Source organism: Dromiciops gliroides, chromosome 3 (assembly GCF_019393635.1).
Source record: "Dromiciops gliroides isolate mDroGli1 chromosome 3, mDroGli1.pri, whole genome shotgun sequence".
Lineage (NCBI taxonomy): Eukaryota > Metazoa > Chordata > Mammalia > Microbiotheria > Microbiotheriidae > Dromiciops > Dromiciops gliroides.
Window position 1 is genome coordinate 208,442,460 of NC_057863.1, and position 72,089 is coordinate 208,514,548.

Genomic DNA, 72,089 nt, shown 5'->3' on the forward strand with positions numbered 1-72,089 from the left:
CCTACATCATAATGACTTAACTTTTTTTAAATAAATAAAAACAATTTTGAGATATTTCTCCACTTAATCCCCTGCCCAATAAGAGAAGATAAGTTTCTCTAGCCTATATTAAGTACAGAATCATGAAAATTTAATAGGCATTAAGTTCAAAATTTACATTTTATTGTTCCTTCCAAGTAATAATCTTTTTTTTCCCAAGTAATAATCTTTTTACTACTGGACTTTTATAATCAGTGAGATGTACCAATTTCTAAATGTCATATTTTTCTATATCGTAAAATAAAGCAATTTGACAACTTTCAAAATGCCACATTTCTGTAGCGAGAACAGGAAGGTATCAGTAACATAATTTTTCAGAAATATACAATTTCTTTTCCATTCCAGTAGCATCTTTTGAAATTCAAAGAGTTTTTGTGTCCTGCTTCTGGAATGGGCTGATGTCCAGGAGGCGTCAGGTTCCTTAAAGGTGGGGGCTGTGTCTTCTCATACTTAGGTACACAACCACAATCGCCACCCCCAGCACGAATACTCATAAATGTTCGTTCTAAGTCAGCGCAATGATCTTTTGAGTCCATTTCGCCCTCATGAGGGAGATATTTGGAGGAAAGGTAAGGGAGGGAGTTCAATCGAACCACACTTGGTCTCGCCTGGCCCTTCTTCAGAAGCAGCGTCTTTTCTCAAGGTCCGCCATCGGCTCCACCAGACCCATATCCAAGAGTGCACGGAATAACATTTATTATCTTTCCTTAACAACTAGTGCCTCATTTTTTTTCAATAACATTTATTATCAAGGAGAGGCCTACTGAACGGGAAAATACTAAGGGAACCCAGCAGTAGCAAGAAATAGCCCTCGATTTAACCACACATAGAATGAAGCGCTGTCTCGCCTCCTTTCTCTGTCATTCTGTCATATCACGCTTTCTAGTCGAAAACTCCGAATCGGCTTTTACCAACGCTATAATAACTTTTCAACCCGCGACGCTGGATGATGACGTCACGCATGTTCACCGACGGTTCTGAGAATATCGCGGGACCTGGAGGGTACTACGCAATGTTTGATTTCAGAGGAAGCACGGCTTTGCTTGGAAACCGGCGGGGCGAAGAGCGCGAGAGTTGGACAGAGGGCGGGGCGAGGCGTGGTCTGGGCGGAAGGGATCGGGCCGGCTAAATCATGACTAGCCGTAGCTCCCTTTTCATCTCGAGATTGGGAACAGGCATGCGCATTCAGTGAGAGTCTTTGGAATTGTGCGGTGTATCAACAGCAGAGTCTGCAGCTTCTGGACAGCATGGTGTTTACCCGGGTGAGGGGCTGTTGAGCTTGTGTGGTCGGTTTGGGATTCCGGCTGGAAAAGCGTCTTTTCCTTGTCTCGGTTTGCGACTGCGATTCCCACATTGACCCCGTTCCTATTGCTAACTCCTCCTTTGCTGGACAGAGACCAGCCACTAAGCTGCTGGCTAGTTTAGTGCAGAGAGCACGGGCTTTGGAGTTCGGAAGATTCTGCCTGTGTCACTGAGCAAACAAACCCTCTTAACCCCTCATTGCCTCCGGGTTTTTTTGTTTTTTTTCATTTTAAAAATTGGAATGATAGTATAATCTATCTCACAGGGTTATCAAATAACAATATGTGAAAACGCTTCGTTAACTATAATTCCCTATGTGAATGCTCGTCATTGATCATTTTTATCCCCAATATCCCGTTAGAGGCTGGCATGTGGTTAAATGGTAATAGCTGACACATAGTGTTTTAAGGATAACCATATTATTTCATCAGTCACAACAGCTTCCCATTGGATTGTACCTTTGTTTCTAGAAGAACTTTAATGAGGGTTTTCCTTAGTTTAGTCAATTTTCCTTTGCTTTCTATTAGCTTCTCTGGAGGATTGTATTTCAGTGTTAGATAAGTGCCTCTCAGAACTACTATTAACCTGTGTGGTCTTGGGTAAGTCACTTCTGTGGGCTTCGGTTTCTTCTTCTACAAAAATGACGTGGGGTTGGCCAAGTGATCTCAAAGGACCTTTCTAGTTTTAACTCTTATTATAAGTCGCTTATTATCCCTTAGCCCTGTGAGGTGGGCAGGGCAGATATTAGACTCCCTATGTTACAGATGAAACAGTCAGAGATTAGGTTGTATGTTCATAGTCTTACAGCAATGTCAAAGACCAATTAATGGAACCCAAATTTGATTTTTAAATCAGTGCCCCTGCTACTACAAAAGATTATTTCAATTTTTTTAACCTTGGTACTAAAGAATATATTAATCCTGTGCTTTTGAAACTTAATGTTGCTCCTGTATTTACAAAAATTGGTAGCAAGCAATTTATAATATTTTATTATTAGTTGGAAAAATTCCACAGTGTTTTGTTTGGTCTTGCCTTAATAAATATGAAATAATGCCAGTATATCTCAGTAATTTTTTCGTGTTTCACCGTCATAGCTGAAAACACAGTCTGAAAGGAAGCTCACAAAACAGATTTGCAAAGTTGTGTTGGATCATTTTGACAAGCAGTATATCAAAGAACTTGGAGATTCATGGATTACAGTAAGGTTAGTATAAACATTTTATTAATATTCCATGAAGTAGCTTTGGAGAATGTGCCAAAGAATTATAATTTGGAATTGTAGGTACTTTGCAGATTGTATTAATATGATTATATGGGGAGAGGAATGGAGGTATTCTACTTTGTCTTAAATGGGAGTGAGAAGGAGGAGCTAAGTCAATTTTAGGGAGATCTTATTAAGTAATTGAGAGTTTTCTACTGTGAAGTGAGTTTTGAGTCATAGATTTCTTTTTGTTTTTGTGGGGCAGTTGGGGTTAAGTGACTTGCCCAGGGTCATACAGCTAGTAAGTGTCAAGTGCCTGAGGCTGGATTTGAACTCAGGTCCTCCTGAATCCAGGGCTGGTGCTCTATCCACTGTGCCACCTAGCTGCCCCAAGAAAGAATCTTTTAATACATAAGTGATGAGCAAGATGAGGGAGTACTTTTTTTTTTTAAAGTGAGGCAGTTGGGGTTAAGTGACTTGCCCAGGGTCACACAGCTAGTAAGTGTTAAGTGCCTGAGGCCAGACTTGAACTCAGGTACTCCCGACTTCAGGGCCGGTGCTCTATCCACTGCGCCACCTAGCTGCCCCAAGGGAGTACTTTTTCAGGAAATCCATTTTGAGATATAGGGAAGTAACTGATCGACTCAAATTTCAAAGAAAATATTCAGAAGGTAGAAGTACAGTTATGTGATTGAGGACGAATACAAAAAGTATTGAGGTCCCTATTAGAATATTGGGAACATTGAGGTCCAGAATAAACAGAGCTTGCAATGAGTGTTGAAGACAACAGAAAGGGCTTTTTTATGTTTGTGGCAAGAGAAATATCCAAAGGGAAAGATTGGCCAATGATATCACATAAAGGAAAAGAAACAGGACTTTGCATGTCCTGTTTTGTTTCTGTTGTCTCAACCCAGAGGAATGAACTTTAGATAAGGAAAAGGAAGAGAAAAATGGTTAAAAGGGAAATAGAACCCAAGATAAGTGAGGAGATAGCAAGCACATATGCTACCCTAAATAATATTTGAAACTGATTGACTTTCCTATGCCCAAAGAGGAACGATGAATGGATTATTGCTAACATGAAAGGATGTTTATAGTAGAGTGGTCTAGGGCTCTGTATTTGATCTTATTCTGATCAATATTTTTATAAATGATTTGGATAAAGGCATAGATGATATCCTTATCAAAATTATGGATGCCAGGTACTAGAAGCAATAGTTACTATGGTGATTGTTAGAACTTTATGTCCAAAAGATTCTCAGAGACAAGACTAGTGATGTCAAACTCCAATAGGAATGGGGGCCACTAAATCTACTTTAGGGAATCACTGTGGATGCCATATTGACTTAAAAAACTACACATGAACATTATCTATGTTCTGTTTTTTAGATGCATTTTGTTAAATATTACGTTATAATCTGGTTCAGCGGGCTTCAGGGAGGGCTGCTTGTTTGAAACCTTTCGACTAGATCCAAAGGCTAAAGCCTGGTAAGGATAAGTTGGAAGTCCTGTGGAAGAGGTAACTTGTAGCAGTCAATGTCTTGGAGGTTTTAGTGAACTACAAGTTCAATAGAAAGCAGCAGCTTGACATGAAAACCAAAAACCAAAGCAAACCTAAACTGATAAAAATTTGGTATTCATGAATAGAAGCATAGAGAAGCAATGTGATACTGTTGATGAAGAACTGGCTTCCAAATCAGAAAGACTTGACTTCAAGTTCAGTATCTGATGCATATTGGCTCTGTGATTCTGGGCAAGGCACTTAACCCCTAATTTCCCAGACAGCTATCAAAGACTGTAAGTTATAGGATAGTTACTGATGTATGTTGATAGAAGTTTCCTCATTAGGACTTCCTTGTGCCAATGAAATAACAGGTCTAAGAAAAAAAAATCGAAGCAGCAATGTCCAGAATGATCAATCAAACATTTACTAAGTGCTTAATTAGAGGCTTGACAGTGAGTGCTGAGTAGATAAATAAAAAGCAAAACCAGCCCCTTCTCTCAAGGAACTTACATTCAGATAGAGGTGGTCAATGGTTATAAATCAGAACTAAGGAGTTACATGCAAAGTAGATGAAAGTTAACTTTACATGGGATGGCACTCCCTGGTTTGAGGATATCCTAGAGGTGATGGTACTTGAACTGCGTCTTGTTTTTTGTTTGTTTGTTTGTTTGTTTTTGGGTGGGCAATGAGGGTTAAGTGACTTGCCCAGGGTCACACGGCTAGTAAGTGTCAAGTTTCTGAGGCTGGATTTGAACTCAGGTCCTCCTGAATCCAAGGCCAGTGCTCTATCCACTGTGCAACCTAGCTGCCCCCTACTTGAACTGAGTCTTAAAGGAAGCCAAGGATCCTAAGAATCTGAGATTGGCAAAGAGAACATAAGTATAGGTATAGGGAACAGCCAGTGTAAAGCCCAGAAATAGGAGATAGAGTGTCATGTATGAAGGACAAGTAGATCAGTATGGATGGATAGTAGAGTATAAAAAGATCAGAAAGGTAGGAAAGGGTCAGATTGTAAAGAGCTTTAAATGGCAAAGGATTTTTATGTTTGATGATGAAGGAATTAGGTAGACCTTGGAATTATTTGAGCAGATCTATACTGTAGGGAGTCATAGTCAGCTGAATGGGGGATGGATTGGAGTATGGAGAAATTTTAAGTAGGGAGACAGATTAGAAGGCTATTGCAAGAGTCCAAGCAAGATATAATGAGGCCCTGAACCAGGGTGGTAGCTGTGTGAGTGGAGAGAAAAAGTCATATTTGAGAGATGTGGTAAGGAAAGAAATGACAGGATGTGGCAACTAATTACATGGGAAGGTAAGTGAGAAAGGAGTCATGGAGGACAGCAAGGGGACAAACATGGGTGACTGAAAGAGTGGTGGTCCTCTCAACAGTAGTATGGAAATGAGGACAAGAAGGTTACATTTTGGGGAAAGAAACAGTTTTATTCTGGACAAGTTTGAGATGCCGTTATCTGCCTAAGGTAGCTAAGTGGTGAAGTGGATAGAGTGCTAGGCCTGGTTTCAGAAGACCCAAATTCAAATTTGGCCTGAAACACAAGATCACTATGTGATCTTGGCCCAATCATTTAATCTTTGTTGCTTCGGTTTCCTCATCTGTAAAATGGGAATATTAGGATAATGATAACTGGAGTTGTTCTGAGGATGAAATGAGGTAATATTTCTAAAGCCCAAAGCATGGTACCTGGAACATAGTAGGTCATCATCCTCTTCCTCAATATTATTATTATTTTATTATTATAGACATCCAGTTCTAAATGTCTAACAAGTGGTTGTTGATGTTCGACTAAGACTAGGAAATAGATTTGGGAATCATCTTCATGGAAAGGACCATTGAGCCCCTCGAAGCTAATGACATTACCAAATGAGTGAATATATATAGGGAAAAAAAGGAATTCTAGGATAAAACCTTAGGGAGTACCCATTAGTGGATATAACATAAATGGAAATACCCCAAAGTACTTGAGAAGGAGTGATGAGATAGGTAGGTGAAAAAACCAAGAGAGCAGATTCATGAAAACCTAAAGAGAGAGTATCCAGGTAGTCAGCAGTGTGAGGTGCTGTAGAAAGGTCAAGAAGGATGAAGATAGAAAAGAAGCCATAATATTTGTCACTTAAGACATAATTGGTAACTTAGTGAAAAGAAGTTTCACTGAAATGAAGTCCAAAGTCAGATTACAGAGGATTTAGAACGAGAATACCTTTACTTCCTGTTCTTTTGGGTGATCAGGAATAAAGGTATAACCATCCTTTTATGTAGTTGAGGTGAAGTGGAATAGTTGACAGAGGTTATATAATTACTTATCAGAGATATTAGAGAGGGGATTCCCATGTACCTTTTGTCTTGATTAAATAACCTCTCAGGGGCAGCTAGGTGGTGCAGTGGATAAAGCACCAGCCCTGGATTCGGGAGGACCTGAATTAAAATTTGGTCACAGACAGTTGACACTAGTTGTGTGACCATGGGCAAGTCACTTAACCCTCATTGCCTCCCCCCTAAAAAAAAATTTAAAAAGATTAAATAATTTCTAAGGTCCCTTCCAATCTTCCAATTCTGATATGCCATGATTCTAATCTTAGTCATTATTTTTACAAATTAATTTTAAAGATGTATTGTTCCATTGCTATTTTTATAACAATTCAGTAGGAGTATGTTTTGTTTTTACAAATTATGCCATTTATAGAATATATTTCAGGGCATTTCTTAGGACTTTTTCCATTTTAATTTTAATATACATGCAAGAGCATGAATTATAAATTTTAGAGCCAAGAAGAAATGGCCTTCTAAAATTATCTGCCAATTTATAATCAAGACTTAATCCTCATTTGCCATCTGCTTTGTTTCTCCTTCTGTCAGTTAGAGTAAGCTGAGGGAATGCAACTTTAACTTAATACCAGATAAAGCAGCACAAAATTAAGAAAATAAATTTATCCTCACAAAAAAAAAAATCATAAAATTTATCCCTGTATCAACTATAACTTATTTTTGGATCATCCTTTATATTATCTGAGCCACTGTTTCCCTTTATTGATGTTGATAATTGTTAACATTAACATTCCTCTACCATTTAATAACCCTTTTAAGAAAGCATTTAGTTTAGGTATGCTCAGATACTAATAATAATTTCCTTTACAGCATTTGTAGCAATCTTTTGCACTGTCTTATTACTTATATAACACACTCTTGTGTGAGTTAGACCTATATTATTCCTATTTAATAGATAGAAAGTAGTATAAAGACAAGTCACTTTGTTACCTAGTTACTCAGAGAGCAACTAGCTAGAGATTAAACTTGGATTTTGCCTTTGTAATTAATAATGATTTTAAAAATCGAAGTCTGTAATGTTAATCTTTTTCCTATTTTTTTTTTTTTTTGGTTTCTTTCTAGGGATATCTTAACATCTCCAGCATGCTGGCAACATGCAGTCCTTTTTAATAGATTCAACTATCCTTTTGAACTAGAGAAGGATTTACACCTGAAGAGATATCACACCCTTCTTCAAGGATATTTTCCCTACTATCCTAAATCACTGATATGCTACGTTAGTAGAACTCCTGGACGAATACCTTCAGAGAGACATCAGTTTGGTAAACTTAAAGGATATTATCTCTTAAATGCCGCCTCACTTCTCCCAGTGCTGGCTCTGGAATTACAAAATGGGGAAAGAATTTTGGATATGTGTGCTGCTCCTGGGGGTAAATCAATAGCTCTTCTACAGTGTGCCTATCCAGGTAAACTGTTTTCTTTTTAGTATGTATTAAGGTAGTATGCCACAAACAAAGGATTTGCAGTGTCTCAAAGATAGATTAAGTAAAAATGTGAAAGTAAATTTGAATTGTGGAAAGCCTAGTACATTATGTAACAGAGTGACTTGAAATCCTTCAACCCAAGGAGAACAAGGTGAATCCCTTGTTTTTTCCATTCATGGAAACCAAAACTAGTAAGGAGGGTGTGTGTTTGTGTGTAATATATACTTAAATAATTTGCATAATATCTTAAAACCTTGGTGCACATTAGTTAACTGTGAATTTTAGAATTTTTATTTAAAAAAATGTTCAGTTAGCCTCTCATAAAAACCTTAGTATGATTGGCTTTCTGTGCAATGAGAGAAATTACCCATGTCAAAAGTGGACAATTGTACGACAAGCATAGTTGGAGACGAAGTAATAGTACTTTATAAAAGGTATTTATTCTATTGTGTATTCATCATTAGCTGCCCCCTTTAGTATTTTTGATACTATACTAACCTTTTCATATGTTATAGACCCTATATTACTTTTTAATATTGAAAGGAAGTTTTAATGTCAAAAAGCAATTAGAGGGGGTGCCTAGGTGGCACAGTGGATAAAGCACCGGCCCTGGATTCAGGAGGACCTGAGTTCAAATGCGGCCTCAGACACTTGACACTTACTAGCTGTGTGACCCTGGGCAAGTCACTTAACCCCCATTGCCCTGCGCAAAAAAAAAAAAAGGCAATTAGAGATGGAAGAGACAAATTCTTTCATAATCAGTAGTCATTTCACTGCTATTTTATTTTTTAAAATACAGTTTTTTGATATCTTTTGTTTTTACATTGCCTAAATTTTCCCTCTATTTTTTCTTCTTCCAACCCTTTTACCCATTCCCAGAAAATAAAGAATGTTTTTTAAAGAAAAAAATGAACATGAAGAGAAATAAATTGGCAAAAAACCAATCAATACTTGGGAAAAAATCCGATGTATATGTTAAACATTGCACCCTCAACTTCTGCAAACAAGTGGGAGGGAGATATCTTTTTATCTCTTTTGTGGGGCCAACCCTATAGCTTGTAATATTTCTTGTGGTTATTGTTATCTCCATTTATATTGTAGTCATGCACATTGTTTTTAAGACTGCTGGCTTTGCACTGCATCTGTTTTATGTAAACAGAATTTTTTTCATATCATTTTCCATACCTCTCATTTTTAGAATATTTGTCAGCTTACAACACAGTAATATTCTGTTACATTCATGAACCACAATTTATGTAACCAATCTCCAATTGATGAGCATCTATTTCTAGTTCTTTCCTTCCACAAAAAATGCACTTTAAATATTTTTATCTATATGATGCCTTTTTTAAAAAAAATCAGCAGTCTGCTTGGGGTCTGGCAGTGGGATCTCTGGCCAAGACATTTTACTCATTTTATTTTCATAATTCCAAATAGCTTTCCAGAATGTGTGTATTAATTCACAGTTCCATCAACAATGTAATGGTGTGCCTATTTTTCCATGACTTCAGCATTGACTATACCTATCTTTTGTCATCTTTGGCAGTTTGTAGGGTGTGAGGTGAAACATCAGGGTTTTGTTTTGTATCACTTGGAGCATTCTTCATATCATTGTTAATAGTTAACAGTTCTTTTGAGAATTGTTTATTAATATCCTTTGACCACTTATCTGGTGTTCATGACTTTGGGTCTTACATATTTCTGTTGTCTATATAACTTGAATACTAAATCCTCATCCATGAAATTTGACGCAAAGATTCCCCCCCCCAATATTTATCTGTTTCCCCTCTTATTTATGCTAGGCATATTCATTATATTTGCAAAAGCCTTCTAATATCATGTAATCAAATTTTTTCCTTGCAGTTGTCTTTATCCTTTGTTTGGTTAAGACATTTCCTATTTATAACTGTGAGAGGTATATGACTTCCTTCTCTTCTAATTTTTAATAGCATTAAAATTTTAATGTATTTTTAATATCCAGGCTACATATCTACTACCATTTTAAGAGAAATGCTGTCCAAATTCATGTGGCTAGATCTCTAGAATATTGTTAGGTGCCTTTTGTAAGTAGAATTTTTGTTATTGTTGTTGGCTATAGATACTTTAAGGTTTAAGTAGAGAAGACTGTTAGCTTTTTTTTTTATATGGTAAGAGGAATAAACTATGTGTAGACACTGGTCCAAGTAAAGTAACTTTTTCCCAAATGATAGACATAGAAATATAAGTCAATGCATGCTTAATTAATAGGTATTCATTTTGTTCCCATTTTTTCTATCACAAAGGGCTGCTATCACTATTTTCTTTTTACATATAAGACCTTTTTTCCCCTCTATCATTCATCTCCTTGCTGTATATGCTTAGAGGGTATGAACTTTTCTTAAATAATTCCATTATTTTCTGAAATTATTGCACCAGTTCATAGTTTCACTAGCTATGCCTTTCTTTCCACAGCCATCCTAAATTAAATATATCCATTTCTGCATGTGTTTTTGATGTGTTAGAGGCTAAACCTCAGAGTTATTTTATTTTTTTATTATAGTTCAGTTTATAATTACTAATTTACATTTCTTACAGTGTGGTAGCATTATATTCACATATCCAATTAACAGGTATCCACTTTGCTTCCATTTCTTTGCTAGAACAAAAATTGTTCCTGTGAATATATGGGTATGTGTATATCTAGCTATTTATAGTATTTCTGTTTTTTACTTTCTTGGTCTATATACCTGACAGTGGGACTATTGGGGTCAAAGAGTATTAACAGTTTAGTCACTTTCCCCTCCACATGATTCCACATTATTTTCAGAATAGTAACATCAATTCACAGCTCCTCCAATAATGTAATCAGTTTGTGACTTATACATAAAAATGTCACAGATGTTGACAACAAAAGCTTTTAGTATATTAAACAGTATAATTATAATGTTTTATATAAAACCTGTATATCAAAGTTAAAAGTTTGAACAATTATGTTATAATGGTTTAAAAGCTTTAAGTCTTAAATTTTTTTAGGTTATTTTCACTGCAATGAGTATGATAGTCTAAGATCAAGGTGGTTGAAGCAGACACTAGAATCCTTCATCCCACAACCCATGACAAATATAATAAAAGTGTCTGAATTGGATGGCAGAGAGATAGGAGACATTCAACCTGAAATATTTGATAAGGTAATAGTATTGGGCAAACTGATTCCAAATATCACTACTTTTCCCCTCCTATTTAAACTCACTGCGTTTACATGTATGCACATACACATGCGTGCCCACACACACACACACACACACACACACACACCATACACGTGGTCTTTTGTCTTTTTTTAGTGCCTTGAGAAATTTTAATAAAATGAAGATAGAAGTATCTTCATTTGAAATATTTTCATTTTGATAGTCGTCTTTATTTAATGGTCTGTTTGGCTCAAGTACTTGATAGCATTGGGGTTAGAAGATTAAAGGGCCTTTTTATGTTTTCCACGTACTTAGAGGATACTTTAAAAGACCAGATTTAAATATACTACACATACATACACACCCACACACCCACACACAACCATTAGCTCCAGGCATAGTGGTGCACACCTGTAATCCTAGCCATAGGGAGGCTGAGGGAGGTGGATCTCTTGAGCTTGGGAGTGATGAGCTTCAGTAGTCAGTGGCAGTTAGGCGTCTTTGCTCCCCTGGGAGCAACTGGCCACCAGGTTGCCCAAAGGGCAGATTGACTCAGGTCAGAAAGGATATGGCAAATCTCCCCTGCCAATAAATAATGGATTGGGCTCATGAGCAGCCCCAGTAATTCCAACCTGGCCAGGAGGGGGGACCTAGTCTTTAAAAAAGAAAAAAATACAATATTCAGTGATAGTTTAAAATAATAGATAATGATAATTGAAGATTAAAAGGACTTCAAGAGACTGAAATAGAAACACATTCAGCAAATTAATGCTTAAAAACAAAAATAAAGTAGCAATATTAAAAATTTTTAGCGATATTTTTAAAATAAATGACTTATGCATTGTTTTACTCTAGGAAAAGGAAAATTGCAAATCTTATTAGTAATTTTTTCAAGAATCTCCAAATCTTTATTGTATATGGAAAATGATTCAAAAAATGGATACTATAATAATAATCGCTTACATTTACATAGCACTTTAAAGTTTATAAACTTCCTCTCATATATAATTTAAGTTTTTCTGTCATATATTTTTCATATAATTTTGTGTTGTCTTTTGTATTTTTTCTGTAGGTGTTAGTTGATGCCCCATGTTCAAATGATCGAAGTTGGCTATTCTCTTCTGATACACAGAAGGCATCCTATAGGTTAAGCCGAAGGAAGGAATTGCCTATTATTCAAGTAGAACTGCTAAGGTGAGGAATTGGAAGACAGATTTGAATATGTGCCTGTTAATCAATGTGTGCAAAAGTAGCACTGGGCAGCCTCTAGACCAGATGTGTCAAACATACCATCCACACTTCTGAGTGTGGCCTAAGCCATACTAAAATGTAATAGGAAAATATTTAACAAAATACACTAGAACATAAATAGTGTTAATATGTGGTAGACTCGGAGATCTTTAAGTACAGTTTAATGGTCAAATTTCTCTTTGAATTTGACACCATTGCTCCTGACACACTTTGGGAACTGTTTTTGTTTACCACTTCTATATGTTTCAGCTGATACCATTTTTGGGTATCATGAAGATTTATCTTTTGCATAGCACATACCTAGGATTCAGGGACTTTTCTTTTGCTATGATACTCCTTCCCTGCCATGTCTGAGTATAGCAAAAGTAAAGTGGTTATTTAGCACCTGCTTTTGTGTTAGGTATTGTGCTAGTTGCTTCATGTACAAATACCAAGAATGAAACAATCTCCATTTTGAGGGAGTTTATATTCAAATGAAAGAGACACAAGTGTGTCTACACACACATACATTATAAATCTAAAGAGAACAGATAGAGTTAAATACAAGTTATTTTGAGAGGGAGTACATACTAGCATTTGGGGGACCATGCTGGGGAGGGGGTTCAGAAAAGCAGTTACTGATAGGGAAATTATCTTATTGTGTTAGCTAATTTTGGGATATCAGTCATTAAAAAGTAGGTAGGTTAGTTTCATTGTCTCATATAACTCTGTTTAGATTACCTAAGTTTGAGTTATTTGCTTAGTTTCTTCTAAGTTCTATTTGTTTCATTCCCATTTGATCTCCCTCCTCTCAAGGGCTTAGTCCTTTGGGTTTTTACCTTTGTTGCTGGTTTCCTCTTATTTTCATCTAAGGCCTGAGGTATTCATCTCAGCTCTCTTTGTCAATAGGAAATTATTATCCTAAACCCTGGATACCCCGTAAGTTTTGGATGGAGCTGTCTTTCTTCTCCACCAAACTCTACCTTGGTCATATCCCTGTAGCTTGTCTACAGAATTTCCCTGAACTGGCTTCTCTTTCTCTTGGCACACAGCACCCTAATCATTTTGCCCCTAATTTTTTCATCTCAGTCTCCTGCAGTTTCTCTTTAACCCTCCATGTTCTTTAAAAAAAACCACATATATATATGTATATATATGTATTATGTACTTTAAAAAAATAGAAATTACTTATTTTAATGAAAGCTCCATTTATTCCTGTGCTCTCTAGTGTTTTTAATAGGAATGAGTGTTATATTTGTCAAAAGCTTTTTCTGCGTCTATTTAGATAAGCATATGATTTCTGTTGTTTTTGGTATTGATATGGTAAATTATGCTAATATTTTTCCTAAAATTGAACCAGCCCTACATTCCTGGTATAAATCCTACCTGGTCATAGTACATGATCCTGGTGATATATTGCTAGTATTTCATTAAAATTTTTGCATCAATATTCATTAGGGAAATTGGCCTATAGTTTTTTTTCTTTGTTTAAGTTCTTCCTGATTTAGCTATTAGCACCATATTTGTTTCATTAAAGGAATTTAATAGGACTCCTTTTTATCCTATTTTTCTAAATAATTTATATATTATTGGAATTAATTGTTCTTTAAATGTTTGGTAAGAATTCACTTGTAATCCATCTGGCCCTGGGGATTTTTTGATCAGGTCAGTACTATTACATCATTAGGGCTCCATTACTCTATAGAAAGGAATCCACTTCTACCCATTCAATAAACAATGATGGGGTAGGAATTCTACCTAGATAAGATGATCTGTGTGGGGCGAATTCTTTGGGCAAGGTCAGAATATCCTTGAGAGGCTGGGCTTTGAATGAGAAATTGGTAAAAAAAAAATCCTTGCATCTGTATAAACAAATTGTTCACTTATATGATAAAACAGAGGTTTTTATGCTCTAATATGTGATCAATTTTTGTGTATGTGCCATTTACCACTGAATCTCCATTCAGTGTTCTTCAGAGATTTATCATATCTAACTTTTCTAAAATTTTAATCACCTCCTTAACTTCTTTCTTATTTATTTTGTGATTAGATTTATCTAATTTCGAGAGGGGAAAGTTGAAGTCCCCACATTGGTATAGTTTTACTATTTATTTCTTTCTATAATTCACTTAACTTCTCCTTTAGAAATATAGCTGCATTTGGTGCATATATGTTTATTACTTGATTGTCTATGGTAACATTTAGTAGTTTCCTTTGTAAGGGCCAAATTTAATATGGCGGAATTAATTGGGCAGCTCACTGTAATATTGGGGTAAGGAAAGAGATTACCAGCCTCTTTCAGAAAAAACAAAATAGGGTTTATTGTTGGGAACAAATTTAAAACACAAGTAAGGTTAATAAAAATAGGGACGGGGCAGCTGGTTGGCGCAGTGGATAGAGCAACGGCCCTGGAGTCAGGAGTACCTGAGTTCAAATCTGGCCTCAGACACTTAACACTTACTAGCTGTGTGACCCTGGGCAAGTAACTTAAGCCCAATTGCCTCATTAAAAAAAAAAAAAGGGATAAAGACAAAAAAGGAACAGGAGAAGGAAAATTATATGACCTGCAGTCACACCACTGCCCGGACTCAGAGCAAACAGCTGCATCCCATCTCTCTCCCTCTCTCATGCCAGAATGACTCTCTCTTCCCTACTCCTTCCCAGAAAACCCCACTCCCAATAAGAAAAACCGGGCCGTCCGCACTCAGCCTCAAGCTAATTGGCTGGCAGCCCTGATTGACAGCCTTCCCAGCTTCCGGATGCTAAAGGTCACGCGACTTCTAGTCATGTTTATTTGGCCAGGCCCATGTAGGCTTCAGCAAGTGGTGAGGACATGAGCTGTAGCACCATGGCAATGGCCACGGGTGGGGTGGGGGGGGCCGGGCAGCACTTGAGACCAGTTGGGGCGTGTGCCGGGGCTTCTAATTTTAGCCAAAGATGGGGTCATAGAAACCTCAAATCACAATTAATTTTTTACACCTTCCATATCTCTTTTTATTAGATCTATTTTTGCTTTTGCTTTGTCTGAGATCATGATTGCTATACCTGCTTTTTAATTTTTTTGCTTCAGCTGAAATATAATGGATTCTGCTCTAGCCCATTATTTTCACTTTCATGTTGTAGGATTCTAGTTTTTAATTCATTCTGTAATCAGCTACTGTTTTATGAGCAACTTCATCCCATTCATTTTCACAGTCATGATTACTGTATATTTCCCTCCATCCTGTTTTTCCCCTGTTTATACTTCTCTCTCCTTTCACCCTGTCCCTCTCCACCGGTGTTTTGCTTCTGACCTCTACCTCCCTCAATCTGCCCTACCTTCTATCACCTCCTTTCCCTTTTCTTGTCCCCCTCCCCTCCTAATTCCCTATAGGGTAAAATAGAATTCTGTGTATGTTATTCTCTCTGAGCCAAATCTTATGAGAGTAAGGTTTAAGTGATGGTCACCCCTTCCCTTCTTTCCCTCCACAGTAATGTTTTTCATGCCTCTTTATATAAGATAATTTACTCCATTCTACCTCTCCCTTCCTTCTCCCAGTGCAATCCTTTTTCTCACCCCTTAATTTTTTTTTTATATCATCCCATCAAGTCAATTTATATGCATACTCTCTGTCTATGTATACTCCCTCTAACTGCCCTAATGATACTTCTCAAGAGTTAGAAGTATCATCTTGCTGTGTAGGAAGTTCACCTTTCTTGAATCCCTTATATTTTTCTTTTGCAGTTTACCTTTTTATGCTTCTCTTGAGTCTATTATTTGAAAATTGAATTTTCTGTTTAGCTGTGGGCTTTTCAACAGGAATGCTTGAAAGTCCTCTATTTCATTGAATAACCAATTTTTCCCCTGAAGGATTATAATCATTTTTGCTAGGTAGATAATTCTTGGTTTTACCCAAGCTCCTGTGCCTTCTGGAATATCATATTTGTCCTTTAATGGAGAAGCTGACAAATCCTGTGTAATAATGATTGTGACTTCTTAGTTATTTGAATTGTTTCTTTCTGGCTCCTTAAAGTATTTTCTCCTTGACATGATAGTTCTGAAATTTGATTATAATATTCCTGAGAGTTTTTGTTTTGGAATATCTTTCAGGAGATGATTGATGGATTCTTTCAATTACTATTTCATCAGCTGGTTCCTGGATATCAGGGCATTTTTCCTTGATAATTTCTTGAAAGATGATGTCCAGGTTCTTTTTTTCTTTCAGGTGGTCCAGTAATTCTTAAATTATCTCTCCTGGATCTGTTTTCCAGGTCAGTTGTTTTGTCAGTGAAGTATTTTACATTTTCTTCTATTTTTTCATTCCTTTGATTTTGTTTGATGATTCTTGATGTCTTAAAGAGTCGTTAGATTCCACTTGGCCAATTTTTGATTTTTAAGAAATTATTTTCTTCAATTAGCTTTTGTAGCTCCTTTTCTACTTGGATAATTTTACTTTTGAGGATTTGCTTTCTTCAGTGAATTTTTGTACAGCTGTTAGCTTCCCCCCCCCCATAATTCTCTTGCATAAACCCCCTCCCATTTTTCTTTGTCCACTCTTAGCTTTAAAATCTTTTTTGAGACATTCCAGAATTCTTTTTGAGCCTGAGATTAATTCATATTTCTTTTTGAGGCTTGGCATTTAGGCTCTTTGGCATTGTTGTCCTCTTCTGATTTTATGTTTTGATCTTCCCTGTCACCATGGTAGCTTTCTAGGGTCAGGGTATGTTTGTTTGTTTTGTTTGTTTTTGGCTTATTTTCTAACTTATTTCTTGACTTTTAAAGTTGATCTCTGCTCCCAGGATATAGAGGGGCACTGTTGCAAGCTTCTTATGCAGAGGCCAGAGACCTGGTCACCAACTGGCTTTATTGGGGCCTCTGAGCCTGGTGGCTTGCCTGCTGCACTAGTGGCTGGCGGCTTCACAGCTGTACCAGCGCTTCAGTTGCTGACCTGTGCCAGGCTTTGCGGTCTGACTTGTCCAGATACCACCTGCACTGGATTATACACTCCTTTTACCCAAATGAGACAGACCTTTCCTGTGGTCCTTTTAAGTTTTTTTGGACTGGAAAATTGTTTCACCCAATCTTTTTATAGGTTCTGCCACTCCAGAATTAATTTTGAGGTGTTAAATTATTTTAAGTTTTTTGGAGGGAATTTGGGAGAGCTCAGGAAAGTCCCTGACTTTTCTTTTGTTTTCTTTTAAAATGATTTTTTTTCCGGGGGGTTAAGTGACTTGCCCAAGGTCATATAGCTAGTAAGTGTCAAGTGTCTGAGGCCAGATTTGAACTCAGGTTCTCCTGAATCCAGGGCCGGTACTTTGTCCACTGTACCACCTAGCTGCCCCCCTCCATGTCCTCTTAAAAATTTTTTTATTTCTTTTTTTTTCCATGTTCTTTCAAAACACAAAACACTTCTTAAATATACCTTTCCAGTACTTCCAAACACATGGCCTTCGTCTTCTTAAGGCTTCACCTGTCTAGGTCCTCATTTTTTGGCTCTTCCCACCAAAATCTGAAATTCACTTTGCACTTGAGTACTCTTGCTTCTACTGGTTCTTGATACATATGTGATTTTGGCAGAGCATAGAACTTTTTACTTTAATAATAATATGTACTCCATATGCAGTACTTGGCTGCCACTATTTAATTCATCCTTATACATCCTGTTAAAAAGCAATATTTTTCATGGTTTGTTGATCAGAAAGTAAATATAATATCATGTTAGTAACTTGCTTTATTATTTTTTCTAGAAGAAAAAATAACTGAATAACGTTCTCAGGATTTTATTAAGAAAGAGAAATCTAGGGCTCAGTGTTGCCCTTTAAACTGTGCATATTTTTATTTTAATTTCTGTATTAAGATATTGTAGAACCTTAGTATAATATAATTTTGTTATTATACAGATTTTTATAAACCACTGACTGAATCATTAAATAGAATTTAATACTTTGAAAATCTGACATCCTGTCAAGAAGTAATTAGTCTTTTTCTCTGATACTAGAATTATAGGAAGGAGTTGTTTTACCTATGTTTTTTCATAAAGTTTTCTAGGTCAGAGTTTTTTGTAGGGGCCCATGGAATGACTTTGGGAGGTCCATTGGACTTTGAAGGGAAAAAATTACACTGTTATTTAAATATAATTCATTTCCTTTCCAATAGTCTATATTTTATTTTATGAATTTAAAAACTTTATTCTGAGAAGAGATCCTACAGATCCTACCAGACTTGCCAGAGGGGTCCATGACACAAAAAAACTTAAGAAACTAATCTGAATTGTTTATAGCTATTGAGAAAGTTGTAATTTTGTATACTGCATATATCATATTTAAATAGATCATAAATTTACACACTCAGTTTAGAGTTGTAAACACTTTAAATTTTCTTTTTCTAAAATTATTCATAAGCTATGAGGAAGCCTCATGGTTACAGTGGCAAAAGTGCTAGTTTAACACTTATGACTTCTGTGGTCATCTATAAGTATATGGTCTTCCTCAGTCACCAGGGATATGCCTGAAATGAAATAACTCTAAAGTTCAGACCTAAGAATGTATGTTTTTTCTTAGTATGAATTGGGGGAAGGGAATAAGCATTTATATAGTGCCTACTAGATGCCAGACATTGTGCTGTGCCTTTTACAATTAGAATATCATTTGATTCTCACAACAAACTTAAGGTACATGGTGTTGTTATCACCCATTTACAGCTGAGGGAAACTGAAGCAAATAGAGGTTATGTGATTTGCCCAGGGTCATACAGCTACTAAGTATCTAAGGCTGGATTGGAACTGAGGTTTTCCTGACTCCAGGCTCAACACTATCCATTGCATCACCTGAAGAACTTTTCACTTTCTTAATTTCAAGGGACTGTGAAGACAGCATATATATCCCCCAAGGGATGAGATTAATATAGAGTATAATGAATAATTTTAATCTATTAATGATAATAATAATAATAATCAGAAGATTGGACGTTCCTATTGAATTTATAAGATTTGCTCCAGATAAAACTGTCAATATGTATACTAGAAACCGTTTTTAAAAGGTTAGAAGGGTTGAAAAAGGAGTATAATTTTATATATATATATATATATATATATATATATATATATATATATATATATATAGAGAGAGAGAGAGAGAGAGAGAGAGAGAGAGAGAGAGAGAGAGAGAGAGAGAGAGAGAGAGAGAGAGAATAATTCTATATGTGGAATGTAGAAAACTTCTTATCTTCTTGCCAATAGCAATACAAACAAATCATTTTCCAAAATAGCCTAATTGATCAGGGATTTTTGTCATATACTCTACAGAACAAATTAGTCCTGTGTGAATATCTGATATAATATACTCTTTTTAAAAAATCTTTTAATTTATTTTAAAATTCTTTTTTAGTGAGGCAATTGGGGTTAAGTGACTTGCCCAGGGTCACATAGCTATTAAGTGTTAAGTCTGAGGCCGGATTTGAACTCAGGTACTTCTGACTCCAGGGCCGGTGCTCTATCCACTGTGCCACCTAGCTGCCCCTATGTAGTAGGCTTCCGCCAGTCGTGGATGACCATGGATCAGCACCTTGAAAAGCCACAGGCCACAGTGTGGCTGTGCAGTCTGATACGGGAGCCGCAGCTCCTGCCGCAATGAGGACATCGAAAAACCGCACTCTCTGTTGCCCATCGGTTCCTGTGTCTCATTCGTTTTTCTTCCTCCAGAGCTTGGAGGCCCATCTCAGCTGCACGCAAGCTGCTCCTGAGTACTGAACTCCATCTGTCACGGTCCTTGGCCATCTCCTCCCAGCTGCCGGTGTCTATTCCCAGAGCCCTCAAGTCTCGCTTGCATAAATCTCTGTAGCAAAGCTGGGGGCGTCCAGCAGGTCTTTGACCTGAGGCTAACTCGCCATAGAGTAGGTCTTTAGGAATGCGCTCATCTTGCATGCGGTGCACATGATCGAGCCAGCGCAGCCGTCTTTGTTTCTGTAGCGTGTAGATGCTCAGAAGTTGCACGCATTGGAGCACTTCTGTGTTGGTGATCCTATCTGACCAAGATGTGCCAAGGATGTGCCGAAGGCAGCGCGTGTGGAAGCTGTTAAGCTTCTTCTCTTGTCTAGTGTATGTAGTCCATGTTTTGCGGCCATTTGGTAAGGTACTCAGGACGCATGCTCTATAAACAGCAAATTTGGTTCGTCTTGTCAGTTTACTGTTTGCCCAGACACGCTTGGCAAGCTTAGACATGTTTGAAGTAGCTTTCCCAATCCTCTGATTGCCCCTATATACTCTTAAAATATCAGGGGAAATTGAGGGAAAATAATGCTAAAAATGATGTAAAGATCAGTATTTTTGGAAACATCTTAAGGAATAGTGCAAGGAAATTTTGCATGACTTTAAGTGGAAATGACCTAAACAAAATTTAGGATTTTTAGCAGAAATAGTAGTGTCTTATTGGCAGCAATGCATTATGTCACCCATTTCCTTAGAAGAAATCAATCGCATTTAAAACACTGACCCCTTGTGGTTTTCTCCTATATTTGACAAGCAAAATTTAATTTGTGAATTTTTGGAAAAAGGAAATACAGCTCATTTGGTGAAGGTGTACAAATGTGCATAAATCATATCAAATTATAATCTTCAAGCAAGAATTCTGTTTAATTATAAACATCTTTTAGAAATAAGAATTTTTTAAAATCGTTTTTAGGGGCAGTTAGGTGGTGCAGTGGATAGAGCACCAGCCCTGGAGTCAGGAGGACCTGAGTTTAAATCTGGCCTCAGACACTTAACACTTACTAGCTGTGTGACCCTGGTCAAGTCACTTAACCCCAATTGCCTCACTAAAGAAACAAAACAAAACAAAAATCGTTTTTATTATATACTTGATAACCATAACAAAAACAATGAAATTCATAACTCTCAACCTTTAATATACAAGAGCCAAATGAAGAAAGAAACAAGACAAGTAAAGTTAATACCTTTATTTTTTGTCTCCTTCTGGGTCTTGCTGAAGTTCCTGTCCTTGAGACCTGTTTTCTTCTCTCTTTTCTTTTAAAGAATATATAGTTGATATCAGTGTATATAAAATTTTGCTTTTCAGTCATCATGTATAGATTACTAACATTTCCTTTCATGTTTTATGTTCATTGTTTTCATCTGTTCTCCAGTTTTGGAAACTATTCTCATCTCTGCTTGTATCAGGATGGAACCCTAGTAGTTTGTGCTCTGTGTTTGGAGCAAAATGTCATTCAACAGTTAACAAAAGAGCGACTTGGCATAATAGGATAAGGATATTCAATGGGAATATAGGCATTGAGAACCCCTTGAGCTGATTGAACTGCACAAAGTTTTCATCACTCATCCAACAGGCAAACCTCTGAGCACCTTCACATCCTCTTGGTTGCTTTGTACTCAGGTTATATGAGGAAGTAAGGTGAATAGCACCATGATAGGAGCTTCTTGAATTGACAGAATGGCAGTTTGATCAGTTGGAGTTTGAAGTTAGATTTTTCTATTGGTTTGGTGCACTATGAGAGAACGTATATGAATTGAATAATTGAAGCTGCCTCTGCTCCCTGTGATCAGATGGGACATACTTGGGGCAGAGGTAAGATGTGCATCTGATGATGATGAACTCATTTCCCTTTCAGAAAATTCATGCTGATGATCATATTCTGCCTTCCTTTTTCTTCATTTTTCTAGGAAAGGGAACATAAAAATTTCATGATTTTCCTGTTCTTTAAAGTTACACTTAAAATTCTCCTTTAATTTGTTTTAAATTTAATGGCTTTATAAAATGATTGTTTATAACCAGCCCTGGTTTAAGTACTTCATTATTTGTGATTGGGAAGTGTGGTAAAATTATTAGAATTGGGCTGACTCATTTGGGAGGGGCCACACCTGGCCCACCCTGAAGTTACATATGCTACTGAGGTCAGAAGGAGAAACCTCTCTCCATAGGCAGTTTTTGAAGGACCTTCCCTTTTGGGGGAGGAAAATTAGACGCTCGCTGAGGGGAGTCTGAGTCTCTTCTGGAGTTCTCTCTCTTTCTCTCTCTTCTTCCCTTCTGGTGGTTAAGAGCAGCTAGAGCAGATGTCCCAGGTGGTGAGTTAACACAAAAGCCCTGCTTTCTTTTGAATTAACTTAACTGGAAGCAAGTTGGGGATTGTATAGACTTAGGTTAGAGCTAGGAGGATTATCTATATTTCTTTTTCCCTATTTCCTTGTCTTTGATTTTATTAATTTCACCTTTGCTGTTTACTTATTCTCCTTAATAAAATCTAATTCATCTATGGAACAGAGGCTGTAAGGCTCCTTTCTTATTGGCCTGGGAGAAATATCTAAAAAGGCAGTTTTGGAGGGGAGGGAGCTTTAAACCTAGAGATCCCTCATTATCTCTGGGACCCCAATATTTAGGCAAACCACCCAATTAACTCTTCATATATTAAATTTGGCCCCCACAGAAGGGAGAGGAAAAAGGTGTGGGATGAGGGGATGAAATATTATAAGATCCATCATTTCATCAGTGTGAATATGCCTTCATTCAACAAAAAAAATTTTGACCCTTCCATATTTCTTAAGTTAATATGGCTAAAAAATTAATGACTTACTAGTTCACCTTCTGAAGATGTTCTTTTTTTTTTTTTTGCAGGGCAATGAGGGTTAAGTGACTTGCCCAGAGTCACACAGCTAGTAAGTGTCAAGTGTTTGAGGCTGGATTTGAACTCAGGTCCTCCTGAATCCAGTGCTTTATCCACTGTGCCACCTAGATGCCCCCTGAAGATGTTCTTTACATTAGGAAAATTCTTGGTCCTTACCTTTGTGATGTTTAAAATCTAATGTGGGTCCTTACCTGCCTCCTCCCCCTCCTGTTTTTTTGGGGGAAACTAGCCAAGTTTTATTGATAAATTCAGCAAGAGTTTAGATTTTTAAGTATTTATTAAAGTGTATTAGAAGTTAGTGAAGAAAGAGAGGGTGAGAACAAATCTCTTATAGAATGGAAAACCCTAGCTTAGATATATGTGGGATAGCCAGAGAGAAAACCTTGCCCTTTTCTCTGTCTGCTACCAAGCCAAAGTCCCGAAAAGAAAAGAGACAGATCCTCAGCAGCTTCTCCCAGAAGCCCCCTGTAAAACAAGAAGCAGGGCCGTCCACACACACACAGCTCCAAGCTAATTGGCCGGTAGCTTTGATTGATATGACTAGAGGTGGTTCTATAGATTAACTTCTGGACGCCAAGTCACATGCTTTCTCCTCAGGGCAGAGCTGCCCTGGTTCTCACAATGTCTCGGCAGGGGATGACACCCTGATTCTCACACCTTAAATGATAGACATATATGATTTATTACTAGGCTCATATTTGAAGCCTCTTTAGCTTGGTAAGTCTTCTGAAGATGACCCATTGCTTGCATAGACTGAGACTCTACCATTACTTCCCCACCAGTGTGGCCTTGGAATAGAATTTTAGAGAAGACAACTGTTAATCACTGCTTAATTAAATTCTGAGGTTCTCCCTAGAAAATTCACCCTAATCTTTCCTTAGAGTCAAAATCTTTCTAAGAATTTGTAACTCAACTCTAGCTCCAACTCCAGTGTTGGTAACTCCAGTGTAAACTTTACCTTAGTCTTTTTTCTACTCTGAATTTATCTGTGAAAATATGTTCATTTACCTTCTTAAATACTCTCAATTGGCTCTCAGTATATTCCTTCCCTTTGCCTCCCTCCTTCAATTTTGCACTAGGGAAAATTGCATTTTTGTGTGTGTGTTCTATAGAACCTGGCTTAATTCAGAAGAAGCAAGAATAATATAACTTATCAGTAAACCCTATGACTATCTTTTTTATAATCAAGATGTTGCCCTGGAAAGAGCCTTTTTTTTACTATGCCTTTCCCCAAAGTTAACTGGAATTACCATGTAGTTAGTGGAGATTAGTCATTAATACTTCTTTAGTAAACTTTTTTATCTGCAAACATTTTTGTACCTTGGTCTCCGCTGGAGATGTTGGCAAAGTCTTTTCTTTTTCTCTATTCCTTTTTCTCCATCCCCAAAAATAACTTTAAAAATTTAAGTAACATATGTTGTAAAAGAAAGTTATGGAATAGCCTAATCTTTGGTTATTGAGAGCCGTTAAAAGTTTTTCAAAATAGTCATACAAATGAAATACAACTACTAACTGCATTCACTGTTAAGCTCATAAAATAGAAAATAAGCAACAGTGGTATAAACCATGATTTGTCATCCTTTTCACAGAAATATATGTTGTCTGTATTTACTTCTGTAGGACCCAAATCACAGCCTTTCAGCAAAAAGAAAATGAACTTCAGTAATAAGAAAGAATAATCTCTAAAAGAACTTCATAATCTTACAGGGTGATTCTGATCAATATTGACACACCCTGAATTTTTAATCTGCATTTACAAACTACTTTTATAATAAGTGGTTTATTTCTAGGATTTTGATTCAGGAATACCTCATAGACTTTGAAAATATGCATTTAATTCTAGTTTAGTATATAACTTAAATCTTAAAAATAACTATTTTTTTTTAGTGGTTCTAAGATATGGTTCAAAGGACAGTGGAGAAACCATGATTTAAGTAGACTATGGCATATTACCAGAAGTGGCCTAAGAACTAGGTATTCAGGAAATACATAATTGGCTAAAGGAGGTAGGCCTGTCATATAATGAGAGTAAGCTTGTGTCCTACACTGTTACCTATGAGATTTTAAAGATTTAGAGACAGGCATCCAGTGTGTTGAATAGATTATCTATGGAAGATTGAGGGGAAGAAATGGATGAGAATAGAAGAAGTTGAAGATGTGTAAATGCTTTGCAACCTGTACCATTAGAAAGCACATCTCTATCAGCGAGATCGCAGATCCATTGAAATAGTGAAGTATATATATAGAACATGAAACAATTTAAAATAAAACATTTATTTGGTCGATCACTTTCCCGCTTTCCTCTTTTCACTGTATCTTTTCTTTGTTAGATCAGTTGTTGAGTGATTTTTGGGTTTTTTTTGTCTACCGTCTGCTTTTGTCAAGCAAAGAATAGTAAATTGCCAGCTACTGAGTGTGGTGGATAGAATGCTGATCCTAGGATCAGAAAGACCTGAGTTCAGATCCTGCCACAGACACTTAGTGTGATCCTGGGCAAATCACTAAATTTCTCTTTGCCTAGGTTTCCTCAGCTGTAAGATGGGGATAAGAGTACCTCTTCTCTTTCCACCTCCCTGGTTGCTGTGAAGATGAAATAAGTGATATTTGTAAAACACTTAAGCACAGTGCTTATCATATGGTCCATAGTAGTGCTATATAAGTGCTTAATCTCTTCTTCCCCTGATGGGAGAGTGAAATGATGAGAAACAGACAGTGAAAAAATGAAAGATGGGAATTGCTGAAGAACAAAAGGAGAAAAGTTGTAAATAAATTACTATAAAAGCCAAGGAGCTTGAGGAAAAATTACAGACTAAGAAAAAATGTAAGTAAAACAAAATCTAATAAATGCCTGGAGGAAGAAAAGAAATCAAACATAACAGGTTATAGAGTTGAGAGAAGAGGCATAGAAAAAAAAGAACACCTGAGAGGCAAGAACTTTATGGACCTCCTAATTAATAATTGGCTAAAATATTAATATTATTTTAATGAACATCTCGTAATAATATATTCATATTGCGTGCTAAATCATATTAATAAAACATTTTTGTTACCTTTATCCTACAATGCTTCCTAAAGTAACTAGAAATGCAATGGTGGCTTCAGACATTTTCTGTGGAATCAAAGTTGCTAATCCTAACTCCAAGAGCCACTTCAGCTTTCCACATGACTGCAAATTTATCCATGAAATATATTGTATTGGTAAATAGCTAATAATATTCCACTAAACAGCTGTCATTTCTTCAGGAGGTTGTTAATAATACTACCTGTACTAGCAGGTTTTTTTTTCCCCTCCTACTTTTCCTCAATAAGTTCTTATTTTCTTGGAGAATTTAATTTCTTGAAGTGATAAAACCTCTATCCTTACATGCTTTCCATCCATTGTGTAACAAAAATATTGTGAAATTCGAGGAGTTTCTACCATTTGGAATCTGTGTTAATTGCACTTAGACTCTGAGGTCTAGTGATAATTGCCTCGATCTTGATATGAAAAATTCCCTTCACATCCTTTCTGTTGGTTATGATGGAAGAAACATCAAAGAAATGCTTCATTATTGCAGGAAATCATAGATGAGGCAGAAGTTACTAGCTGCCTGTCTGGGGAGCTGTTGCAGTGTGGAACAAATGTGTGTTGTCTGCCTAGTATTTTGAATATTTACGCCCCAAAATGTCAAAGAAACTCTTTGTCAGCATTTCCATAACACTAAGCATAATGCAAAATATGTTAATCCTGGTAATTAGGGAATTCCATGGACTGGCCCCAGTGAAAAACAGTGGCAAAGATCAGAGAAACAAAATAAAAACACACAGGTGTTAACATAGCACCCTATAAAATTTTTGTCTCTGCTTTTGCAAGCCAGATGGATTATTTTACGCATTGCTTGCAAGTTTCTAGTTTGCTAATAATTAAAATGAATATCAGTATTAGTATTGTTACAATCCTGTTGTTCCTTGTTTTTTGTATCATTACACAATGAGCTCATATATTTTAAAGACTTCGGGTGACTTTTGAGGGCCGGCTGATGACAGCAAATTGGCTTCTCCTCTGAACTTGTGCAAAACTGGCTCCTTGAGACTCAGAAAAAAGTTATCATCATCAGAGTTCTTAAGTATTATCAAATGGCTTAATGTCAGAAACAGCCATGGTTTTTTAAATAACACTGAGAAAGATGCATTAGCATCTGCTTTGTCTAAGGATCACTGGGCCTTAAAGCCGAACATTTCAATATGTGTTATCTTGCCCTATTAGAATAAACTTCTTTAGACCAAGAACCATTCTGCTTCTGTCTCTCCCTCTCTCTCTCTCTCTCTCTCTCTCTCTCTCTCTCTCTCTCTCTCTCTCTCTCTCTCTCTCTCTCTCTCTCTCTCTCTCTCTCTCTCTCTCTGGCATCCTTAAGACTGTTATTCCTTGCTCAGTAAACTCCAATAACTCCCTGTTACTGACAAGATGATTTGTTTGGCATTTAGAACCCCTTCTTACCTTTCCAGCCATCTTATACTTTAATCTCCTTCATGTATTCAACAATTTAGCTATACTTCTCACTTGCTACCTTACATATGATATCCAACTGCTAAATCCATGTGGCACAATGGATAGAACGCTGAATTTGGAGTCAGGAACACAAGTTCAAATCCAGCTGGAGGTGTGAACCAGCTGTGTGATCCTGGGCAAATCACTTAACCTCTGTTGGCCTCAGTTTCCTGATCTATAAAATAGAGAATTTAATAGCATTTTCCCCTCAAAATTTTGAGCATAAAATAAGGTAATAGTTGTAAGGCTTATTGAAAACCATAAATGCAATGTAAATAGTAACTATTGTTACTTTTTTTTTTGGCACTGGATTGCCCCCTTGCCTACTGTCTCCCTCTTCACTTCTGCCTATAGTCTTCCCTAGCTAACTTTCTTCAAGACTTAGGCTAGATTTTACCTTCTGCAGGAATCTTATGTGAGCAGGCACAGGGCCTCTTAAATTTATTGATTAAATGTGCAATTGGTTAGAAGACCAATCTATCAGACTTGAGAATTGAGAAAAGTATTTCTTTTCTTTTAAAAATGACCTTTTTAAAAAAGTTTAAATTTCTGACAAAAGAATCGTTTGACAGTGTTAATCTCTGGTTTTAGTTGAACTCCTGCAAATTAACTTCATTATATGAAGCAGTAACCTGTCTCTAAGCTGAAAAAGAAATTACTAAGAGTGTGATATCAAAGGAAAGTTTGTCGATCTCACTTTATCCCCTCATTTGAACTATTATTTTGCATACAAATGAATAGAAATTAAGCTTTGAATTCAGTTCAATTCACCAAATATATCTTAGGTCCAGAGCTAGAAAGAACCTTAGGAGTTAAACATTTTTAACTCCTTATTTTTACACATGAGAAAAATGAGACTCACAGAGATAAAGTGATAAAGGTCAAGAAAGTAAGAAGGGGCCAGGAGTGTCAAGAATTTGAACTCAGGTCCCTTGACTCTAGATCAAGACATTTCTTTTATCTGAGAGCATGTACTAGTAATAGGGACTGAAATGAGACAATATTGGAGAACAGCTAGTTGTCCATCTTGGCCAGACTACAGAATAAGTAAAGAGGAATAGAAGGAATTAAGACTGGGAAGACTGGCGCAAGTCTGTGGAGGACCTTAAATGTCAAGTTTCTTTCTACCTTAGCCTATATAGACAGTGAGGAGGGACTGAAGGTTTTTGAGTGGGAAATTAACGTTGGTCCAGCCTGTGCCTTAAGAAAATTATTTTGGCAACTCTGCCAAGCACAGATTGGAGAGCATTATTTGGAATTAGTCAAGAAGACTAATTAGAAGGCTATCACAGTAGTCAAAGTACAAGGTACGAAGGCCAAAAAAATAGGAGTCGGCTTTGCTTGGTTTTAGTGGGAGGAAGAGGGTAAAAATAGAACCTAAATATCATTTGGTCCTTTAAAATTTTTTTCCATAACATTGGTTTCTATAGTTGTTTTACATCAAATTATTACTGGAAAGGGCAGTGAATATGACTTCAAACTCCATATTGAGAGGATTTTAAAAGGATTTGTTTTCCCCGATGATCATGTGGCATTAATGAAAGAACAAGGTCTGTTTGTGGTTTTGGCCAGAAGATGGCACTGTTGCTATTGTTTCTTTCTGTATTTTACCTTCATTCTTGGATTGTTTATTGCAGAAATGCCAAATATCTAATCATTCACCAAAAGAAGCAACTAGAAAGTGGTATTTTTATTATGTAAAGTATTATGCCAAGACTTTTAATATCTGTTTATAAAAATAACATACTGCATTTGAAATGTTTTAAGATTTACCCTTGGAACAAAATGACACAGCCTTTCATTGTTTAATCTGATGTTAGTATGAAACAACTTTCACTTTGTGACTTTTAATAACTACCACGTCTCCATGACATTCTAAAATGTTTTAGTTTTTTAGTCATTATGTTCATTCTTTTGCCAGGCCGGTATTTTTTCTCTAAAAACAAGGCATTAAAGTAAACTAGTCATTTTCTTCTGTTTTCATTGCTCATTGTAGTTTACCTGTTACTTCTTGTTTGGATATGAATTTTGCTAAATATTACTGAAACCTAAAGAGTAATTTCTTATATTTTGTATATACCACTTGTAATTTGTCCTGGCTCCTATATTTCTAAGTCTTTGTCGGTTATTGCTTTCTGTGAATTAGAAATATTTGTACATCAGTTTTCTGGGAAGTGATAACAGTTGAAAAATTGAGTAAAGTTGAAGCAAAGCAAATCTAGCTCTAGGAAAATGAACTCTTTTGTAAATTGAACCAATTTTAATCACCCCCACCCCATGCCATCTGCTGTGTTTTGGGGAGATAACTGATGCACTTAATGTTATCACTTCCACTTCCTCACTGCCAATAGTCAATTTCTTTTTTTTTTTTTTTTTTAGTGAGGCAATTGGGGTTAAGTGACTTGCCCAGGGTCACACAGCTAGTAAGTGTTAAGTGTCTGAGGCCGGATTTGAACTCAGGTACTCCTGACTCCAGGGCCGGTGCTCTATCCACTGCGCCATCTAGCTGCCCCGCCAATAGTCAATTTGATGTTGACAACATATGCTTTTTATTTGATCAAGAAGACTAGAGTTCCTATTGGTAGACTTCCTTAATTGGTGTTTTTGTATATTTATAATTAGATACATCACAACTTAAAATAATTTCACTTTAGTCCAAATTAAGTTATCTTTAATACATAAGTACAGAGAGGCTCTGTGATTTATCAGTGCTCTGCTTTATCTCTAATCATTAGTCTACTTCTGGCATGCTTTTCTACAACTTACAAGCATTAAATCATTTAAAGAAAAGATTTTTAGTGGGTTTCTTAAATGGTATACATGTATGTGTACATACATTTGTACATAAATGTGTGTACATATGTGTATTATGATGCTCATTTAGAAACCTATGTAGATATACATATAGGAAATATATGTAGAAACATGTGTATATGTGTACATACATTCATGTAAGTACCAATGAGCATTTTATTTATTTAAGTATTGATTGATTGTGATGCAGTGAGGGTTAAGTGACTTGCCCAGGGTCACACAGCTAGCAAGTGTTGAGTGTCTGATGCCGGATTTGAACTCAGGTCCTCCTGAAATGCTTTATCTACCATGCCACCTAGCTGCCCCCCAACAAGCATTTATTAAACAATTACCATGTGCCAGGCACTATGCTGAGTGCTGAGGATGCACAGAAAAAGCAAAACATAGTTCTTCCTCTCAACGCTATCACATTCTAATATAGGAAACAATGTGTTCATAAAATATACACATATTAGAGAAATACAGAGTAGAGGGGGAAGCACTAGAAGCTGAGGGGATTAGGAAAGACCTCTTGTAGCAGATGGAATTTCATCTGCATCTCGAAAGAAGCCAGGATTTTAAGAGGTGGAGGTAAGAAGGGAAGGCACTATTTCAAAGGCATGGGGGCTTTCTGTCTTTTTGTCTATCCACCTCTCTTTGTATAAATTGTACATGTGTATATATTATCTGTGCACATGTGTATATATACCCTTTATAAATAAAAGCTGTACCTAACAGTTAAGTTTCTTCATGGTACTCTTTCTTTTTCTTTATTACATATTGAATTGTTTTATTAAATATTATTAAGTCCATAATAAAGAATTTTTAAAAATGATTTACTATAGGAGCAAAAGGATCTTGTTTTTACTTTTGTACAAACTGCATCTTGTTTTTACATTTGTAATTTGGTTTTGGTATTAAATAATCTTGTTTTGGGAAACATTAAAGAACTACCAAATTATGAAATGCATGTACTCTTACTTATTTTATACAACAAATATTTCTCACAAACAGTAACAAAAGGGGATATGCCATTTTGACTGAACAATAGTTGATTTAGTGGTTTGTTTTTATTGAAAAAATAAACCTTTGATTAGCTAAGTAATCAAAGTAAAATATATTTCTTAGTTTTGATTTGAGTACTTGAACGGGGAAGGGATATTTCAGATTAAATTTTATCATTTACTCTTTTTTTTTTGTTTGTTTGTTTGTTTGGTTTTTAGTGAGGCAATTGGGGTTAAGTGACTTGCCCAGGGTCACACAGCTAGTAAGTGTTAAGTGTCTGAGGCCAGATTTGAACTCAGGTCCTCCTGAATCCAGGGCCGGTGCTCTATCCACTGCACCACCTAGCTGCCCCATCATTTACTCTTAATTGAGTAACTTTTTCACCTCGAGCAATACAGTTTCAGAGACCACAATATTATCAGATTTCTTACTCTAGAAAGGCTTAACTGTGAGTCATCTGGAGGGAATCTCTGGAAAATGGTAGAATTATTTGGCTTTTTGGCAGTATTCTTTCCCATAGAAGCACTGTTCCTATTTTGCCTTTATAAGGGTAAGTATTATATACTTAATGAAATATAAAACCAAAGATTCACACATTTTCTGTAAAAATGATAATGCTAGGGCTAGTATTCAGTTTACTTGGTTATGAGCTGTAAAATTTTCACTTATCAGTTGGAATGACTTAAGTGATAATTGTTGGTCCATGTGCACACTGCTTTGAGACAGTGCGACATAGACTTTACTTTTTCTTATATGACAAATGAATATCCTTACATAAGATAAACATAACAAAACATAAGAAGTATTTGCTTCCTTCTCTAATATAATAGTATCATTCCAGGAGAGTTGCACAGATTTTTTCTTAACAGTATTGTTGACATTAGCTCTATATATCACATTTGCCTTTTTTATTTTGCTTAGCCTCAGTTGTCACATTACCAACCTCTAAATTTTCCCAATTAAGTAAAATTGACAAAGATTCTCTAGAACTTGGTTATGTCATTTTGCAAAAGCAAAATAACATTGCTTTTTGGCCCTAATCTTAAGTATTTTCTCTTCTTTTTTTAAAAAAAATAATCTTTTTCTTCTGATTGATAGCTGATATCTGGCCATGTTATGGTGCCTATTAGAATATAGTCTAGAGTTCTAGGCACACAGATCTTGATTTTCTAAAAGTATTTTATTATCTTCATTTCAGCTCTTTAAAAGAAATGGAGCCTTCCCTTCTCCCTCATGCATTTTAAAATAACACATCAAAGTTACCTTTTAAAATGTTAAGGAAGGAGGATCATTACTAGAAATGGGGAGGGGGGACTGGAGGGGAGCAGGGGACTTATGCTGTACTTTAAAAAATCAATTTTGTTTTTTTCATGATGTATGGAACATATTAATGGCTTAATAAATGCTTGCTGATAGATTGATGCTTTTCATCTTTTTATCAGTCATTTCCTACTCTCTCTCAAGAATGAATTCTCTCTTTTGACAAAGAAAAACAATTAAGAATATTCTATACAGAGCCTGTCTGCCAGTGTACACAGTTCTCAATCCTAGCAGTCTCTCACTTCTCTGTTATAAGGAAGGAAATATATTTCATTGTACCTTCTCTGGGACATTAATTTGTTTTTTCATTATTTAGAATATGACTTTTTATTGATCTACTTACATTGTTATTGTACTTCAAGAATTCACTGTACTAAGATAGTTTTTTTATTTAGAAAGGTGGAGAAATGAGCAAAGAGAAATTCTATTTGAGATCTGTTTTTCACTAACAGGGTGGAACTTGTTGCTGGGGTTGAAATGATGTGGGAATGACCATTCTCTTGTGATAGAGGAATGGAAATCTAGGCATAGTCTGACATATACTCTAAATTTTGGGAAAGAGGATTTCAAAGGGTTCAGAGGAAAGATAGGAGCCCATGGTCTAAAATGCTACAAGGAAGGTCATCCCAGGAAAGATGGGAAATTCTTAAGTATAAAACTCTCAAGACACAGAAGGAAACAATTTTATTGATGATGAAAAAAATGGTATTTGTTTGAAGAGGGCAATATGAGTGCATGGGAAATTCACCAACTTAGTTCTTTGATTTTGGCTTAATTCAACAAGTATTTATTGAGCATTGGCTTTGCACAAGGCCTTTTGTATAAGGCATTTGGAATACAAAGGTGAAATACTACTCAATCCTTGATCTCAATACTATAAACTCTTAGAATCCTTCTCCCAAATCCCACTCTCACTGAAAAGTTATCCCATGAAAAAGGCTACATTTCTTTCTCCAGGATCTACAGGTCCTTTGAGGGGATGGAGTGATTCTCTTTAATGCCATCAGCTTGAACCCCCATTCAAGTGTGTTTTCTCCAGTGATAACTGACAGCGAATAGTGCCCCAGTTTCATTTAACTAGTTAATATCAGTTGGCTTTTACAAAGGGATATTTACTGAAAAGATGTAGCAAGAAAGGAAGTACAAACAACTTCCTATCTCCCAAATCTGGGTTCCATACTATCACGTATACTATCACTTTGGATCCTTAGAAAGTTGGCTCAAACTTAAAGCAATTTTTTACATAGCATTCCCCCACCAAGTTTGCTTCTGGATGTGGCATACCTGATGGATGAGCCCTTTCTTCTAGTAGAATCCAGCTTCTTGACTGCATGGTTAACTTATTGCTAGGCTTATTCCTGCTGTCAGCCCATATGGAAGGGACAGCTAGGGAAAGGACATGAGCAATTGGAAGGAAGCTGCTGCTACCACTATTACTCCCTCTCTGCAACAACAGGGCCTTATGCCTATGGTTTCATTGCAGCTTCAGATGAAAGAGGGTCCAAGGTCCCTCTCTCACCTAGACCTGCAGCTATTTATCTTCCTTGATCACCCCAGGAAAGGGGAAAAGTGCCAAATCATCTAACATGTCTTTTGTAAGCATTTTCAGTTTTGTCTCAGCAGTCAATTGAAAGGCTCCTCTTCTTCCCATGGTAAAGGGACCCAAAAGGACCAGAATATTTTTGTGTGGTTTGAATTGGAATACTATTGTTTTGTAAGAAACAATGAGCAGGAGGAGTTCAGAGAAACCTGGAAGGACTTATATGAACTGATACTGAGTGAAATGAGCAGAACCAGGAGAACACTCTACACAGTAACAGCAACATTGTGTGATGATCAACTGTGATAGACTTGGCTCTTCTCAGCAGTGCAATGATCCAAAACAATTTCAAATAACTCATGATAGAAAATGTTCTCCAGGATTCTGAATGCAGATTGAACCATACTGTTTCTATTTTTTGGCTTTTTATTTCCTTTTTTGAGGTTTTCCCTTGCATTCTGATTCTTCTTTCACAATATGCTAATGCAGAAATATGTTTAATATGATTGTACATGTATAACCTACATCAGATTGATTTCTGTCTTGGGGAGGAGGGAAAGGAGGGTGGGAGAAAAACTTGGAACTAAAAATCCTATGAAAACAAATGTTGAAAACTGTCTTTACAATGGAAAATAATAAAGTGCTTTTATGATTAGAAAAAGTTAAAAAAAACCCAAACAAACCAAAACAAAAAAAGAGCTAGCATATGTGATTGAGACACTGTCAATGATATTTGAAAGATCATAGAAAAAAAACAAACAGGTACCACAAGTTTGGAAAAGAAAAAAAATGTCCTGATTTTCAAAAAAAAAAAAAAAAAGGAAGAGGAGAGGCTGCAAACTATAGACTAGTGAGTTTGACTTGGAGTCCTAGGAAAATATCATTCAAGAGATAATTGTCTAACATCTTCCAATGAAATCAATGATTACAGATGGCTTTATCAAGAACACGTCATGCCAAACTAACCTCATCCTGGTTTTTTTACATGATTTCTAAATCAGCAGTTGAGGAGAATGTTACAGATATAGTTTATCTAGATTTTAATAAGGATTTTGATAAAGTATGTACTCTTCTTGTGGATAAGGTAGAGAAATATAGACTAGATAATAATACAATCAAATGGAATCAGAGTTGGTTGGTTGGTCAGACTCAAAGAGTAATTAGTGATTCATTGTCAGGAATCTGTACTTAGCCCCATGCTGTTTAACATCTTTACCAGTGACTTGGATAAAGGAATAGATGCCATGCTTGTTACATTTGTAGGGAGCACAAAGCTGAGATGGCTAGCACAGCTGGCAAGAGTCCAGGTCCACAAGGATTTTACCAGGCTAAACCATTGAGAGGAATCCAATAAGATAGAATTAAATTGGACTCATTGTAAAGACTTACATTTGAGGTTTGTTTTTGTTTTTTTGTTTTTCTGCTGGGCAGTGGGTTTAAGTGACTTGCCCAGCATCACATAGCTAGTAAATGTCAAGTGTCTGAGGCCGGATTTGAACTCAGGTCCTCCTGAATCCAGGCCAGTGCTTTATCACTGCGCCACCTAGCTGCCCCCAACATTTGAGGTTTTTAAAAATCAGCTTTTCTGAGTTGGGAAAGATATAATTAGCATTCATATGAAAATCTAGAGATTTTAATGGTCTGCAAACTCAATCTGAGTCAACAGTGTGATGTGGCAGCCAAAGAAGCTAATATGATCATGGTCTATGTTGAGAAGCATAACTTCCAGGATAAGAAAGTTATAGTATCATTGTATTTTACCCTCATCAAACCACAACCAGAATTTTTTTGTTCCATTCTGGGCACCCCAGTTTAAGGACATTGACAAAGCAGAAATTGTTTAGAGTAGGAAAGACAGCATGAAAGTCCTTGAGTCCCTGTCATGAGGACAAGTGCAAAGAACTGGGCATGTGTAACCTGGAAAAGAGAAAACTCAGGGGTAGCATGATAATTTTCTTCAATTATTTGAAGGGTTGTAATGTTAAAAAGGGATTAGACTTGTTCTGAAGGAGCAATGGACAGAAGCTATAAAGGAGCAAATTCAGGCTTAATTTCAGGAGAAACTTCCTATTAATTAGAGCTGTTCAGTTGTGGAATGGGATGTCTAGAGAGGTAGTAGATTTCCCTACCTTCTTGGAAAAGTCTTCAAGCAGAAGCTGGATGAGGACTTGTCAGACATGTTGTAGATACTTCTATTGTATATGGGTTAGAGTAAAAGGCCATTAGATCCCTTCCAACTCTCAAATTCTGTGATTCTGTTTATAGTATTGTTCAATACTCATTTCCATGATTAAAATTGTTACCTTATGTTTCTAATTATATTTCAATATTCAGGTCACTATTCCATGGGAGAAACTCTGACACATTGATAAGTAGTATTTGATAACAATGCTAATTGCACAATATGGGCTTAAAGGAGAACATCAATGATATCTTGTCAATATGAATTTTATCAACTCATAAGAATAATATTGACTATTAGGAAAGGTCTTTGATCTTTTCAAATAGTCTTATGGAACTTTAGAAATCCATAGCTACCATAAGAAAGAAGAAGGGGGTGGGGGAACAATATTGTAAAACACAACCAGAAAATCCCCAAATTGCATGGTATTATTCCAAAAAATAGCATCCTAGGATTCTGCTGTTCACCATTATAGGTGTGAGACTTGCCATAAAATTTCTATTTGGAAATTAATATTGCCAATTTTACCATAACAACTTAGTTTTAGAAAGCTACATTATGAACTTTGGAGTAAAAAACAAATCAAAGGAGATAGCCAACTTGGGCTGCTAATGGCTCATTGGATGGATTGCTTGGCTTGAAGTCAGGAAGATTCATCTTCATGAATTAAAATCTGTCCACAGACACTTTTTTTTTTTTAAGTGAGGCATTTGGGGTTAAGTGACTTGCCCGGGGTCACACAGCTAGTAAGTGTTAAGTGTCTGAGGCCGGATTTGAACTCAGGTACTCATGACTCCAGGGCCAGTGCTCTATCCACTGGGCCACCTAGCTGCCCCCACAGACACTTTTTGTATGACTTTGGGCAAGTCATTTAACCTTGTTTTCCTCAGTTTCCTAATCTGTAAAATGAGTTGGAGAAGGAATGGCAACCCACTCCAGATTCTTTGCCAAGAAAATCTCAAATGGGGTCATGAAGAGTCAGAAATGATTGAAATCAACTGAACAACAACAAAATGGTGATGAATATACTTTTAGATATGTGTCATAAAATGTAATATTTACTTGGTTTGGCCCTAGCATTACCAGTTGTGGGACAGGGACTAAAGTATACTTTTGAGATTTCTGTAATAGTATTTTAAAGTCATAAGCCTCTAAGAATACATCTGTTGCTCAGAATACTACTGTATAATCTGCCTTCTTTAAGGCAATGGTTAATGAGAGAATAGCACAAAAGGGTATGGTGATGGTATCCACATTTTCATAATTTCTGTATTTTACAAATGTCTGTGGTTACTTAGTTGTGCATTCTGTGAGACTATACGGTGGCTTCTTCCATGACTGGAAGTTGAACTAGATGATTTAGAAGGATGAGGCAAGCCTCTTCCCTTTCTGTAGGACTGTGATAGCTAGGCAGGGGGAGGGGGAAGGGCAGAAGGATGAAAGTGAGAACAGCTTGTATAAAATGCTTGTTTTCATGTTTTCAATAAAATACTAATGATATTGACATGAGTAGTTCTAAATAAAGCAAAACTTGTCAAGAAATGGTCAAAGAATGATTCTTTCTGAATAGCTGAGTTTTCCGCATTGTCGAGGGGTTATACTTCAAAGTTTCAGTGTCTTTGTTTTGTTGGCTTTTTTCTGGAGAAGATAGAGTACAATAATAGGCAGTTGGAGGTCTTGAGCCCTTTTAGAAACCTGATTTTAGGGAAGGTTGGATTCTTTTGGGGAGGAGGGTCCAGTAGATATTATTGTTTATTGACTTTTTAAAAACTCCATTTGATTCTGCAGAATAAGATGTAGTCTTCAAGACTCTTCCAGCATGATGTTAGAGATCATAGAAGATTTATTAATAATTGTAATAACATTCATTCTTCCACAATCGGTTGGCAAATCTCACTATGTACAGAAGCTGTCTCAAGGTTCCTCAAAACTTTCACACCTTCAGGTACCTTCCTAACCTGAGACTTTTGCCTCATATTTTAACTGAGAAAGTAGAACTCATTTTCATAAAGCTCCCTCTTCTTCATTTTTACATCAGAATCCATTTGATATCATCCCCAACTGTCTTCTCCTGTTCTCATTTCTGAAAAAAGAAGGAAGGAAACAGAAAAAATACATTTAAGACAGACTATGTGTTAGGCACTATGCTAAATGCTTTAAAACTATCTCATTTGTCATAACAGACTTGGGAGGTATCGCAAAAATTTCCAAGGCTGAAGAAGGAAATGAAAGAATGAAGTCTCCAAGCCATAGAAAATAGGTTTGAGAGAGGGCCTATCTCACAATAAAGCCGGTCTCAGGTCTAGGACCCAAAGACCCTGAACAGAACCTGGTATTTATACCCCTATAGCCTCCTCCCATTGCACCCTCAGAGAATTGCAAATGTTACAGCAAAGGATACATTGAAACTTGAACATTATCTTTAGTGACAAAGGCCATATAGCCAACTAATCACAGGAGAGAAACAATTAGTACTAAAGCATATTTCTTTTTTTTTTCTTGGCAGGGGTCACATAGCTAGTGTCAAGTGTCTGAGGCCAGATTTGAACTCAGGTCCTCCTGAATCCAGGGCCAGTGCTTTATGCACCGCGCCACCTAGGTGCCCCCTCTAAAGCGTATTTCTAAAGCAACATGGTCATGTTTTCTCTGTGCTGATTGTTTCCATCAGCTTAGAAGATACAGAAGATACTATTTCTAGAGTTGTAGCTAACCACAGTGCTCCTTTTAAAAAGGGACATCACTACAAAGCTGATACATGACCCATATAAGGTGACTAAGTTGAAACATAACATGCATAAAGAGAAACAGGTTACATAGTAAAGAAAATTAGAGAATGCTTAGACCTATTAAGTTAACATTTGTCTCATATTATACTGATTCTTACCACAGTTAAATTACTTATATTTAAGGGATGGGGAAAATCTCACAGAGCTAAGTGCTCTTATTACCCCTATTTTACAATTGAGGAAACTGAGGCAGAGGTTAAATGACTTGATTCTTAACTGCTCAGAAGCATTTGGCCATAGAGTGAGGAGGCTGAGTTCTGAAAACTCAACTGAAGTTTACAAATGATTTAACCAACCTTGTTAATGGGTTGGGGGGGGGAAGGGGGAACACACCTTTGGACCTGCTTGTCCTAGCTCTATGAGCAGCCTTCAATTTCAATATACTTCAGATGTTCCCTTTCTTAATAGATGACTACCTATTACCAGTATATTAAATTTCTACTGGCACAAGTGTGAGTGAAAAATCAGACAATTGAGTAATAAAAAAGATATAGGTTGGATTTCTATTAGACATTTTTTTTTTTATCATTAGGCTGCCTCAAAAACAATTAATTGTAGGGAGTAGTGTGTTTCTCAATGTTTAACAACCAGCTCTCCAGGGGAAAAAAGTGTGTCACAGACACTGTTAAGCTCAATTTGCTAATTTGCTTTATTAACATTTTTTTCCCATCACTTTCTTAAATCTAGACAGGAAAACAATTTTTTTTTAGCAACAAACATTTATTTTATTTTCCATTTACATGTAAGGGTAGTTTTCAACATTCATTTTCATAAGATTTAGAGTTCCAAATTGTTCTCCCTCCCTCCCTTTCCTCCCCACTTCACAAGATCGTAATCAGGTTATATATGTACAATCCACAAGTGTTCTTTTTATCAGTTCTTTCTATAGGGGTGCATAGTAATCTTCCTCATTAGTTCCTTGGGATTGTCTTGGATCATTGCACTGCTGAGAGTAGTTAAATCATTCACAATTGCTCATTGAACAATACTGCTGTCACTATGCACAATGTCCTCTCAGCTCTGCTCACTTCACTATGCATCGATGTTCATTAGTCTTTCAAGGTTTTTCGGGGATCATCCTGTTTGTCATTTCCTGTAGCACAAGTCCATTCCACTACAATCATATAACACAGCTTTTTCCATCATTCCTCAATTGATGGACATTCCCTTGATTCTCAATTCTTAGCCTCCACCAAGAGTTGCTATAAATATTTTTTGTACAATTTTCCCCCTTTTCGCTTTTTCATGATTACTGTTGTTAACTGTTTCTCTTCCATCCTATTTCCTTCCCCATGATATTTATTCTATTATCCATCTTCTTTCATCCTATCACTCTTCAAAAGGGATTTGCTTCTGTCTGTCCCCTCCCCCACTCTGCCCTGCCTTCTTTTGCCCCTCTCTCTTTATCCCTTTCCCCTCCTATTTTCCTGCAGGGTTATAGAGATTACTCCACCCAATTGAGTGTGTACATTATTCCCTCCTTGAGCCAATTCTAATGAGATTGAGGTCTTTGAGCCAATTTTGATGAGTGTTAGGCTCATTTATTGCCCAGATTAAATAGATTACTCCACCCAGTTGGGTGTGTCTCCCTCCTTGAGGCAGCTCTGATGAGTTTAAGATCTTTGAGCCTTTTCTGATGAGTGTAAAATTCATTTACTGCCCTGCTCTTCTCCCATCTCTTTCCCCACTCCATAAGCCTTTTCCTGTTACTTTCATGTAGGATTTCACTTCTGCCCTTCCCCCTCCTCCAGTGAATTCCCTTCACCCCTAAATTTAACCCTAAAGATGTTATCATCTAGCTAAGTGACACAGTGGACAAATCATCATCCCTGGACCCAGGGGGATCCCAGCCAAAACTCGGCCTCAGACACAAGACAGTCGCCCACTGTATGGGTCCAGGCATGTCCCCCAGCTTCAATTTTTTTTTTATGGTTCCCTAGGGTCTTGTATTTGAAAGTCAAATTTGCCATTCAGTTCAGGTCTTTTCATCACAAATATCTAAAAGTCTTTTTCATTAAAGTCCCATTTTTTTTTTTTTTTTGCTGAAAGATAATGCTGACTTTTGCTGGGTAGGTGATTCTTGGTTATAATCCCATTTCCTTTACCCTTTGGAATATCATATTCCATGCCCTCCGGTCCTTTAATGTAGAAGCTGCTAGATCTTGTGCTATCCTGACTGGGGCTCCACAGTACTTGAATTCTTTCTTTTGGGCAGCTTGCAATATTTTCTCCTTGACCTGAGAGCTCTGGAATTTGGCTATAATATTCCTAGGAGTTTTCTTTATGGGATCTCTTTCTGGAGGTGATCGGTGGATTCTTTCAATTTCTATTTTAGCTGCTTCTTCTAGAATTTCAGGGAAATTTTCCCTGAGAATATCTTGGAAGATGATGTCTAAGCTCTTTCCTTGATCATGGTTTTCAGGTAGACCAATAATTTTCAAATTCTCTCTCCTGGACCTATTTTCCAGGTCGGCAGTTTTTCCCAGAAGATATTTCACATTGCCCTCTATTTTTTTATTCATTTGGATTTGCTTTATTGTTTCTTGGTTTCTCATAAAGTTACTGGCTTCCATTTGTTCAATCCTAATTCTCAGGCAATTATTTTCATCAAAGAGCCTTTGTACCTCCTTTTCCATTTGACTTTTCAAGCTGTTGACTTTTTTCTCATGTCTTTCCTGTATCACCCTCATTTCTCTTTCCATTTTTTCTTCTACCTTTCTAATTTTATCTTCAAAGTCCTTTTTGAGCACCTCTATGGCCTGAGACCAATTCATATTTTTCTTGGAAGCTTTAGATATAGGGGCCCTGATCTTGACATCTTCCTCTGAGGGTGCCCCTTGGTCTTCCTTGTTACTGAAGAAACTTTCTATGGTCCTCACCTTTCTCTGACAGCTCATCTGGCCTTTCTTTTACTAGACTTTTAGCTCCTTAAAGTGGGGCAGTGTTTCCAGGCTGCAGTATCCCAAGCTTCAGAAGTCCCAGGTGGTATGATTTAAGGAGAATCAGGTTCTTCCCTCGCCCAGCCTGTTTCCTGGTCCTAGATGACCCCAGATCAACTTGCTAATCAACCAGCTTTGTGTGTTGTGGTTGTTAGCTCCGACGAGCCTGTGCCCCTCCCCCACCTGGGCCACTTCTACTTGACCCTACCTCCTGGTTCTCAGCAGGGGTGTAAAATCCAAGTTGTGCCTTAGCACTTAGCACCTTAGACCCTGTAGTCTCTCCCCTGCCCAGGGCTCAGCCCACTCACCAGACTGTGAGCTTAGTTCCAGACGACACTGCTTCAGCTGATTCAGAGGCTCTGGGGGTCTCCTTCTCTGGTGAGGCCTTCCTGAGACTGGATCTGTGTCAGGGTGACTGTGGGGTTGGACTCGACTCCTGTATCAGCACAGCAGCTCCCTCCTTCTGACCTTCCAAGCCGTTCTTGGTTAGAAGATCATTTCAGCACATTGTTCTTTGAGTTTTGCTGCTCTGGGCATTTTCCTATGGTGTTATTTGGATGTTTTTTGGAGCGATTGTGTCATGAGTTTGGGAGCTCACTGCCTTTTTTCAGGAAAACAATTTTTAAAAAACACAATTAAATAAAGTCTGATTTGTATCATTTGCTCATTTCTGAGGGGTAAATGTTCGTACTAATAATTTAACAATTGGTTCTCAAAGGCTGGATTGAGCTAGCTCCTGACTGTAGGCCTATATATTTGGGATAGTTTGAGTAAATGTTTGTTAAATATTGTAAGATGAAAAATGGTGAAGTTGCAAATAAAAAACAAAACATAATATGAAATTGTAACAGTTTCAACAAAAGGAACATTGAATTATGGTAGAATTAACCAAACAAGAACTTTTATATTAATCTAATTTCAAAAATTAAAAGAGGAATAATTATAGAATATGTTAAGGTATAACTTACACTAGAATTAAAAATGCAGAAAATCTAACTTATTTTTAAAAAGCTAAAACTCAACTTAAGAAATATTTTTTCATTTTGTTAATTTTTTCACTTGATAGTTTCTTGTTTTCCTTTAATTTAAACCAACTTTTTGTATGTGTTTTCCTGATTACTTGTAGGTCTGCAATCAAGGCATTGCGTCCTGGAGGATCACTGGTCTATTCTACATGCACCCTTTCCAAGGCAGAAAACAATGATGTAATCGATCAAATCCTAAATTCTCATAATAATATAATTCCAGTGGACATGAAGGAAATGGCCATTGTAGGGTCTCATGATTTCACATTTGCTCCTAGTGGACAGGAATATGGGTTGTTGGTGCTTCCAGACAAAGGTAAAGTTTGGGGCCCAATGTTTGTAGCAAAATTAAAGAAATCAATATCCTGAACATGTTTTATAAACCATATCAACAGATTGTTCTGTTTTGTATGATCTGTATATAGGATTATGTAAACAATTATGCTGATACTATTCCTAGGTATTTGGAATTTAAGTCTATTAGATTAGCATTTTATCATCTCAGATAGAATCTATACTTGAGGCTTTTTTCCTTGGAAATATATCAGTAAAAATTATTTAAAGTGACTACAGTTGATATTTATTTTGCCCAGTATTTTGCTGGATTTTACTTGATATTTTGTAGTTAAAATAATCAGAATGCACATTTATGTTGGTCAAAATGGTCTAACCATTTAAGTGTTGATGGTTTAAACCTTGAGGGAAATTAATATTACCCGATATTAATTCTTTTTCCTCATATTTTTATCAAAGACCCCACTACTAAAAGGGCAAGCAGTCTCGGTGATCACTCCCAACCCCCAATGCATCTGCTTGTTAACCAGCTTCAGCTAGGCCCCACCAAAATGGGAGCCTGAACTAGGTCCTCTCCCAGGAACGTGTCTCTTTGTCCTTTTCCCCTCATTAAAGTTGGGGTGACCTGGTCTATGAAGGGGAGGCTGAACCAGGGAGATCCTCCTGATTGGGGTGGTTTTTCTAGCCAAGATTGCTAGAGGCAGCTAGGTTTCATGATCAGCCTACTTTCCTCAGCTGCCTTATCCCACCCCGACCCCCAATGGTGAAGTAATTGGGAGGAGTTGAGAACGCTTTACTCACCACCTCATTAAAATGTTCACCAGTTGGGATTGCCTTGCTTTCACCAGCAGAGGTCCAAATGATGTACTATCAGGCCAGTCAGAAAGAAGATACATCTAGGTTAGAAAGCCTTATGAACCCATACTTAGGGTCTTTTTGTCACAAACAAGGCTGCCCAGAGATCCCTTCACTAATGAGTTCAGTGTTCCCTTAATAAATGATATTTCACTCAGAGAAATTGCCTGATTTTTATCAATGTGGTAAATTTCTCCCATGACAGCCTTTAAGCTTGAATATTTTCTAGGTGTGTTGCTTCTCCCCCCTGCCCCCCACCTTTTTTTAAACATACAGAGCATTTTACATTCTATAATAACTGATTGGTATTCAGAATCTGTTTTCTTAAGTGGCACTATTTCTAGTGCCAGCAGGGTAGGTTTCTTATTTATCAGCTTGTTTATGAGTAAAGACTGTCTTCTGTTAACTGCAAAGGTCAGCGACTCTATTGACACCAGTTTTCTTCTTCTCTTTTTTCACTTTAAGAAAATACAAATTGAAAGGGTAAATTATGCCAGAAGGCCTTTAAAACAACAGATTCACATGCATATACTTGACTTCCAACATTCAGCTTGTAGAATAATGTCTGTGAAGCAGTCTATAAAGCAAATACTTGAAACAAAACTAGAATGACTAATAACTTCAATAACTAAACTATTTGTAGAGTTTGGTTATATAATTATAGTCATAATGAGCAGTACAGAATTGGATTATCTCAGTTATACTAGGAGAGCCTTTTCACTTCAGTGGGTTATAAAACACTATGTGAGTCTAATGTCACGTATATGTTACATAAGAGATCTAATTCTAATGAGAGCTGATTACACTGAGAGAAACCCTGAAGTTTTGTTAAATGGGTTTTCTCATTTATCTGTGTACTGTGAATGTGTATGCTTTGAATTTGGATCTTCAAGTAAACATTTATTTTCTTCCAAAAAAACTATAGCGATCCCAACAAATATGACCACCATTAAGAAATAATGTAACCATATTCTATGAAAAACTGACTAAAGGATACTTTGAGCCTGTGTATGTCTTACACATATATGTTGGTGACTTTTTTCCTCTCTGATCATTAAAACATTAAAAAGTGATGTAATTGAAATGTAAGCAATTTGTCTCATCATATCTGTCACAATATATTTAACAGGTTCCTTTTTTTAAAGCATATATAGCAGAGTTCAAATTTTGAAGCAGCCCTAGTAAGATCCCTTTCTCTGAGGCTTCATCCAGAATAATTACTTACAACACAAATGCTTCCTCATCTCATGGTGCCAGTCAATCTAAGCTAGTATGTCTAGTATAAAACATGGTTGAAACAAAAACTTGTAATGATAACTTATTTACATATTGGCTCTTTTATCCATAGGCCCCCTATCAAAAGTACCAATTAGTTAGTACTAGATGGTTGTTACTGAAAAGGTGTACACTGAGTGGATAGATCACAGAGAAAGCTCTTAAAATTCACTTTGATTCTTCAGTTTCATACTAAACTCTTTCCCCCATTAAATCATTTTCAAGCCCACTCTCAATATAGATATTAAGCCTTAACACATTTCCTGGGAAATTTAATAGTATAAAGTTCATTTTGTCTACTTCTGTAAACACAGGACTACTCACCAGCTTTCCTCTGATACCCCACAACTTAGTTTTCCTCTTTTATATGAAGTCGCCTGACTCCAAGGTATAAGATGTTTAATTAGTATTTGAAATTAGTATGTGCTTCCTTATGATTGTGATGAACACAATTCCCTCTTGGAGGTATTTCTGTTTCTACCTATGCTCTACAGATGCTAAATTAAAAGATGGAAATTTCAAGCAACCTGGCAAGTGTCAATTGAAAAGCAAGGAATAATTGATATTACTTTTTGTGACACAGAGTCACTTTCAGAATAGCTTTAGAGAAATTTAGGTTGCTTACCAACACATTCACTTCTATATACCATCAGCAAGCTAAAAAGCCTTTAGTATTACGAATAGAGTGTGAATAAATGCAATGCATTTAAATAGCTTGTACTGCATTTTTAAAGCAGTAGATATTATCAATGTTTTGGGGATCTGATGGCCTGCAGACCTCGAGACTATTAAGATTTTCCCATATGACCTCCTACTGGCAACTACATGCTACTCCTTTTTAGCAATACTGTGAAAAATATCCTCTTTTACAGTGTGCTTAGATATAAAATAATGCAGTAACACTTGCTACATGACTAAATAAAGTAATCACAAATGTAATAGACCTTGATTCAAGTGAGCTTTATGCCTGGGAGACAAGCATCAGATAATCTACATAGGCTAATACAACTCATCTGGGATACAAGAAAGGAATTGGAACCAATAGTAGCAATTATATTAGATGCCAAGAAGTCCTTTGATGCAATTGAATGGGACTACTTGTATTATGTGTTAGGTAAATTTGGCTTTGGGGACAAATATAAACAGATAACACAATTTATTTTCAACCCATTTATATGGTTCAAATCAGTGGTTTACAATCTCCCACCCTGCCTTATTACTGAATTGGGGAAGGAGGTAAGTATGGTACCCATTACTGCTGTTACTCTTCATACTGACATTAGAGCTATAATATCACCCAGATCCCATGGGGATATGAAGGATATTCAAATGGAGATTCACAAGTTGCTAATGTATGCAGATGATATACTACTTGCACTAAAGGTCCCAACAGCATCTGTCCTAAAAACATTAAAAGTAATGTCAGAATTTGGAATTGCCTTAGGCTGCAAAGTCAATGGGAGAGAATCTTGTCAAATAGTTTCCATCAATTTTACTTATCCTGTGGTATTTGAAATGGAAAAACAGAATAGAAATTGTTCGAGATATTTGTTTGATAACTGATTAAACAATGTAGTTAAAATTCTGGCCTAATAATCCAACATGTAAGATTTCCAGAGATGAATTTCACTAAATCTAAGCAAACAAAGAATCCCAGTAGCAATAATAACTTAGCTAAAATGTAATTAATGAACTCAAATATTAACTCAACCTTTCTGAAAAGTTTATTTTTACAAATGAAGGAAGCAGCTTGTTTTGTGAATAATAATAAACTCAGTGAAATCACATATTAGCTAAGAAAAAGGGTCAATTTGCCATATATGAAATTTATCTAATAGAATACATCATAACTTAGTTAACCTCAATATGGCTTGTCAAAAAGGAATTCTTCACTGTGTATTGCTGTGGGAAAACCCATTATATACAAATGACTATGAAACTTAGCATATTTGGCAAGAAAACTAAAAATTCACAGCCCATGGAAAAAAGAAAATAATCAGGTTCCCCTAATTACAAAAATTACATTGGGAGGACAAATGGAAAAGTTAACAGGTAGTGGAAAAGACAAAGAAAATAGAACTATATAAGTTGGACAGAAATGAAGAGAGTTAAAGCTTGACTTTGGTCTAATACATGATTATTAGTGTATCAGCAAAGTAGCTTTTAGTTGATTGTTCAGTGAACTGACAACCTTTTAAAAATGATATATCAGGGGGCAGCTAGGTGGCGCAGTGGATAAAGCACTGGCCCTGGATTCAAGAGGACCTGAGTTCAAATCTAACCTCATATACTTGACGCTTACTAGCTATGTGACCCTGGGCAAGTCACTTAACCCTCATTGCCCCACCCCCCCAAAAAATGATATATCCGTGTTCTTACCCTTTTCTTTCTGGCATACTGCTAAGGAAAGGGGTGGTATCAACTAAACAAAAACATAACACAGATCATGTGTTGTTGATTTGTGAATGCTGGGGGTTTGGAGTGGGGTTTAATGGCATTCCAACCACCAAAATCAAGGAGAGACATAGGGTATGTATTTATACGAATTGTCTTATATACTACTGAAAATTAGTCTAGGCACCATGCTTGAAACATCTTTCATAGACCACCAATATGATTGATTCTGTTAGAAAGTTTTCTGACATCATGCCTAAATTTATCACCTTGCAAACAGGTCGCTCCTGTTCAGTTCTTTGTGCCAAACATGACAAACCTTCTTAAAGACAACTCATGTCACCTCCCCCAATCTCTATCACCACCCCTTTCCTCCTTTTCTACAGGATAAACATGCCCATTTCCTTGAACCTGTCTTCATATGACATGTACTCAAAGCCCTTCACCATCCCGTATTGCCTCCTGACATTCTCTATTTTAACAATGTCTTAAATTGGCACCCAGAAATAGTATTCTAAATATGGCCTGATAAAGCTAGAGTATGGAAGTATACGCATTAACTTTTTTGACTACTATATCACATTGCTATCTTTCAGTCTACTCCATTACTTCCTCTTTGGCCCCACCCTTTTCAGGTAAACTTTCTAACCTTACTTTCCCTGCCCTGTACTTGTGAATTTGGGGGGGGGGGGCGGGAAGGAGAGGGGGAATGAGGGTTAAGTGACTTGCCCAGGATCACACAGCTAGTAAGTGTCAAGTATCTGAGGCTGGATTTGAACTCAGGTCCTCCTGAATCCAGGGCCAGTGCTTTATCCATTGCACCACCTAGCTGCCCCAGTGAAATTTTTAATCTAAGTATATGAATTTACATTGACCCCTATTACAGTTGATCTTAGATTTAGCCTAATTATCTTGTCTCTTTCTGATCTTGTATCATTTTGTATTTTAATTCTGATCCCCTAATCTCGATAACCTCTAAATTCATCAGTTTCCTTAAATTAGCTATTTCTCCCAGAGTAGTAAATATACTTCTCCTTAAATCATAACACCTTGGAAAAACTAAGGACTTACAAATTCCCAGAAGTATTTCAGAGAACAGCTGCTCAAACCCCCTGAAGCTTGGAACAGTCTACCCTCCACCCTGGAAGCAGTGCCCCATTTTAAGGAGTTAAAAGTAAAGAAATAGGATGGGAAAATGAGAAAACAGAAAAATATGCTGATCCTAGAAAGTTTCTATGGTGACAAGGAAGATCAAAATACACCCTCAGAAGATAACAAAGTCAAAGCTCCTACATCCAAATCTTCCAAGAAAAATATGAATTGGTCTTAGGGCATAGAAGCACTAAAAAAGGACTTTGAAAATAAAGTAAGGGAGGTAGAGGAAAAAATGGAAAGAGAAATGAGAGTGATTCAAGAAAATCAGGAAAAAAAAGTCAACAGCTTGAAAAGCCAAATTGGCCAAATGGAAAAGGAGGTACAAAAGCTCTCTGAAGAAAATAATTCCTTAGAAATTAGGATTGAGCAAATGGGAGCTAATGACTTTATGAGAAATCAAGAAACAATAAAGCAAATCCAAAAGAATGAAAAAATAGAATGCAATGTGAAATATCTCATTGGAAAAACAACTCACCTGGAAAATAGATCCAGGAGAGATAATTTGAAAATTATTAGACTACCTAAAAGCCACGATCAAAAAAACCCTAAACATCATCTTCCAAGAAGTTGTATGGGAAAATTGCCCTGATATTCTAGAAAGAGAAGGTAAAATAGGAATGAAAGAATCCACCAATCACCTCCTGAAAGAGATCCCCAAATGAAAACTTCTGGAATATTATAGCCAAATTTCATAGCTCCAAGTCAAGAAGAAAATATTTCAAGCAGCCAGAAAGGAGGATTCAAGTATTGTGATGCCACAGCCAGGATAACATAAGATCTAGCAGCTTCTACATTAAAGGATTGGAGGGCTTGGAATATGATATTCCAGAGGGCAAAGGAACTGGGATTACAACCAAGAATCATCTATCCAGAAAAACCGGACATAATCCCTCAGGGAGAAAAATGGGAATTCATCGAAAGAGAGTACTTTCAGGTATTCTTGATGAAAATACCTGAACTGAATAGAAAATTTGACTAGAAAAACATAAAAAGGTAAATGGGAAAAATAAATCATAAGTGATATTAAAAGGTTAAACTGTTTACATTCCTCTCTGAGAAGGTGATACTTGTAACTCATAAGAACTTTATCATTATTAGGGCAGCTGGATGGTATATATTTAGACAGAAGGTACAGGTGTGAGTTGAATATGAAGGGATGATATCTTTAAAAAATAAAATTAAGGGGTGAGAGGAATGCACTGGGAGAAAGGGAAAGGGAGGCGTGGAATGGGGTAAAGTCTCTCAGATAAAAGAAACAAGAAAAAGCTTATACAGTGGAGGGGAAGATGGAGGAAGGGCTGGGGACTGAATGAACCTTACTCTCATCAGAATTGGCTCAAAGAGGAATAACATACACATTTAATTGGGTATAGTAATCTATCTTACCCTGCAGGAAGGTAGGAAGGTAAGGGGATGGGGGGTGTGTGGAAAAAAAGAGAGGGCAGATTGGGGGAGGGGGCAGTCAGAAGCAAAACACTTTTGAGGAGGGACAGGGTGAAAGAAGATAGAAAATAGAGTAAATGTCATGGGGAGGGAATAGGATGGAGGGAAATACAGTTAGAAATAGTAACTGTTGGGGCAGCTGGGTGGTGCAGTGGATAGAGCACTGGCCCTGAAGTCAGGAGGACCTGAGTTCAAATGTGGACTCAGACACCTGACTTACTAGCTGTGTGACCCTGGACAAGTCACTTAACTCCAATTTGCCTCACCAAAAAAAGAAAAAAAAAGAATTAATAACTGTGAAAAAAAATTTGAAGGAAATTTGTCTGACAGGCCTTATTTCTCAAACACATAGAAAACTGAGTCAAATTCCCCAATTGATAGATGATGAAAAGATAAGAAATTTTCTGATAAAATAATCATAGCTACCTATAGCCATAGGGAAAAAAAATGTTCTAACAAACATTATGTAGAGCAATTTGAAACTTTGTCCAAAGGGCTATAAAGCCATGCATACTCTTTGACCTAGTAATACCACTACTAGGTTGGTATCCAAAAAGAGATAAAAACCAAAAAGTTGAATTTGAAATTGAGGAGGTGCCCATCAATTGGGGAATGACTGAACAAATTGTGGGATGAGATTATGATGGAACACTATTGTGCTATAAGAAATGATGAGCAGGATGCTATCAGAAAAACCTAGACTTACATGAGCTAATGTAAAGTGAAATTTACTGTTTACAAAGTAACAGCAATATTGTACAATGATCAGCTGTGAATGACTTAGCTTTTTACAGCAATACAGTGATCCAAGACAGCTCTGAAGGATTTATGAAAAATGCAGTCCATCTCCACTGAAAGAACTGATGGTGTCTGAATACAGATTGAAGCATATTTTTTAGTTTCTTTTTCTAAAGTTTTTTTTTTTTTACTGTTTTCTTTTACAACCTGACTAATGTGGAAATATTTTGCATGACTACATATGTATAACTTATCTTGAATTGCTTGAGTTCTTAAGGGGGGTGGGGAGGGAGGAAGAGAATTTAGAACCCAAAGTTTTAAAAATTAACATTAAAAATTGTTTTTACATGTAATTTGGGAAAAAATAAAGTTCTAAACAAATGGGGGAAAAACAAAGTAAAAAACTTAGGTTTATCCACTTTCTAAGGTCTCCTCTAAAAGTGGATTAGAAAGATACTCAAGGTCCAAATTATATCAAGTGTAGGGTGTTTTTTACATCCACCACACAATAACATAAAAACAATTCCTAAGTGTTCATTGACTCTATTTTTCAAAGAGATCAACACCTGACTCACTGCCTTCCTTTTTTTCTAACTCCTACTCTTATACTATGGGACTTAACATACATGTTGATGCTCCCAATTCTTCAATCTCCTTAAATCTATTCATCTCTCAACCCTGTTTCTGACTGTGATTTTCTATGTATTATTATTATTTTATTATTATTATTTTGGTGGGATAATCAGGGTTAAGTGACTTGCCCAGGATCACACAGATAATGAATGTCAAGTGTCTAAAGCTGGATTTGAGCTCAGGTCCTCATGAATCCAGGGCAGGTGCTTTATCCACTGCACCACCTAGCTGCCCCTCTGACTGTGATTTTCAAAGCCATGCCTTAGCTGCTGTCTTATCCTGAAACTTCCATGGGAATCTGGGACATCCTTGCTTTGAAAAAACCCAGGACTCCTAGGGCCATCTTACTCTGGAAAATATCTCCACAAGGTCTTCCCCTCCCAGCTCTGCTCTTGATTTTCAACCTTCCAAGCCATTCCCCCATATCTTGTATGTTTACCCTATCCCCTCCCCACCCTCCTTTTCAGAGCACCTCTTTTCAGGGCACCTGTGTGTATGTGTGTGTGTGTGTGTGTGTGTGTGTGTGTGTGTGTGTGTGTGGTCTTCCTTTTTTTGAATATAGGCTCTTAGAATATGAGATGTAAAATGGATAATTTTGATTATATTAAAATGTTTTTACAGAAAACCAATACAACCAAGATTAGGAAGAAAGCAGAAAGCTGGGAAACAATTTTTTACAGCTAGTGTTTCTCATAAAGGATTCATTTCTCAAATATATAGAGAGAACTGATTCAAATTTATAAGAATACGTGTCATTCCTCAATTGATAAATGGTCAGGATATGAACAGGCAGCTTTCAGACAAATCAAAGCTACCTACAGTCATATAAGAAATGCTCTAAATCACTATTGATTTGAGGAATGCAAATTAAAACAACTCTAAGGTACCACCTCACCCCTATCAGATTGGCTAATGTGACAGAAAAGGTAAATGATAAGTGTTGAAGAGGATATGGGAAAATTGGGACACCAATTCACTGGGTGGAGTTGTAAACTGCTCCAACTATTCTGGAGAGCAATTTGAAACTGCCCAAAGGGCAATCAAACTGTGCATACCATTTGATCCAGAAATGCCACTACTAAGTCTGTATATCAAAGAGATCATAAAAAAGGGGAAATGACCTACATGTACAAAAACATTTATAGCAGCTTTTTTTTTTTTTTTTGTGGTGGCTAACTTCGCAGCTAGACAAAAGAGTCTATCTCCATTTCTTTTATTCCTTTGGGCTCATCCCAGGCCAGGAGTGGGGGGAGAAAGGACTGAAACTGATCTCTGGGGCCCCCCTAGATATCCATATAAATAATTATTTTCTCACAAACCTTTTTAGGTGGTTCAGATTGGGAGTTACTTGTACTTAGCCCTCATTCGGATCTGCTAGGGAGGGATGAATTTCCTAAAGGGAGTGGGTCTGGTAATTTGGGTCTATATACCCTTCCCTGCTTTGGCCTGCTTCACTGTATCACCAGCTTGCCTGGTGTCAGGTTTTATTCCTGTATTGGATTGTCAGCCACATATACCCTCCCCAGGGAGGCCAGGATTCCTCTCTAGGCCCCTACATGCCCCTGTACTAACTCTTCTCTTCCTGCAGCAGTAGTGCAAATGTTGCCTGTCCCTTGGCCTGACTTCAGCACACCCCTAGACTTGTTGGGGGTAGGTGATAGTCTGCCTCCTAAGGGCTGGACGTTGTGTTAAGTGCTTTATAATTTTTATCTCATTTGATCCTCTCAATTACACCCTCATGTACACAAATCCAATTAGAATAAAATAATCTTTTATTGGGCGCTAGAGAAAGGAACAGAGAGAAGTCAAACTTCTCTCAAGGGGAGAGAATGACTAAGAGAACGCATGATTCTCTGAAACTTATTTCTCCTCAAACAGGAGAAAGGCAGAAGCTTTTATAGATGGTAGGTGGGCTGGACAGATGGGGTGACCATCTGACTGTGAAAAGTTCCCTTGGGTGGGGGGGGGGGGAAGCTGGAATGAGGGCAGGTGGTTCTGACTTCTGGAGTTCTCTCTGTCTCCTGGCACCGATCAGGCAGCCACCATGCTTAATGGGCTTAATTCCCTTACTTCTCAAGGCGTGTTTATCCTTCAGTTTAGCTGGACAGTTTAACCCAAATTCCCAACCCCATAACAATACTTCTTTGTCTATTTTGTGCATACAGTAGTACAGAAGTATATAAATTATGTATAAATAAATATATATTGGAGTTGTGTGCTCATTTTTTTTTTTACTGATAATGCACAATTAAAAAAAGATTGGAGATCCCTGCTCAAGAGCTCAAAGGTATCTCTCCCTCTTACTGGTAGTGTTTACAGAGAAAAATGAAAGTCAATATGATAAAATGTCAACAGGGAGAGAGTTAAAATATCTGCTCTAGGTGGATTGGAGCTAGAATCAAATGGTCTTTTTGCCAAAGGGGCAGGGGAAGTGAGTTGAGAGGCAGTTAGGAGCCCTGGGTTCCTGACCATTTGCAGGGTTGGTTACTGTGCCATGGATTCAACTGAAAGTCAGGTCTAGTTTGGTGTATCAGATCAACATTTCATAATTTTTGAGAAAATGCAGAAAGAATGATAGGATGATGGTATAGACACAAAAATAAAATGACATTTTAATTCCCTGGATGTGCTTCTTTTCAGAGATCAATGAAAGTGTGTTTCTTTAGTAACTCCATGAGGGTGTTGAGGGGGTGCTGGAGAAGATGGAAATTGGGGAGCATGTTACTGGCAGCATTCCCACAAATCTGTGGAAGCACTGGAAGCCCTTAAGATTGGTAGGGGTGATCCACTTCATAATGATGTTGATTTTCTGGAGGTACATTCATACCTCTAAAGGAACAGGATTTGTTGCAGGAATTCAACTTACCCTGTCAGGTTCACATTTCTACAATCTAGCAAATCACAGCTCTTGAGTCAAACAAAAGCCTGGTCATTATAGCTACATTACACAGTTTCTTTCCATTTACATTATTGTAGGCATCATGTATATTGTTTTCCTGATTTGGCTTCCTTCACTCCTCACTGTGATTTTCTGAATTCCATATTCATTGTTTCTTATGACACAATAATGTTGAATTACATTTTAGCAGCACAATTTGCTTAGCCATTCCCCCCAGTCAATATTTATCTACTTTGTTTTCAGCTCTTTGCTGCCACAAAATGTGCTGCTATCAATAATTTGGTCTATAGGGATCTTCTTTTTTTTTCCCCTTTGTTTTTGTCTTACTGGGATGTATATATACCCAGTCCTGGGGTCTGTAGGTCAAAGAGTATGAGTGTTTTAAGTCCTCCCCTCTCCCCCCTTTCAAGAAAAATTCCAAATTGCTTTCTAGAATGTTTTGGTCAATTCACAACTCCACTAACACTGTATTAATGTACTAGACATATTTTATTTAATCCAACAAAAGTAAAGTAGACTCACTTATAAGCCCGGGGGCCATCATGAAAACTATTTTCCCTTGCCAAAGGGTATCAAGTAATGCTGCTCCCGGATGCATTCTACATTCCCTCCTATACTTATCCATATACACCCTGCTAGTGAAGAGACTGATCCAAGTTGCTTCTCAGTACATGTATTTCTCTGTTGTATATGTATCTAGTCCTGGTTTGTTCCTTTTTCTGGTTATCCTGATTTAGCATCTACTCTTGTTGGATCAAGTTCCTTGTGGGGACTGTAAGTATATAGGATTCTCATCTTACATGTAGAACTTGATGGCTGTCTTTCCCCCTTCATGTTCCCTCATCCATAGAAATAGATTCCCTTCTTACACACATGCCCTGGATGTCCTCCATGAGTGAGGAAGGAGGAACTTATTTTTCAGCTTGACTATTTGTAGTGCCTACTTGCTCTGTCAGCCACACACAAGCTCTGAATGAGGTGTTCTCTTTTCTTAAAACTCACCTGACTGCATCAGTAGCATAATCATTGTCTCTCTTTCCATCATGTTTTAGTACTCAGTCTATACAAGAATAGTTCTAATGCTCCCTTGTAATGCATTCCAGCCTTGTTCCTACTTCCTGATGCCCCTAAATACCTTCCCACACAATTATTATTAATAGCTCCCCTTTTCAGATACCCACACAATGACCTGGAGTGAGGAGAAAAATGTCCTTGCATAAATAGCAACAGTGGTTTCCATTTCTGGTCTAGTCTTTAAAGTCCACTTTGCTAATAATGACACCAGGAATTTGGTGGCATTGCTATTGTCCCCATTAAAGTAAAAATTAACTTGTTTCCCCTCCTTAGCATCTACCATGCACTTGGCTGGGCAGTTACTAATAGAGTGCTTGATCTAAAAAGACAAGAGGTGACTCTTCAGCTGGTCTTTTTCTATGAGTGATAATATTGAAACTTGAATAAAGTACTTGATAATAGTATTTGGAAACAAAACAGAGGCCCTAGGGCAGGAGTTTAAACTCTGCAATATCAAGGCATTGGGTCTTGGAAAAACTTACTCCAGCTTCTCCCAACCTCCATTCCCTGTTTAATGGCAGTTTAGCTGCCCAGGGGGACGAAGTTTCCTCGTTTACTACTGTAGCACTTAGGGGTACATGACTAGAGTCTGGCTGAGGGTTATATTTCAGTAAGCCACCAGGTGGTGCTCTAAGCTTATTATGCCGTCTCACTTGATGCAGTATGATGCAGTATGTTAGAATTCACCCAGATATACCAAGGGAGAATTACCAGGTCACATAATTATACTCATGTGCGTGTGTGTGTGTGTTGCCAGCTTCTCTAAATGCTTTCCTGGTCTCCATGTTTAAAGGCTAAAGAAAATGTAATATTTTTTTCTAGCAAAGTTTATTCCAATAATAATTCATAATTATTATTGTTTCCTGTCCCACTGGATTCCCAATCTGCTTACTTCTTCCTCAGGATATCCCCAGAGAATACATTCAATCAGTATGTAGGCTAAATATTTATTACACGGTAAGCAAAAGTAAAATATAACATTTATGTCCAAAGTTGTTGGATGAATGGACTCTTGATAAAATTAAATTTTCATTCCCCTTCTACATCCTGCCTTTTAGCTCTTGAAGGGAAGTGGAGACTGATATACTAAAAAAAAAAACAAAAAAGAGCAGGGAATGATTTTAAACATCCTCAGTATCAATGTCCTTGGAGATTGGGAAAACCATTTTACCGTGCTCTAGCTCACCCTGGCTCACTAATCTCCAAGAGTCTATAATCAACTCTTAGCCACCAAGCAAATCTGCTACCTGGTTTGTGGCTGTGGCAGATGTTCCATATATACTTCGATAGATTGAACCCATAAGGTTTCCTGGAAACAACCATGGAATTAGCTTTCTTTTTCACATCTCCTTCTGATGAGTGGTGGATATAGCTGGAAGCCTAGGGGAATATCAGTCCCTTCATACTTTCATATGATAGCATGGGTCCCTTTTCTGGGCTGCCCACATAGTTGCCTGTGTCTTTTTTGACATGGGAGTTGGTTCAGGGGTTGGTTCACCCAAAGAATTGGCAGGCTCACAGCAAATCTTATAAAATAGAGAGGTTTATTAGGAGAAAAGAATACGTGGCCAGGAGACAGTGGTAAGATAGAGACTTGTCTCTCCGAAGGAGAGTTGACCTTTTATACAGTTTCAGACAAAGAAAGTTACATGCCAAGAGTAATGAGATTGCAAAAACTACCCAATTGCATTGGGAGGGGGCATTCGGGGTTCAAGTGATGTACACATCTTGCTGATTGTGTAAGTATGGAACTCACATATCATCTCTGTTACTTGCAGACCTTGATATGCTTATCAGTGTTTACATCATAGATAATAGAACGTCTCTAAATATCCCAGGGTCTACATGACTCTTGGTCTTGGCAACATTACATTCCTGATGTGGGAAACATGGATTGTTTATTTTTTTATTTATTTCTGGAATCTTTGGTTTCAGTGTCTAAAGGGTTTTTTTTGGGGGGGGGGCAATGAGGGTTAAGTGACTTGCCCAGGGTCACACAGCTAGTAAGTGTCAAGTGTCTGAGGCCATATTTGAACTCAAGTCTTCCTGAATCCAGGGCCAGTGCTTTATCCATTGTGCCACCTGGCTGCCCGCTCAATGTCTAAAGTTTAAGGGTTGTTTTTCACTTCTGCTAAAGTTTAAGGTCTCTGACTTTCTTAGGGTCTTCCATCCTGCCACATTTTGACGTGGAGTACCAGTCAGACCAAAAGAGTGAATGCTTTAAGAGCAGATGAACAACAACAACAAAAGAATGGCCCAAAGAATAAGAACTGCAAAGAGCTGTGTCTGTCCTTTTAAGAAGTTCTCAAAAGCATGACACTGTGCCTCTGAAAATTGCCCTTTATAATTTCCTTGGCTTTCTTTGTTGCCTCAAGGTTTGGAAAAATGCAGGGGGAAAACAACAGGTAGTACTGTGAAAAACAAAGATGATTTAGTAGGGTGACACATAGGTCCTTCAAGGTGAATGAAGGTACCTCTGTCCTAGGTGAGCTCACACTGAATGAGATCACTCAGCCCCTCCAGAAATTGAACTGTCAATATTATTTTATTTCAGTTCAGACCCTACACCAATAGCTAAAAGGAACTTGAGTACATAAGCATGAACTTTTGGTCCCAATGAAGCTGCCCCACCAGAATTCAAGCATAGATTCCACATGGTGGTAAAATGAAGGATTATTCCCACAGATATCAATTACTCACTAGGCAAGTCAACAAATATTTATTAAAATCCTATTAAGCCATATATAGTCTTATGTATTAGATATGCTTATATATTATTATTAATTCTCTTTATATATACAAAATTGCACTCAAAATTGTACTCAAAGTGGTTATATTCTATTGAGGTATTTAAAAATATACACAAAGACGCAAATTCAAAGCATCTACAAAGTATTTCCAAAAAAAAAAAAACCAACCAAAACAGAACAAAAACTTCAAAATGCAAACAGAAGATTCAAGAGAAACCTAGAAAGGTAAATGTATCTAAGCAATTGAATGGAGCAATGGGGTGATGAAGTGATAACATTCTAACTAAGGAAGAAAAATAAGTGTTTCTTCAAAATCTTAATGTTTTTAAATGGTATTGAAAGAGCTAAATAAAAACAGAGGACTAGAGTGGATTGGTTCTGTTCTGAGGCTTTTAAAAAGGAAGATTAAAAAGAAGGCATACATAAATACATAAAGGAAGTAGAGTATAGCACTTACTATTTCTTATAATTGGAGTAAGAAGAAAAACATACATAGAGGAGGGGTAGCAGTAATGGATAGCAGATGAACCTCACTTTTTTGTGAAAGACAGTTGAGCACACATTTTGTTGTAGAAATACATAAACTCAATAGGGAAACAAGTGGAAATAGGGAAAGCAGGAATTAAGAGGTAGGATAATGCTGGGAAGGAAAACTCATAAGCAAGACAAGTCACTTGATCCTGAAGAAGGTGATTACAAAAGATGGAGAGAAAAGCAAATAACCAGAATTAAAAGGGGATACTCATTAGTTGGATAATGGTTGAATAAATAAATTGTGGTGTGTGAATTTAACAGAATATTGTTATTCCATAAGAAATGATGAAGGAAACAATTTTTTAAAATTCTGGGAAATTAGAACTGGTGCAAAGTAAAGTGAGTGGAATGAGAAGAAAAATTTGTACAATGGCAACATTGTAAAGAAAAGAAACTTTCAAAGGCTTAGAATTTTGACCAAAACAATGATGAGCTGTATCACCAGAGAACTTAGGTTAAAGTATTCTGAAAGAAAGCTAATAGGCATAAGGAGCAGAATGAAATGCATTTTTGGATATGGTTTCTGAGGAATTTATTTTTACTTATTTGTTATTAGGGTTTTATTCCTTTAACTTTTAATTTGGGGCAAGGAGGGTAGAGGAAGGAGATAACAGCAATAGTGATTTTTTTTTTTTTTTAGTGAGGCAATTGGGGTTAAGTGACTTGCCCAGGGTCACACAGCTAGTAAGTGTTAAGTGTCTGAGGCCGGATTTGAACTCAGGTACTACTGAATCCAGGGCCGGTGCTCTATCCACTGCGCCATCTAGCTGCCCCCAATAGTGATTTTTTTAAGAGAAACGGGAAGCAGCTAGGTGGCGCAGTGGATAAAGCACTGACCCTAGATTCAGGAGAACCTGAGTTCAAATTTGACCTCAGACACTTGACACTTACTAGCTGTGTGACCCTGGGCAAGTTCATTTAAAACTCACTTTCCCGCAAAAAAAACCAAACCAAAACAAACCAAAAAAAAAAAAAAAAAGGCAGAGGGGGCAGCTAGGTGGTGCAGTGGATAAAGCACCGGCCCTGGATTCAGGAGGACCTGAGTTCAAATCTGACCTCAGACACTTGACACTTACTGGCCGTGTGACCCTGGGCAAGTCACTTAATCCTCATTGCCTTGCCAAAAAAAAAAAGAGGCATATTAACAGGAGGAAGCACAGTATGTCATAGATCTAGAAAAACAAAATGGAAGAAAAAAAAATTAGAATCCCAAAGATAATAATGGGGGAAAAAAGTGAGAAGTAAGGCAGTCTATCAATAGCAGATCTCAAACTGTATTTTGAAGCAATAACCATTAAAATAATTTGGTATAAATTAAAAAAACAGATATCCAGTGGAATTGATATAATCAGTGGAATCATTTACTTACACAACACATAGAAGCAAACGAAAACAGTGGCATATCTGTTCAATAAATCCCCAAACCCCAGTTACTGGAGCGAGAAATTATTCTTTGAAGGATACGAACAGGAAATTTTCTGATGAAGAAATCAAAGCTATCTATTGCCATATGAAAAAAATGCTCCAAATCACTATTGATTAGAGAAATGCAAATTAAAACAACTCTGAGGTGCCACCTGACACCTATCAGATTGGCTGATATGAAAAAAAAGGAAAATAATAAATGTTGGAGAAGCTGTGGAAAAATTGGAACACTAATGCATTGTTGGTGGAACTGTGAACTGATCCAACCATTCTGGAGAGCAATTTGGAATTATGCCCAAAGGACTATAAAGCTGTGCATACCCTTTGACCCAGCAATACCACTTTTGGGGCTTTTCTCCCAAAGAGGTGATAAAAAGGGAAAAGGACCCACACGTACAAAAATATTTATAACTGCTCTTTTTGTGATGGCAAGGAATTGGAAATTGAGGGGTTGCCCATCAATTGGGGAATGGCTGAACAAGTTGTGGTATATGAATGTAATGGAATACTATTGTGCTCTAAGAAATGATGAGCAGGCAGATTTCAGAGAAACCTGGAAGGACTTGCATGAACTGATGATGAGTGTGATGAGCAGAACCAGAACATTGTACACAGTATCATCAACATTATGTGTTGATCAACTGTGATAGACTTGATTCTTCTCAGCAATACAAGATAGTTCCAAAGGACTCATCGTGGAAGATGCTCTCCAAATCCAGGAAAAAAAGAACTGCGGAATATGGATGCAGATTGAACCATACTATTTCTTTTGGTTTTGGTGATGTCTTTTTTGAGGTTTTTCCTTTTTGCTCTGATTCTTCTTTCACAGTAAGACTAATGCAGAAATATGTTTAATGTGATTGTACATATATTACCTTTATCAGATTACTTTCTGTCTTGGGGAGGGGGGAAGGGAGGGAGGAAAATTTGAAACTAGAAATCTTATAAAAACAAATATTGAAAACTCTCTACATGTAACTGGAAAATAATAAAATACTTTTATAATTAAAAAAAATCATTCTTTGACAAAAACTACTAGAAAATTTAGAAGCTGTCTGATAGGAATTAGGTTTAACTCAATATCTCATACCATACATTAAGATAAGCTTCAAACGGATACATGACCTAGATCAAAAATTCACATCACAAACAAATTAAAGGAGAAAATAAGAAATTACTCTTCAGGTCTCTGGATGGGGAATAGTTAATGACAAATAAATAATAGAAGTTCATGTAAGATAAAATGGACAATTTTGATTATATAAATATAAAGTTTTTGGTTTTTAAGCAAAGCTAATGTAGCTAGAATTAGAAAGGTAAATGGGAAAAATCACAACAGATTTAAATTTCTGTAATAGAGGTCTTACATCCAAGGTTTATAAGGAAATGATTTAAATTTATAAGAATACAAACTATTCCATAATAGATAAATTGTCAAAGGATATGAACCAGCAGTTTGTTTTTTTTTAAAGAGGGACTTTAAGATCTCCTTTATTCTTTTTTGTTTTGTTTTGTGTGTGTGTGTGTTTTTTGTGGGGCAATGGAGGTTAAGTGACTTGCCCAGGGTCACACAGCTAGTAAATGCCAAATGTCTGAGGCTGGATTTGAACTCAGGTAGTCCTGAATCCAGGACTGGTGCTTTATCCACTGCGCCATCTAGCTGCCCCTACAAGCAGTTTTTAAAGGAAGCTATTCAAGATATCAACAACCATATAAAAATGTTCCAAATCATTCAACATTAGAGATCTTTAAGGATCCATCTCACACCCATCAGACTGAAGGAGATGGCTATTTTTCCCAGAGCCTCTCCAACATTTGCCATTTTCTTCTTTTCTAATCTTTCTCTATTTGATGAAGGTCAAGTGGAACCTCAAAGTTGCTTTAATGGGCATTTCTCTACTAAAAAAAGTGCTACTATAAGTAATCCTTTTCCTCTTTTTTTTGATCTTGTTTTGTGACAGAGACCTAGTAGTCATATAGCTGGGTCAAAGGGTATGCGCAGGTTAGTAGCTTTTTGGACTTAGTTACAAATTATTTTCCAAAGTGGTTCTACCAATTTATAACTTCACCAAGTGCATTTCTTAGTAGCAAAAAACCACAAACAAAACAACAAAAACAACAAAAAAACCCCAACGATAACAGAACCAAAAAACTAAGGAGTTTCCTTCTATTGGGAAATGGCTAAATGAATTATGGTATATAAACATAATGCATTACTATTCTATTTTTAATTTTTAACATTTTTTTTGGTGAGGCAATTGGGGTTAAGTGACTTGCCTAGGGTCACACAGCTAGTAAGTGACTGAGGTTGGATTTGAACTCAGGTACTCCTGACTCCAGGGCCAGTGCTCTATCCACTGCGCCACCTAGCTGCCCCCTGCATTACTATTCTAAATAAACTTTTGGGGGGGGCGGGGCAATGAGGGTTAAGTGACTTGCCCAGGGTCACACAGCTTGTTAATGTTAAGTGTCTGAGGCTGGATTTGAACTCAGGTCCTCCTGAATCCAGGGCTAGTGCTTTATCTACTGTGCCACCTAGCTACCCCCCATAATAAACTTCTAAATGTACAGTTTCAGAGGAAACCAGGAAGACCTCCATGAACTGATATAGAATAAAATGAGAACTAGGAGAACTGTTTATGCAATGACATTATAGAGAAAAACAATTTGAAAAGACTAGAACTCTGATCAATGCAATGACAAACCATGAATCCAGAAGACTGAAGCCAAAACACTCCACTCATCTGCTGCTAGAGAGGTGATGAATGTAAAATGTAGAGAGAGAGAGACATTCATTTTTGGGTATTGTGGAAATTTGTTTTGCTAGATTTTTATGTTTATGATGAGAGTTTGATTTTTATTTTTGTTGTTGTTCACTTGGGAGAACAGTGAGTGACTTTACAAATGTTTTTTAAAAAGTAACATTTACAGCCTTTTACATTAATTTACATTACATTACATTCCTGATCTTCCTACTCGCTGTCTTCTTTTCCTAGATACTTTGTATTTGACTACCTTATATTTATTCATATTTATGCTCTTTATGTGTGTAACCTGTCTTCCCTGTTAGAATAAACTTCTTGAGAATAAGTATTACTCCATCCTTTGTATTTCCACTCTGGCATCCGATAGACACTTAATAAATGATCAATTGATTGATCTAATTCTTACTTTAAAGGTGAGGAAACTAAGGCCCAGAGACATTAAATAGAAGGCAATGAGCTAAAGAACCAAGATTTTAAGGTAGTAATAACTTAGTGAGTTGCCTTTCCTAGGTTATGTCTGTGTAAGCAAGTATTATGATTGGATAATAGGGAACTATAAGATAGCCAGGGCCACTCCTGGGTCTCTGTTTGCATACATGTCTTTGTACCCTTTGAATAAATCAAAATATATTCTGGATCTTCTAGGATAGTACCAATTTCAAGAATAATGTATACTTTTTAACAAGAATTTGTGAAAGGAATATCTGTTAAAATATCATGTGCTTAGATTTTTGGTTCTGAAGATATGATCACCATCCTTGTAAGGTAAACCTATAAAAAAAGATTTGGGATTATTGCCAATTTACCTAGATACTTATTTAACCAGAAGGGGGCACTGCTGGCTGCTTGGCTGTTCCAATTCAGTTATAAAGGACCATGGCAAACCCATACTCAACCCAACATTATTTACTTCAGCCAGCATCAGAGTGCATTTGGGGAACATGCCAAATTCTCTATGGATCTGAGAAAATTAGCTCACTCCGTGCCAGAAACATGCATAGACAGTGGTCCAGGTATTCTGGCACAACCAGCTCATGCTCTATGCATGTTTATACTTGTTCTTTTAGCTCTACTCCTTTTGTAAGTGGCAAGATACATTTTTTAAGTCTGAAAATAAGGTTTGTGTGAATATATCCAGTCAATCTCTTGGTCACCACAAAGAAAACTCTACTCACTTCTCTTCATGCTGTATTCTAATGAAGTTAACACTAGTACGGCATAAGAGTTGGTCACACACATAGCTTAACTGTATACAGTTCTTTATTTGTTAACATAGAAAAAAATAAACATACAAATAAATAAATAAAAAAGCTACAATCTGGTCCCCATGCAGGATTCTAGCACCTCCTCACTGCCCCAAGATGCCTACTACCTGTACAGAGGCATCACCTACACCCAGAAAATACCAGATCACAGCTCAGATGCTTACACTCAGACCTCTCATTAGCTGGAGTAGCAAACATCCTCAGAGCTCTTCCACACACACTCTCTCATATACTCGTGTCCAATCAGATGAAGAAATTTGACCTAGGAGACTGAATCTTCCTCTTCTTCTGCATGTTTTTCCTCATTTACTCCTCCGTTTTTTCTGTGACCTCAATCTCATTCTCCAACTATTTTTAGTATTTGGATCATCAGTTAAGCTGCACAGGACACTGAATTACCCTTGCTACCTGCTCATCGCTAGTAAAGAAGTAAAGTGGGCTCAAAGACAAGTCCCAGAATGGAAAGATACTTTTTCACACACCCTATTCCTCTTCAATCTTTGAATTTCCTGTGCTTACAGCTTTCTAGACCCTTTTGACCTCGGTTCATGCCCTCTTTTGTACTATGATTCTAAACTACTTAAATGGGTAGGGCTAACCTCCTCCACGTCCATGACTGATTCACTCATTCTCCCCTCTCTTATTCTTTCAGTGGAACAGAGTGGGTTAGGGGTAGAACTGTATTTGGACAGTGCCAGGAGGAGGTGATATCTTGGGTAGTATAGTCTTCCAAATGACTGTAACGTAATATTATTATACTGTATGACATGACAAAAGAATGGATTCAGGAATACCTAGGAAGATTTTCACAGAATGATACAGAATGAAGTCACAGCAGAACCAAGAGAATGATTTACACAATAACAATATAGGATGTTGTTTGTTTTGTGTAACTGATTTTTCTTTGTTACAGGGAAAGGAGGATCACTGAAGTTAGGGGTAGAGTTGGGAGGGAAGAGGATTATATTAAAAATGACTATGATATAAAACCAAAAGGCACCAATAAAATTCTAAAATTTTATTTAATTAAAAAACACATAACTATAATATCCCATTCTTTGCTATTTGTGCATAGAGGAAATAAATAACATTTGGCTGAATGCCTGAGAACTGTCATTCTGTCCTTTAATCTTCATGGTGACAATGACTACTATCATTATTCTGGCTGTAAAGCCCTTAACACTTTGCTGCATGGGCTGATGAAAAGATCATGCGATTTCAAGGAATCAGGAATAAGGGAATGTTGACTGCCAGGTAATCTGGTAGATGTAGAGTACCAGTGAAGTTCTGTTTAGAGATTTGAATGAAGGATGACACCTCTAAAATATAATTTTATCTTTAGGTTCCTAATGGAGGCTATAGATTAGGAAATGAAGGTTAGCATTTAATTTTTAATATAGACCTTAACCTGAAGGAGTTACTAATATGAAAATTTCAAAAACTTATGGCAGATCATGAGGTAGGTACAGAAAGGTCTTTTGGAGGTCCATATATCACATCATGTGACTACCTAAGGCAGTGTCTCTTCTGCTTGATTTACATAGTTCTTTTTGTAGCCCTGCTCTTAGCTTATGTTCAAGCAAGAACCATAAGGAGGTTCCAGTGATTAGCTTAAGTGGTCCTAATGACCAAAACTATCAGATCACTCAAGAAAGTACTCTTTTCCCTGTACTTCCAAGTCTGACCCTGTGACTACAAGGGCATGAAGAATTGACTGGAGCCCTGGTAACACTAATTTGGAATGTGTTTCATTCAACAGCATATGAGTAGGAATGAGGCAGCATATGATGTGAGTAATCCAAGCCTGAATCTTGTCAGGAGAAGATCAGCAATAGAATAAATAAATAAAAAAGAATTTGAGAGAAAAGGATAGTATAGAGTTGAACTAGTTTACTAAGAGGTCAATATGGGCAAGAGAAGAGTATAGACAATACAAGGGTGATAGACTGGGAAAGAATTGGGGGGTGGACTAATTGGAGATTATGGTGAGGATGAAGAACAGAGTTTGGAGTTGGAAGGAAGGAGAAATGGAATGTTAGACTATGATTCAGAGTACATGACTATGTAATTGGTACATTTGTGACTAATGGCAAGATCTCAGATATGACTACCTTTGAGTGTAGCTGAGGTGGGATGGAGGAGTATATTGTATGAAATGAGTAAGTTGAGGAATTAGTTGCTTAGGGTGTTTGAGTAAGTACCAGTATTCATGTTGAAGTCCCCTAGCATGAGGTCAGGTGTTGAGGAGAGAAAGACTGTGAACTTAGAATTGCACTCTTTGAGGAAAGAAGGGAGATGTCCTGGAGGTCTGTAGACAATAGCTACCAGAATTTGGATTGGGTATAGATGAAGTGAAACTCAAAGGAGGAAAAGTTATTAAGTGTTCCTGGTCAAGGGAGACTCTCAAAATTGTCAATAGGAAAAAAAAGGTGTTAATACTCCCCCACATGACTGAATTTCAGACCAGGTTCTGTTCTGTTCAACACTCTTGGATGCATAGAGTAGGCTTTACCTAGTTCTGCCCTCTATGTAGTCTGAATGTTGCTGCCTATGCCCTGCCTCAGTTCTGGATGGAATAGCTGATTCCTGATACTCTTCCCTGCCTTATTATACATTCCTGACTTGAGAAAGGAAGCTGGTCACAGAACTAGAACCAAGCTCCAGATTCAGGCTCAATTCCAGGCTTCTGCCACACTCTCTGTGTGGTTCAACATGAGTCTTGGCCTTGATCATTTTCTGTCTCGTTTTTCTAGAGCAATAACCACCAACTAGGAGTTACAGGAGCTGTGACTTAATAGCCCCCAATCTGATATAGAAGCTCACTGAGTTTTGATCTCTTGGTAGGCTATAGGACACCACTGTCTCATCCCTATATCCTTGATTCCCTAGAATGGTTACCATAAATTGAATATAGTACTAGTTTGGAGGCCCATCCTCTCCCTAGGTGCTGTACTCTTTCCCTAGAAAGTCACTTACTGAGCTGGGTTTTTCTCTTTTTGTAGCTTTAACAGCAGCACTGACTTCAGGTCTATTGGAATTCCTGCTCCCTGCATAATGACCTAGTAGGGTTTGGTTTTGTCTCCAACAGAGCAGAGCCAAGGCTATACCCTCATTTAGAGAGAACTCACAAATACCATACTGTGAATAGAAGGATTCTGACCCTTATTTTCCCATTTTTCCAATCCTGTTGCCTAAATTAATTTCCAGGATGTTTATGAGAAGGAAGGACAGAGACATTATCAAAACACATATTCATACAAGTGAAATGATTGGCCTGAGACATCGATCACATAATAAGAAGACATATCTCATCTCATGAAATCTCTTAGAACATTTCTGGAATATTCCAAAAGATAAGTGCCTGTCCTAGTTTTGAACAAGGGAAAATGTCCTTGGTGTGTGATATTAAATATGTGTAACACATGAAATGTATGACAACTCTTTAGGAGGAAAAAAAAAGAAGTCTATTTAGCTTGCTTGCAAAATAAAAACAATTTCAACCCTGACTTGCACTTTGTCAAAAAATTATGCACACCTCTACATAAATAATAATAAGCCCACCAGGTTTGGTGTCACAATTTGACACCAATCTTTCCTCTTGAGAGCCATTTCACAGGTCCTCATCCATGAAAGAGTCTTGGTGACAGTTTTGCTGAAGAAGGCACTTGTTTTGTTCCTATCTACAGCACATTTTAAATAAGGGTCTGTGAGCACTCAGGTACTGCCCAAGATGAAGCTCAAGGAAGTCCAGGAAAATAAAGCAGAGACTGGGGAAAGGGAGAAAAAAAGAAAGAAAAACATGGCAGAGCCTCTCTAACTCCCAGGACTCAGAAACTAGGAAGAAATGTCCAACTGACAAAAGTACTTTTATGACAGCTGTTTCATCATTGTTTTATCTTTCACCAAATTAGCTTTTCTCGAACTCAAATACAATTTAAAAGAAGGGAAAAAAAGAAAGAGGACAAGTGTTCATTCTCAGTTTTCTAAGATTATAGTTTGCCAAGATGATTACTAAACCCTTCTCACATTTAGACACAAAAGTTTCCTCTTGGTCTTAGAAATCATAGGAACCAAGTTTCATGGGCTGGTTGGTAGAGAAACAAAAATATCAGTTTTCTGTTAGGTGACTGTTGATGTTAGTCTAGTGCTCCTGAGAAAAGCCTCAGCAGTCTTATATGAACTTTTATAAAAATACAAATTTTCCAGTGGGATGGAGGTTGTGGGGTGGTGAAAAGAAAAGGGAAAAAAGCACTTCAAAAATCAAACCAAAAAAAAAATGCTAACTGTTTGAGCAAACTTTTTGTTCCCAGCTAAGTTACCAGTAAGACCCCTTGCCAGAATAATGAAGAGTTATCTGTGCCATAGGAAACAGATTTCTTTGGCAATATTTAGCTAATAGTGAAACTCTTTAGAATAGGGGTTCTCTCACCTGGCTTTTATGTGATGCAGGAGAGTTTGGAAGAGCAGCACAGCTTTGTAAGGATAGTGTTAACAAAGCTTTATTACTAATAATACCCAAAGAGAGGAGCACAGAAGCCAACAGGAAATAATCTTGACCTGTGTCTCTCCTTGCCCTTGGCCCCCAGCTGAAGACAGCACATGCACTCCAACAGAAAATACAGATCCCCTCAGGGCTTAAATTTAGATAGCATTTTAGACAAAGAACCAAGTGACAAGATTGCTTTGTCATCCACAAAGGAGCATAATCAGAACTAGTAAAATGAGGGTATTTTCTAAATTGATTAATAAAGAGTAAGGAATGATAGGCAGGGATGTTGGGAACTTATATTTAGTTGTATCAATCCGGTAAGAGGGTGTGGGTGAAAAGGGGAGTGAAGTAATAATACCCAACCTCTGGATTTATTAGATTTGGCATGCATGTATCCTAGGGTATTGGGGCCATACCAGTCAAACTGGTTTTCAATGAGTCACAATCCATGAACTTTTTTTTTTTGATAAATATTTCAAAATAATTGATTTTCTTTGTATTCTCATGAATTTTATTTCATTTTATTCTATTTTATTCTATTTTTTTTCTTTTGTGGGGCAATGAAGGTCAAGTGACTTGCCCAGGGTCACACAGCTAGTAAGTGTCAAGTGTCTGAGGCCGTATTTGAACTCAGGTCCTTCTGAATCCAGGGCTGGTGCTTTGTCCACTCTACCACCTAGCTGCCCCCTCATTTTATTTAAAAACTTTTTTTCCCCCTGAGAACAGGTCCATAGGATTTACCAGATTGCCAAAGGGATCTATAATACAAAAAGTTAAAGATCCCTACTCAAGAAAAATCAATTCAGAGAATACTCATCGAACACCTACTTTGTGAAAGACATTAAAACCACAACTCATTCTTTTTTTACAGTCTTTTTGAATTTACAGAGTGTTTTTCTGAAAACTCTCTTTCCTAACTCTGAAACTTAGGCAGCAGAAGCATCATTTTACAGATGAAGAAACTGAAATTCAGAGAAGTTGGATGGCTTTGAGGTATTTAGTAGGCAGCCCTGAAATATTAGCTATCTAGGAGGAAATAAAAAGAAACAACACTCAGAAATATGAATGTTTCCACTCAAGTGCCTAGCTTTGTGCATTACTTGTAATGTAGAACATTCATAACCCATTTGTCATTTCCATCAAAGACCTTCCACAAAGTTTGCTATATTTTTCTGTTGTTTGAATACCTCAAAATTAAAAAAAAATAATAATTAATTAGAAGTTCAAACAAGATGAAAGGATATGCAATAAAGTAATATAATCAGAAATTAAGGGCCTGAGGACATCTTTTTGAACTACCTACTAGATTTTGGAAAACATTTTAAATGATAGAATGATTTTTATTAGAATGAGATTTGATCTTTGCCTGCAAATTTGGTTGTGTTCTGTAGCAAATTTAATCTCTTTGTTGATCTCTAAATAACTACATTGTAAGTTCCTCGATGGTAAGGACTGTGTCTTATTCATCCTCATGCAATACTTGAAAGAGGAGGTACCCATTCAACAAAAGTTGAATAGACTAGAATTCTCTTCTGAATTACTATATCACATCATCAGAAACAATATTATACTTACCTTTTCCCCTTGCTTTATTTTGCATACCCAACTAGATTGTAAACTCCATATTTTATGTTTCTTTATACCCACAGTGACTAACACTGTCAGTCAGTCAATATTAATCTCCTAGTCTCTACCTCCTGGCCTCTTAGCTAAAATCTCATCTTCTATAGGAAGCCTTTCCTAATACCTGTTAAGACTCTTGACTATTTCCATTTTATCCCTTAGATAGTTTATTTGGACATACTTGTTAGTATGTTATTTCCTCCTACTCACGGGCAGGGACTGTTGTTTTTTGTTTTTGTTGCCTTTCTTTGTATCCCAAGGACTTAGCATAGTGCCTAGTGCATAGTAGTCACTTAATAGTTGTTTATTGACTTATTGACTGTTGTCCTTGGTAGTTCGCTGGCATAGGTCTAGTCACGTAAATTTGAGTTGTGACATTCAGAAAAAACAGCTAAATATTGGAATTTCCTCTATAGTAGCTGAGCTAGAGCAGTGGTGATATAAGGTAGGTAAGGAATCAAGAATTCAAATAGAAAGAGAAATCTAGCACCTTTCTCTTTTCCCTTCCTATAATTCCTGGATAATTAGGATGAATTAGCATAATGGGACTTCTGCCTTAGTTTTTGATGTATGTATGTATGTATGTATGTATGTATGTATGTATGATCTATCATCTATCTATCTAGGTAATTTTGAGCAAGTTGCAAATGAGAACATTTAAATCATTAACATTTACAACCCATTATCCTCTTCCATATACTGATCAAGGTCATTTATTAGGCAACTCATTTCTTACTATATTAGGACACCATATAGCCACCTGTACCACCTACTCCAGAGCACATGAAACAAGAGAGAAAAAGTTGGCTAACAATTTTTTTTTTCAGCAGAAGGGAGGCAGCTTGCCATAGGAGAAAGAGGATTGTGAGTTTTGAGCTATTAGAAACCTTGGAACTCACCTAATCCCAACCCCCTATAGTTTATAAATTAGAAAACTGAAGCCACAGAGCTGTTACATGGCTTTGCTAAGGTCCTGTAGGTGTATAGAGCTCTGAGTTCTGTTTTGATTTCTGCTACTAATTTGCTAAGTGACCTTCCCTACCCTTAGTTTTCTCATCTATAAAATGAAAGGGTTGATATAAACTCTAAAATACATAAATTATTATTCTGTGAATCAAGTACCCTTGAAATGGGGATAGAGAAAAAATCTGTATACTCTGCAGAGGTTTGCTGTCCCAATACCAATCCTCAATGCAAGTAACACCATGCAATTACTTGATAGAGCTTGAGACTTGGAGTCAGGCAGACCTGAGTTCAAACTTTGACTTAAACACTTACTAGCTATATGAACCTGGAGAAGTGTTCATTTCTTTAAGCTTCAGTTTCCTTATCTAAAAAGTAAAGATAGTAATAGCACCTAACTCACAAGATTGTTATTAGAATCAAGTAAGTTATGTAAAGCACTTTTCAAACCTAAAAGCCCTATTATTATTTCTTATCAGGAATATCACAGTCCTCCACCTCAAAATGGGCTAATCACCAAATAGGCAGAAGATGGGTACACAAGAATACTGGTACTGACAAAGTTTTTAGACATATC

The 72,089-nt window shown here is 37.0% G+C and overlaps 1 protein-coding gene across 1 annotated transcript; it reads left to right on the top strand.

Annotated features, from left to right (window-relative positions):
• Positions 1-1,133: 1,133 nt before the first annotated feature.
• On the top strand, positions 1,134-45,155 carry NSUN3 (NOP2/Sun RNA methyltransferase 3). The gene is made up of 6 exons (XM_043998230.1): positions 1,134-1,301; positions 2,436-2,545; positions 7,450-7,793; positions 10,824-10,978; positions 12,051-12,172; positions 43,040-45,155. The coding sequence occupies exons 1-6, from the start codon at positions 1,287-1,289 to the stop codon at positions 43,305-43,307; spliced, it is 1,014 nt and encodes a 337-aa protein (XP_043854165.1). The 5' UTR covers positions 1,134-1,286; the 3' UTR covers positions 43,308-45,155.
• The last annotated feature ends 26,934 nt before the right edge of the window (positions 45,156-72,089 follow it).

Bases quoted from the DNA above. Each gene is read 5' to 3' on its own strand.
- NSUN3 (XM_043998230.1), top strand. The intron at 7,794-10,823 runs GTAAACTGTTTT...AAATTTTTTTAG, and splicing joins TCTACAGTGTGCCTATCCAG to GTTATTTTCACTGCAATGAG. The intron at 10,979-12,050 runs GTAATAGTATTG...TTTTTTCTGTAG, and splicing joins AACCTGAAATATTTGATAAG to GTGTTAGTTGATGCCCCATG.